This window comes from Ornithorhynchus anatinus, chromosome 7 (genome assembly GCF_004115215.2).
Source record: "Ornithorhynchus anatinus isolate Pmale09 chromosome 7, mOrnAna1.pri.v4, whole genome shotgun sequence".
In the NCBI taxonomy this organism is placed as follows: domain Eukaryota; kingdom Metazoa; phylum Chordata; class Mammalia; order Monotremata; family Ornithorhynchidae; genus Ornithorhynchus; species Ornithorhynchus anatinus.
Window position 1 is genome coordinate 35,779,184 of NC_041734.1, and position 60,948 is coordinate 35,840,131.

General features: G+C 42.6%; 1 protein-coding gene across 1 annotated transcript; it reads right to left on the reverse strand.

Moving 5' to 3' along the window:
• Positions 1-33,081: 33,081 nt before the first annotated feature.
• On the reverse strand, positions 33,082-58,138 carry SPP2 (secreted phosphoprotein 2). The gene is made up of 7 exons (XM_007668722.3): positions 57,950-58,138; positions 57,718-57,842; positions 50,705-50,827; positions 44,922-45,032; positions 41,608-41,662; positions 37,863-37,946; positions 33,082-33,365 (listed from the first exon to the last, which is right to left on the reverse strand). The coding sequence occupies exons 1-6, from the start codon at positions 57,999-58,001 to the stop codon at positions 37,873-37,875; spliced, it is 540 nt and encodes a 179-aa protein (XP_007666912.1). The 5' UTR covers positions 58,002-58,138; the 3' UTR covers positions 33,082-33,365; positions 37,863-37,872.
• Positions 58,139-60,948: the final 2,810 nt, after the last annotated feature.

Sequence of the window (60,948 nt, forward strand, 5' to 3'; positions counted from 1 at the left end):
ACTGTAAATTTGTTGTGGGCAGGAAATGTATCTCTTATATTGTTATATTGTACATTCCCAAGTGCTTAGTACAGTGCTCTACACACACTAAGTACTCAGTAAATATGATTGATTCATGAAGGCTTAAGAAAGTATCATTGGAGGCAACAATCAGATAGTAATGGAGAGAAGCCAGTGATGACTTTTCACAAATTGAGATCCTTCTAGATTTTCCATAAAGACCCAATTACAGAGTGAAGTAGTTGAGTCTCTATTGTCTCAATATTAAAGACTTTCAAATGAAATTGGACCAAGGCACACAGTAGGCTGAATCTGATATGGACCACACCATGAAAAGAGAACTTCCTTTCTGCTCTCAGGATCTGCAATGATGAGGAGGTTCAAAGATGAATTTGATAATAAAATTTCACATTTTCATACCGTAGTATCACTCACACAGTATTCGCCTTCTTCCCCCTAACACTGTGACACTGCCTGCTGCCAGGTCTGCAGCATTTGTCAAGGGAAATGTCTGGAGAAAAAATTTTCATCTAAGAACAAGAACTCCAGGTAGCCGTACTGCCTCCTGTTCCTTGCATTCTGGTATTTTCCTTTACAACCAGAATGAATTGCAACTTGTTCAGGGAAGTGTTGTTTCCCTTTTGTTCCAGCCAATAATGTGCTGGCTCTTAGATAGCACAAGTTTATCCTTGTTTAGCAGACGGCAGCATTTACCCACTGGTCACTCCAGCCTACTTTCAAAACTCCTTGATTCGGGAATCAGGAACCACTGATAATAATAATAATTGTGGTATTCATTAAGTGTTTTCTATGTTCCAGGCAGTGTACTAAGTGCTGGGGTGGATACAACCAAATTGAGTTGGACACAGTCCCTGTCCCACATGGGACTCATAATCTCAATCCTCATCTTATAGATGAAGTAACTGAGGCACAGAAAAGTGAAGTGGCATAACCTAGGTCACACAGGAGGCAAATGGCAGAGTCAGGATTAGAACTCATGACCTTCTGACTCCAAGGCTTGTGCTCTATCCACTAACCCACATCGCTTCTTAACCGTTGCTATGCCCAGAGGCTTTATAAGTAATATAATGGACACTCAATCTGCTACGTTATTCATCTCCAGTTCCACTATAAGTTTAGATACTTGAACAGCCAAGCACATTGCACAGTCTTTTGCCTTGTGAATACATAATACCAATCAACCTGTATTTGCACAACATACAAAACCTCACTTCTCAGACCTGGAGAAGGAAGGGTTGGTAGACCAGCTCCATTTTGCATCCTGCAATTCAGTAATTATTTGCTATTACTGAGTAACAAGTTAGGGGTAATAGAAAGAGTACTAATCCTGATTCATGGGAGCAAAAGAAAATGAAATGATTAAATCTTTATTTATCTGAGCCTCACAAGGAATCTGGGACCTATCATGGAATGAAAGTTAATGTCAGAGTCAAACAAATGCGCAGGTTGGAGGATCAATTTGAGGTTTTCCAACCATGGTATTGAGTATCTCCACTTAATATTTGCTTTCCATTTTACCTAATCCAGGATGTAGCTGTGGGTAGCCACTTTTTTTCGATGACGTGCACCAGCCTGTTACCTGCCATTTCAAGTCATCCCTGCTCCTGCTTGTTATGTTATGATAGGGCTCCCATTGTGAACATCAGCTGGATGCCTGGGGAAGACCCAGCCTATGCTGATATAATCCACTTGTAATTCTCTGCATTTTCCTCCTTATTCCTTTGTGATTTTTGTCCCTACTCATGGCATCTAAGGCCCAAGTGAGCAACAGTGTAGGTAGAAACTTAGGGGAGTTCATTTGTTTAACAGCAAATGTACTGCCGTTTCTACTTTTATTATGAATACAAACAGTTATTTGTAGGTGATGTACGTTCTTTTACTATTCAGATTTCTTTTGCTTAGAGCAGGCATAAAATGTTTACCTTTGATTTTGATATGCCTTCTCAAATTTTGCCCAGTGTGGCCTAAAAATAATAATTATTATCATTATTATTATTATGGCACTCGTTAAGTGATTACTATGTGCCAAGCACTGTTCTAAGCACTGGAGTAGATATAAATTAATCAGGTTGGGCACTGTCCCTGTCCCACATGGGGCTCACACTCTTAATCCCCATTTTACAGATGAGGTAAGTGAGGCCCAGAGAAGTTAGGTCACTTGTTCAAGATCATACAGCGGACATATGGCAAAGTAAGGATTAGAAATCAAGTCCTTCTGACTCCCAGAACTGTGCTCTATCCACTAAGCCACACTTCTCCCCCCCTATTATTTGTTCATTGGTTTTTACTCTAATCTACCAGGGTTTGGCAAACCACAGGAAAATTCAGGAACAAATCCCCATGGTTGGTGAGGAGGAAACTGTCTGGTAATGTGAAGCCAAGGAAAGCACTGAATTATGGCTGAAGCAAAAACTAAGTGAATTAATCAATGGGAGTCAGAAGGACTTGTCTCCTGTGTGAGCCTGGGCAAGTCACTTAACTTCTCTGTGACTCAGTTACCTCATCTGTAATATGGGGATTAAGACTGTGAGCTCCATGTGGGACCTGGACTGTATTCAATCTGATTAGTTTATATTATACTATTACATTGTGCTCCCCCAAGCACTTAGAACAGTGCTCTGCACCCAGTAAGCACTCAATAAATACGATTGACAAGCTGACATATGTATCTACCCCAGTGCTTAGTCCAGTGACTGGCACATAGTCAGTGCCTACTATTTACTATTTTTAAAAAGTATGTATTAAGCGCTTACTTTGTGCAGAGAATTGCATTGAAACACTTGGGAGAGAACAATATAATAGTGTTGGTAGACCCAATCCCTGCCCACAACAAGCTCACAGATTTGATAAGTCTTTTATAGTCTGTTGGAAGATGCTACCCTTGACTTAGAAAAGAATGTAGTTGCCATTATGGGGTTATTTCATAGTGGATACCTCAGATTCCAATGACCCCAGAGGTTTTTAAATTACTGCACATGAAATTACTCACATTTTCCTGTATTTGTGATTATCAAGGTTTTTAATGACTATAATTTTTAGTGCATGAGCAATTTACATTGCCATAATCATGACGAATCAAAGTAGTTCCATTAATCATGGTTTGCAATATTGTTTATATTTGAGATGGTTTAAAAAGTTGGCGTGTTTCTTCAAATTTTCTAAATCTCAATCATTCCCTTTTATTCATTTAAGACAGCTTTATCATGATAATTTATGGTGGGGATACATTGACCCCATGTCCTCGAACATGAAATTATTTTGATGGAACCTCATCTGGATTTTAAAAGATGCCAAGTTAGTGAAGGTTAGGTAGAACATTCAACAAAATCACTGGGAGGTCAGAAATATGCCCTTATCCAATTCTGCCACCTACTGCCTTCTTGATAAGAGCATTATTGTGTTGGCTTAGGAAGCAGCATTCAAATGGGGCAGCCAGATGTTTTCCCCACTCCATTTCTACCCCATTCTTTGTTTTTGTTAACTTATTTCTTCAACCAAATATAAACTTCTCATGAAGAAAAATGGAATTACATCTGTCTATTAGTTATGATAAATTGTCTTTCTCCTGGGTAGCTTTTGTTTGGATTTCAGAGGTTTGCTGGGTGTTCAGATTAGAGCTGAGTGAATTCCAAGGTTTGTTTGTTTGGACATTTCTTCCCAAGGAGAGTGATGATTGAAGGGAAGTCCATGGGAGCCACTGCATTCTGACATGGCTGAAGAGAACTTGATACTCTGACTTGGCTGCCCCTCCAAACTCTCTTCCTAAAATGAGAAAACATCGTGGATTTCTTCTCTGTGGTGAAATCACCTTTAACACTTGGAGAGAAAATGGGCAGCAGGCCAATATGGGAATTACATCCATTGCTTTTAAAGGCTATTTAAAGGTGGGAGGGAGTTCCTTGGGCCACTTCTAGTGGTTAGGAAGTGGGCTTCTGTCCTAGAAGTCAATTACTGAGACAGAAATATTCAGAATCTTGAGCTAGTTCAAACTTTTTGGGGTCTTTTTTTGGAGGGGGGGTTGGAAGGGAAGGAAGTTGTGTTTGTTTATGTCCCACCCAGCACTCCATATGTCTTTGACAAGATGCTTGGAGGTCCTGTGCATTTTTGCTTCAGTTGGGCTCCTCAATCAATCAATCAATTCGTCATATTATTGAGCATTTACTGTGTGCAAAACACTGTACTAAGTGCTTGGGAGAGTACATAACAGTTGGTAGAAATGTTCTCAGTCCACTAATAAGTAGGGCAGAGGGCCCATGGTTTAATGGGAATTTCATGGACATCAGGGAGGTAAGCCCAGCTAGGTATGTCAGTGAGTTAAAGGAGAGGTTTTCTGTCCTAGTAGCCACCTGGAGCTGGGCACATTCGATTTGGTGAACTTACTGCCAATAGAGATCAGAGTCAGGTGTGTAGGTTCAAGGCTTAATCAATCACTCAATCAGTGCTATCAGTGAATTCCTTAACTCCCATTCTCTCCTGGACACCCTCCAATCTGGCTTCCGTCCCCTCTACTCTACCGAGACTGCTCTCTCTAAGGTCACCCATGACCTCCTTCTTGCCAAATCCAATGGTTCTTACTCTTTCTTAATCCTCCTTGACCTCTCAGCTGCCTTTGACACTGTCGACCATTCCCTTCTCCTCCACACCTTATCTCACCTTGGCTTCATGGACTCCGTCGTCTCCTGGTTCTCCTCTTATCTCTCTGGCCAGTCATTCTCGGTCTCCTTCGTGGGCTCCTCCTCCCCCTCCCATCCTCTAACTGTTGGGGTTCCTCAAGGGTCAGTTCTTGGCCCTCTTCTGTTCTCCATATACACTCTCTCCCTTGGTGAACTCATTCGCTCTCATGGCTTCAACTATCATCTCTATGCAGATGACACACAGATCTACATCTCTGCCCCATCCTCTCCCCCTCCCTTGAGGCTCGTATCTCCTCCTGCCTCCAAGACGTCTCCACCTGGATGTCTGCCCGCCACCTAAAACTCAACATGGCCAAAACTGAGCTCCTCATCTTCCCTCCCAAGCCCTGTCCTCTTCCTGACTTCCCTATCGCTGTGGATGGTATGACCATCCTTCCTGTCTCTCAAGCCCGCAACCTCAGTGTCATCTTTGACTCAGCTCTCTCGTTAACCCCACATATCCAATCCGTCACCAAAACCTGTCGGTCTCACCTTTATAATATCGCCAAGATCCACCCTTTCCTCTCCACCCAAATGGCTATCTTACTGTTAAAGGCTCTCATAATAATCCGGCTGGATTACTGTGTCAGCCTTCTCTCGGATCTCCCTTCCTCCCGTCTCTCCCCGCTCCAGTCTATTCTTCACTCTGCTGCCCAGCTCATCTTCCTGCAGAAACCCTCTGGGCATGTCACTCCCTTTCTTAAAAACCTCCAGTGGTTGCCTATCAACCTCCACACAAAACAAAAACTTCTCACTCTAGGCTTCAAGGCTCTCCCTCACCTTGCCCCCTCCTACCCTCCTCCCTTCTCTCTTTCTACTCCCCACCCAACATGCTCTGCTCCTCTGCCGCCCACCTCCTCACCATCCCCCGTTCTTGCCTATCCCGCCGTCGACCCCTGGGCCACGTCCTCCCGCTGTCCTGGAATGCCCTCCCTCCTTACCTCCGCCAAACTAATTTTTTTCCCCTCTTCAATACCCTACTTAGAGCTCATCTCCTCCAAGAGGCCTTCCCAGACTGAGCTTCCCCTTTTCCCTCTGCTCCCTCTGCTCCCTCTCTACCCCTCCTTCACCTCCCCTCAGCTAAGCCCTCTTTCCCCCCTTTTCCTCTGCTCCTCCCCCTCTCCCTTCCCTTCCCCTCAGCACTGTGCTCAACCGCTCAATTGTATATATTTTCATTACCCTATTTATTTTGTTGAAGAGATGTACATCACCTTGATTCTATTTATTGCTATTGTTTTAATGAGATGTTCATCCCCTTGATTCTATTTATTGCCATTGTTGTTGTCTGTCTGTCTCCCCCGATTATTCATTCATTCATTCAATAGTATTTATTGAGCGCTTACTATGTGCAGAGCACTGTACTAAGCGCTTGGGATGAACAAGTCGGCAACAGATAGAGACAGCGGGCTTACAGTCTAATCGGGGGAGACGGACAGACAAGAACAATGGCACTAAACAGCGTCAAGGGGAAGAACATCTCGTAAAAACAATGGCAACTAAATAGAATCAAGGCGATGTACAATTCATTAACAAAATAAATAGGGTAACGAAAATATATACAGTTGAGCGGACGGGTACAGTGCTGTGGGGATGGGAAGGGAGAGGTGGAGGAGCAGAGGGAAAAGGGGAAAATGAGGCTTTAGCTGCGGAGAGGTAAAGGGGGGATGGCAGAGGGAGTAGAGGGGGAAGAGGAGCTCAGTCTGGGAAGGCCTCTTGGAGGAGGTGATTTTTAAGTAAGGTTTTGAAGAGGGAAAGAGAATCAGTTTGGCGGAGGTGAGGAGGGAGGGCGTTCCAGGACCGCGGGAGGACGTGACCCAGGGGTCGACGGCGGGATAGGCGAGACCGAGGGACGGCGAGGAGGTGGGCGGCAGAGGAGCGGAGCATGCGGGGTGGGCGGTAGAAAGAGAGAAGGGAGGAGAGGTAGGAAGGGGCAAGGTGATGGAGAGCCTTGAAGCCTAGAGTGAGGAGTTTTTGTTTGGAGCGGAGGTCGATAGGCAACCACTGGAGTTGTTTAAGAAGGGGAGTGACATGCCCAGATCGTTTCTGCAGGAAGATGAGCCGGGCAGCGGAGTGAAGAATAGACCGGAGCGGGGCGAGAGAGGAGGAAGGGAGGTCAGAGAGAAGGCTGACACAGTAGTCTAGCCGGGATATAACGAGAGCCCGTAATAGTAAGGTAGCCGTTTGGGTGGAGAGGAAAGGGCGGATCTTGGCGATTAGACTGTAAGCCCATCAAAGGGCAGGGACTGTCTCTATCTGTTACCGATTTGTACATTCCAAGTGCTTAGTACAGTGCTCTGCACATAATAAGTGCTCAATAAATACTATTGAATGAATGAATGAATGCTATTTATAAGGGCACTCAATATGTACAAAGCACTGTTCTAAGCCCTAGGGTAGATACAAGTTAAGCAGGTTGGACACAGTCCCTGTTCCACATGGGGCTCACAGTTTTCATCCCCATTTCACAGATGAGGTAATTGAGGAAGAGAGCAGTTAAGTGACTTGCCCAAGGTCACACAGCAGACAAGTGGTGGAGCTGGGATTAGGATCCACATCCTCTGACTCCCAGTCCCATGCTCTTGCCACTAGGCTGTGCTGCTTCACTTGGAGACTTGGGGTTGATGGTGTTTCAGAGTGTTTTCTAGTCCATCAATCACTTCATTCTCAGTCCCCAGAAGTATGCCAACATTTTTTCTGTGTGCTTGACAGCACCTGCAGGGCTCAGGAGGCAGGTGTCCCAGTTACTCAGGGAGTGGAGCTGCAGAGAGTGACAGAGAAGCTGCTGCGGGAGAGGTAGAAACCTGGCTCTATAATTTCCCACTCCCTCCTTCTCTAACTCCCCTGCCTTATCACTAGGCCAGCAACTAATGTAGCTTTGACAATGGAGGAGAAGGCAAGATAAGAAGCTGCTTATGGAGTCATTTAGGAGGATTTGATCAGATAAATGGCAATTCAAAACTGTTATCATCCTTCATGGAGCAATATAAAGTTCAACAGGAGCAAAATGTTCTTCAGAAGGAAAATTCATTCATTCATTAGTATTTATTGAGCGCTTACTATGTGCAGAGCACTGTACTAAGCACTTGGAATGTACAATTCGGCACCAGATAGAGACAATCCCTGCCCATTGATGGGTTTACAGTCTAATCGGGGGAGACAGAAAGACAAAAACAATAGTAATAAATAGAATCAAGGGGATGTACATCTCATTAGCAAAATAAATAGGGTAATAAAAATATATACAAATGAGCAGAGCACAGTGCTGAGGGGAGGGGGAGGGAGAGGGGGAGGAGCAGAGGGAAAGGGGGGAAAGGGGCCTTAGTTGAGGGGAGGTAAAGAGGGGGGCAGAGAGGCAGCAGAGGGAGCAGAGGGAAAGGGGGAAGCTCAGTCTGGGAAGGCCTCTTTGAGGAGGTGAGCTCTCAGTAGCAACATGAGCCAACATATATTTTCATTACCCTATTAATTTTGTTAATGAGATGTACATCGCCTTGATTCTCTTTGTTTGCTATTGTTTTAATGAGATGTTCATCCCCTTGATTCTATTTATTGCTATTGTTCTTGTCTGTCTGTCTCCCCAGGTTAGACTGTAAGCCCGTCAAAGGGCAGGGACTGTCTCTATCTGTTACCAATTTGTACATTCCAAGCGCTTAGTACAGTGCTCTGAACATAGTAAGCACTCAATAAATACTATTGAATGAATGAATGAATGAATGAGCCTGGGAGTCAGAAGATCATGGAATAATAATAATGTTGGTATTTGTTAAGTGCTTACTATGTGCAGAGCACTGTTCTAAGTGCTGGGGTAGATTTACAGGGTAATCATGTTGTCCCACGTGAGGCTCACAGTCTTTATTCCCATTTTACAGATGAGGTAGCTGAGGCACAGAGAAGTTAAGTGACTTGCCCACAGTCACACAGCTGACAAGTGGCAGAGCAGGGATTTGAACCCATGACCTCTGACTCCCAAACCCGGGCTCTTTCCACTGAGCCATGTTCTAATCCCACTTTTGCCACTTGTCTGCTGTGTGGCCTTGGGCAAGTCACTTCACTTCTCTGTGGTCCCTGAAACATGGCAAAGGTCTCCCACCAGATGGCCAGTACAAGCAGAAAACAAACCTACTCAATTGGTTCCTCAACTTAGAGACTCCTTAGGAAATGCCACAGACTTCCAAAGAATCAATCAGACATATTTATTGAGCAATTACTTTGTGCAGGGTACAAAGTGTTTGGGAGAGTACAACACAACAGTATAACAGAAACATTCCCTGCCCACAGTGAAAACCATTATCTTCAACTGTAAGTTGGCAGGCCAGTTCACCCATTGAAAATATTTTGGGATCTCACTGGCCTTCACTGTGGGTGAATTCCCAGTCAACAGACCCCTAAATAGGCCACTGAATGCATCAGCTATGCATCTCCATAATCTCAACGGAGCACAGAGGTATTGAATTTTGCTGAATACCAGATTCAGCAGAAGTGCAGGATGGGCAATATTAGGATAGCCAAATAGCTGGAATGGAGAAATTAAAATAGAGAAGACAGAGGTTACAGTTTAGGGGCATGTTGCAAACAGTAAAAATAATAATAATTTTGGAATTTGTTAAGTTTTTACTAGGTGTCTAGCACTGTAATAACTGGGGTAGATACAGCATAATCGGGTAAAACATGTCACCTGTCCCATGTGGGACTCAATCTGAAGGGGAGGGAACAGGTATTTATTCATTATTTTACAGATGAGGGATCGTGTTCTTTTTATCTCCCTCAAAGGTAGAAAAAGAGGAATGAGTTAATATTAAAGCAAGAGTAACTGTCTACGAAGCAGGTTATTGCCAAAGAGCATACGGTACTTTAATGGCCTCTAAGAGTCAGTGGATAATTAAAAAATGCACAAATCACTTCCATGGAAGAGGAAAAGAGCTGGGAAAATGGTTAGAATGATGCTAACCATTATTTTGTTTGGCAGGAGGTTGTCACTGAAAACCGTGGCCTCTGGATCCTACTGAAAAGATGTGTTGTGAACCAGTCAAAAAGTCAGTACCAAAAATGGCAGAGGGCCTTGGTAAATGACCCAAGCTAGCCACCGATAAACAAAACATTCTCTTCTAACAGGCCCGAGGTTGACAAAGAAGTGTCCTACAGCTACCCAGTGTTTGAGAGCAATGAAGAAACATCATGAGGAAACTGGTCATAGAGATTAAACGCAAAGACAATAAAGAAAGGGAAGAATTCAGTAATTTGCAAATTATTGGAATCATATTTTAGCCAGGATTTTCAAGTGTATATAGTAAACTGGAGTAATAAATTAATGTCTATTTACCAGGAAAGTTATTTTCAGTAAGCAGTTTGTCTAAATAATATTATCTCTTTTAGCCAAATGGCATTTTGGGAGCATATACTCAAATTGGAAAATTTAATTCTAGACCTTGTCTGATTTTAAATCTATTTGCTGGCATTTAGAATAGAGTAGCCTGCTGAGTTACCTTCACTGCACTCTGTTCTTAGTAAGAGAAAAAGTCTCCTTGAACTAGTGCCATATTAGTAATGTGCTATATTTCTTAACCCTACCTTTTCCTTTCTGCTTTTCTTCATCTGGTCATGTGGAGATACCTGAGACCTCTGGCACTTAACCGTGTCTAATAAATATGACAATGAAGAGAGACTGGAACCTCAAGAGCCTGGAAACTCAGGAACCTGGAGCCTCAGGAGTCTGGAACCTCAGGAGTCCAGAACCTATGGAGTCCAGAACCTCAAGAGCCTGAAAAAATCAGGAAGTTGGAAAGCTGGGAGTCCAGAACCTCAGTTACAACAAACCTTAGGAACCTAGAAACTCAGGAGCCTGGAACCTCAGGAGACCAGAACATCAGACACCAGGAACCTCAGGAGACCAGAATCTCATAAGCCAGGGCACTTCAGGAACCCAGGATCTCAGGAGCCCGAGACCTCAGGAGTAGAGAACCTCTGGAGTCCAGAACCTCAGGAGTCAGAACATCAGGAACCAGGAAAGCCAGGAGACTCAAGGTTCCTGAGATTCTAGGTTCCCAAGGCTCTATCACCAAGGCTCAAGGTTCCCAAGATTCTAGACTACTGAGGTTCTAGGTTCCTGAGGTTCTAGACTGCCGAGGCTCAAGTTCTCTGGGGCTCTAGGTTTCCAAGGCTCTATCACCAAGGCTCAAGGTACCAAGGTACCTGGCTTCTAGACTTCTGAAGTTCTAGGTTTCTGAGGTTCTAGACTATTGAGGTTCTAGACTATCGAGGTTCTAGGTTGCTGAAGTTCTGGATTGCCAAGGCTCAAGTTCTCCGAGGCTTTAGGCAAGGCTCTATCACCAAGGCTCAAGGTTCCCATGAATCAAGGTTCCTGAGGCTCTATCACCAAGGCTCAAAGAGACTAGTGAGGTTCTAGACTACTGAGGTTCTAGATCACTGAGATTCTAGAGTGCTGAGGTTCTAGGTTCCCAGGGTTCTAGGTTCTAGATTCCTGAGGTTCTCGACTGCTGAGGCTCAAAAGTTTCCCAAGGCTCCAAGGCTCAAGGTTCCCAAGGCTCAAGGTCCCTGAGGCTCTAGGTTCCCAAGGCTCTATCACCAAGCCTCTAGGTTCCCAAGGTTCTAAGTACCCGAGTTTTAGACTACCGAGGTTCTAGACTACTGAAGTTCTACGTTCCTGAGGTTCTAGGCTGCCAAGGCTCAAGGTCCCTGAGACTCCTGACATTCTGGACTCCTGAGGTTCCAGGTTCCTGAAGTTCTGAGCTCCTGAGGTCCCCAACTCCTGAGGTCCTGGGCTGCTGATGTTCCAGCCTCTTGGGGTACTAACTCAGGTTCCTGAGTTTCTGGATTCCTAATGTTATACTCTCCTGGGGTACTAGCCTCTTGAGGTTCCAGATTTCTGAGGTTCTGATTCAGGGTGAGCTCAGCTACTGCATTTACAGAGGTGTCAACTCTGTCCCTCCATTCCTCTCCCCAACCCCTCCTCCCCCCTCCCCCACCAAAAAAAGGAATAGGGAGAGGAAGGAGGAGGAGTGAAGGGAGGAAGAGGAGGTTGTTAACATGACTTCCAGGGCTCTTGTCCCTGCTCCTGTGTGGCCACTCTGGTTATTGGGTCCCCAAGTGCTAACACCATAATAGATATCATAGAAAAGTTGTATAGCAGGAAAGAGGCTCCCAAGGCATATTATAAAGCTGTTTAGAAGGAGGAACTGTGAGGAGGGCAACAGCACACTACATTTTATCCACTTAGCCCTATACTTGCTACTGATATCTATCCCAGGATAAAATTGCATATTTGCCTTTGAAATGCAGCAGTAACAATAGAGAAGCAGCGTGGCTTACTGGAAAGAGCACGGGCTTTGGAGTCAGAGGTCATGGGTTCAAACCCCGGCTCTGCCACTTGCCAGCTGTGTGACTTTGGGCAAGTCACTTAACTCTCGGTGCCTCAGTTCCCTCATCTGTAAAATGGGGATTAAGACTGTGAGCCCCACGTGGGACAACCTGATTCCCCTGTGTCTACCCCAGTGCTTAGAACAGTGCTCGGCACATAGTAAGCGCTTAACAAATACCAACATTATTAATAGAATGTCTCCATTAATCTGTCCGGTAATGCTAGCTCTATGAAAGAGAAGCAAAGGTGCCTGGGGGAAATAGCAAGGGCCTTGGAGGCAGGGTACCTGAGTTCTAATCTTGGCTCCACCCCTCTCCTGCTGTGTGACCTTGGGCAAGAGATTATCTGAGCTTCATTTCCCTTATCTGTAAAATGGATATTTTACAACTCTTTTCCCTCCTGTTTAGACTGAGAGCCCTGTGTGAGACAGGGACTGTGTCCAATCTAATTATCTTGTATCCACCCCAGTGCTTAATACTTTATTCAGCACATAGTAAGCATTTAACAAATATCACAACAACTATTAGGTATTCTTAATTAGATACCAACGCCAAGAAAAATGGTCTCTCTGAACTGTTAAAATCCATGACAAATCTTCTAGGCAATCTCCACCCTCTCTTTATCTTTCTTTTCTCCCTCCCTTTGGCCACTTTCTCTCTACTTTGTTACCCTTAGCTAGGGGTCCTTATCCATCCCAGACAGAATATTTGCTGATTTGAAAGATCTCTGCAGAAGGAGATTCTTCAACAAGCAGAGATAAATTTAATTTACTTCTCAAAAAAACAGAAACAGATTTTCCTCCAGGAGCAGGTTGTTCCCTTAGTTTGTCTGTTACAACACTTGCATCTAGGATTTAGATCAGGTGCAAGCAGGATTCTGGCAGGAGTTCAGATGTCACCCCACTATGCAGGGGTTAAAAAACAGTGCGGAGGACCTGAGTACATTAGGTTCCATTCCCAGCTTCACAAATAATAATAATGATCATTATAATAATAATAATGGTATTTGTTAAGTGCTTACTATGTGCCAGTCACTGTACTAAGCACTGGGGTGGACACGAGCAAATCAGGTTGGATGCAGTATCTGTCCCATCTGAGGCTCACAGTTTCAATCCCCATTTTACAGATGTGGTAACTGATGCACAGACAATTGAAGTGACTTGCCCAAGGTCACACAGCAGACAAGTGGCAGAGCCAGAATTAGAATCCACAATGTTCTGACATCCAGAGCTTTGTTATATCCACTACATCATGTTGTTTCTTGTGAATGTGATGTCACATGTGTCCTTGTGACCAAGATGTGCGAGGGAAGTTAGGGGCCATGCTTGCAGTGACACAAATGGAAGACATGGGGCTGATGGTGGTGAGACGTCACCCTCTCTTTCCTGCTTTTTTCTCCCTCAACTCAATTCTGTGAGAACCCTTCCTCCTCTCTCTTTTAAAGGTCTTGGAGGTAGGTTTGCTTTACCTTTAATGGGATTTCTACAGAACTGAACACTTTTTTAATGTCACCCAAATAATAATACAACAATCATTACCTGCAACAGTCATCCTGAATAGTTTATTGCTGTATTACTGATTCTTCTCCTAGTGATTAGTTCTCAAAGACAAATAAGACAGTGACTGGAGCTTAAAAATGCAAAGCAACTGCATATCTCCATTCATTCAATCATAATTATTGAGCACTTACTGTGGTCAGAGCACTGTATTCAGTGCTTGGGAGAGTACAGTACAACAGTAAACGTACACATTTCCTGCCTACAACAAGCTTACAGTCCGGGGAGGGAAAGACAGACATTCATACAAATAAATGAATTACATATATATATACATAAGTGCTTTAAGGTTGGAAGAGGAGAACAAAGAGAGCAGGTCAGGGTGATGCAGGAGGTTTTGAAGTGGGGGAAAGTAATTGTCGGTAGGATTTGAGGAGAGAGGGCATTCTAGATCAGAGGCAGAATGTGGGCTAAGGGTTGGCAGTGAGTTAGGCAATATCAGGGCACAATAAGAAGGTTAGCACTAGAGGAGCAAAGTGTGAGGGCAGGGTTGTAGGAGAGAAGCGAGGTGAGGTAGGAAGGGGCAAGGTGGTGGAGTGTTTAAAAGCTAATAATGAGGAGGTTTTGTGTGAATTGGAGGTAGATGAGCAACAACTGGAGTTTTTTGAGGAGTGGGGTGACATGTCCTGAACTTCTTTGTAGAAAAATGACCAGGCAGCAGAATAAGGATTGGAGTGGAGAGATGGGAGGCTGGGAGGTCAGCAAGGAGGCTGATGCAGTAATTCAGCCAGGAGAGGATAAGTGATCGTATTACGAGGTAGCAGTTTGGATGGAGAGGAAAGCCACGTTGTGAGGGTGGGACCAATGGGATATAGTGATGGATTGAATATGTGGGTTGAATGAGAGAGAGAAGTCAAGGAGAGGAATGTTAAGGGCTTGTGAGAAAGGAAGGATGGTGGTGCCGTCTACAGTAATGGGGAAGTTGGGGGAGGACCGGGTTTGGGTAGGAAGATAAGGAGTTCTATTTTGGACATGTTAAGTTTGAGGTGATGGGAGGACATCTAATTGGAGATGTCTTAAAAGCCAGAGGAAATGTGAGAATGCAGAAAAGGAGAGAGATCAAGGCTGGAGATGTAGATTTTGGTATCATTCACACAGAGGTGGTAGTTGAAGCCATGGGAGTGAATGAGTTCTCCAAGGGAGTGGGTGTAGATGGAGACTAGAAGGGGACCTAGAATGGGACCTAGAATTGAACCTTGGGTGACCCCCCACAGTTAGGGGGTGGGAGGCAGAGGAGGAGCCCGTGAAGGAGACTGAAAATGAATGGCCAGATAGATAGGAGGAGAACCAGGAGAGGACAGAATCAGTGAAGCCAAAGTTAGATAATGTTTCCAGGAGAAGGGGTTGTTCCACTTAGTCAGAGGCAGCTGAGAGGTAGAGGAGGATCGAGATGGAGTGTTGGCCATTGGATGTGGCAAGAAGGAGATCATTGGAGACCTTTGAAAGGGCGGTTACTGTGGAGTGAAGGGGATGGAAGCCAGATAGGAGGGGTTCGAGGAGAATTGGAGGGGAGAAATTTGAGACAGCGGTATAGATGACTTCCTCAAGGAGTTTGGAGAGGAATGATAGGAGGGAGATGGGGTGATAACAGCCGTGGGGTCAAGGGAGCCTTTTTGATAGGATGGGGAGACATGGGAATGTTTGAAAGCAGTGGAGAAGAAGCCACTGGAGAGCCACAATTGAAGATGGCTGTTAAGGAGGAAAGAAGCACACAGTAAGTGCTCAGTAAATATGATTGAATGAAGAAAGGAAGGGGTGAGAGTTTTGATAAGGTGATAAGGTGTGAAGGAATGGGGTCATATGTGCAGGTAGATGGGGTGGTTTTGAAAGGAGTCAGGAGATCTCTAGAGATACTGCTGGGAAGGATGGAAGAATTGAAGAGGGGACTGGAAGCAGGGAGGGACTGAGGAAGAGCAGGGGTGACTTTAGGGAGCTGATGCCCGATAGAAGCAATTTTCTTAGTAAAGTAGGTTGCCAGGTCATTGGGTGCAAGGGATGGGGGAGGCAGGGGGATAGGGGACTCAAAGAGGCCCCCTTCTTCTTCTCCTTTCCACTGCAGGCTCATTTTCCAGCCTCTTCAACGTGCACTTAAGAAGGTACCAGAGCTAAGATTCTAAGAGATCTTACACTCTTTGATCCCTGGCTTTAATTGTATTTTTTAAGCACATACTGTGTTCCAAGCACTACGGTAATCAGGTCATATACACTCCCTGTGTCCCACATTCTAAGTAGGTGGGACAGGAAGTATTTAATCCCCATTTTACAAATGAGGAAACTGAGGTGAAAGAACTTAAGTGACTTACCCATGGTCACATAGCAGGCAAGTGGCAGAGCTGAGATTAGAACTCAAGTCCTCTGATTCTTAGAGCCATGCTCACTAAGCCACACTGCGAAAATGGAAGGTAGGTTTATTTTTCATTCCCTATAATGAGCTTCTTCTCTCTATAGGCAATACTGAATTCCTGTGAATATTAATGAATAAATTTCTAAAATAAAAACCAACTTCTGAAAATTGTTTCTATCATAACCTCAATAAATGTGCTGTGCCCTCTGATCATACCCTCAGCCCAGATTGATTCCAGATAAACAGGGGCTGAAGTAATATTTTTCTTGGAATTCTTCAGTATGTTTACTTTATTACATAGAACTGGAAACAAAGTAGTGATGGCAGGAAGACATCTGTGGCCCATAGGGTACAACTCCTGGGTATGAAAGAAGGGTGGGTGATCTTCCTGGCATTGGGAAACATATGAAACATGGCTGGCCTGCATTCTCAAATTGCCCATTTGCAGAGTAAAAACTAGTTGGCTTCTCCGTTATCGCAACATCGAAATACATAATACACTTCACCTCTGATTATCTGCATCTGGTTTAAAAACCAAAGCTGGACTCCTCACTACCTCCAAAACTATTATTATTATTGGTATTTGTTAAGTGCTTACTGTATGTCAAGCACTGTTCTAAGCGCTGAGATAGAACAAGTCAATCAAGTTAGACACATTGCCTATCCTACATGGGACTCATAGTTTTAATCCCCATTTTACAGTTGAGGAAACTGAGGCACAGAGAAGTTAAGTGACTTGCCCCAGATCAAAGGGTAAACAATTGGTTGAGCAGGATTATCAATCATTCATTCAATTGCCTTGATTGAGGGTTTACTGTGCACTGCACTAAACACTTGGGAGAGTACAATATAGCAAAATAACACACGCATTCCCTGTCCTCAACAAGTTTATAGCCTAGAAGGATTATCACTACACTCAAGGTCAGAAGAAAATGATTTAGGGGTGACAATAGTGTTGTCTAGTGAAAAGCACATGGGCCTGGCAACCAGAGGACCTGAATTCTTATCCCACCTCTGACACTTGCCTACTGTATGACCTTGGCCAAGTCACTTAACTTCTCTGTGCCTCAATTTCCTCATCTGTAAAATGAGGAATTAATACCTGTTCTCCCTCTAATATAAACTGTGAGCCCCAAGTGGATAGGGATTGTGCCCAAACTTTTCAACTTGTACCTACCCCAGAGCTTAGGACAGTGCTTGATACACCATAAACACTTAACAAATACCATTCTCATTATTATTACAATGTACCATAAAGTGACTAAAAGAGACCAACACGATTTTAATATAACAAATTAGAGAGCAATTGTTTTATTTCCAGGAGCATTAATCTTTGAAATGATTTCTGAAGTGAATTTCCAAACTCTTAGTGCTCTGCACACCGTAAATAGTCAATAAATACTATCGATTGATTGTGTCTGACAGAATTCTCCTTGCACTACATATGATGGTGGCGAAGCCCAGTCAAATTATAGGTAGTACTGTTACCTCAAATCAAGCCTTTCAAAGATAACACCCATGAGACATGGCTCAAACAATTTGTACCTTTTTCCCAAAAGTGTGCACCTAGGGGTAGAAAAGGATAGCAAACGGAGTAGTAGCCTTCATGTTTGAAGGTGACTCGACTGAACAGCAAAGAGATTAGAGCTTCTGGGTCTAATTATCACAATCACCTGAGAAGGTCTAATAGGCTTATTCTACAATAGATTCCTGACGGGCCTTAAACCAGATTAGGGCTGGCTTGACCTACATCCCTCCATTCTCCCCCTCTGTGTGCTCTCATATATTCCCCTTTTTCAGATGCACAAAATGAGGAAGATGGAATGATTTTTCAAGCCCTCTCACTGAATTAATAAAAGAGCCAAGGATAGAAAGCAGTTCTCTCACCTTGAATACCATGACTTTCATCACCTTTCTCTACGGGGAAATGTTCAAAATGAATTTCACTAAAAATAACTTTTGGATGAATAACATACCAGCTGGATCCAAAAATGAGACTCGTCTAGTACTGTCCACCACAGAGTTGTGCTTTGCTTTTGAAGAAGATACTTCTGATGGTGAAATTCACCTGTGGTGGGAATGTGTGACTGAAAAGAGTAGCCCTTAGTAACACACACACACAGACCCTCTCTCCCCCCCCCCCCCCCCCCCCCCCCCCCCCGGTCCTTCACATGCTGCTGTGTTTGTGGTTTGCAGCTTCTGGAGCTCTTTTTGCACTTGCCTTCTTGTCTCCTGGTCCTTTCAGAGCTTGCTCAAAAAGAGCTACTGCTTTTTTTGTTTGCAGTGTGCCAGAGCCTAATGTTTTCATTAGCACAAGAAAAAGTAGCAGCTGAGACAGTTGATATTTAAATGACTATTCTCTGCATTTATATCCAAAAATTACTAAAGAGAAATTGTTACCGAAGAACAAAGAAAACCTTGATTTATTTTTCCCCCGACAAGGTTACTAGATTAAAAAAAGGAGTTTAAATATGTAAAGGAGAAGTGGAGAGGGAAGCAGAGAGGGATATTAGGAAGGGAAGAAATGAAATAAAGGAGATTATTTGGTTACACCTTTAATCTTTCACTCTTTTCCATTCACATGTCTCTAACAAAGGAGGTTGAGACCCAAATTTACTATTTCCTTCTTGTTCAATCAGTCAGTCAATCTTATTCACTTGGTACTTACTATATGCAGAGCACTGTACTAAGCATTTAGCACTGTACTAAAATCATTCTTTCTTGATGGAATGAGGCCTAACGTTTGACAAACTCTAAGGACAGTTTTCTTCTAACAAATGTGACTATAACTCCTAAAATGTTGCAGCATTTCTCGGAAAACCTCCAGCCTTTCAGAAATTCTCTCCAGGTTTCTTTGCATTTCACCATATCGGGTTGCTTGCAGACTGGAGTGAGCGAACTGATGCCTCTTGAAGGAATGACTCCCCCTCTCAGGTTTGCACCTGGAGAGTTTCCAGGACTCTACCAGTCTGGACTCTGGGAGGAAGAGGCATACCCATTCCATTCCTAGAAAGAAAGGAGCTCATGGTTACCATTACTACTATTACTACTGCTACTATACTACGATAATACTAAAAATAATAACAATGATGATGATATGTAGACATTTTAGAGCACTTTCATAGTGCTACAGCTATTTTGTCTCAGTTATCTTACAACAACCCTGTGATGTAGGAAAGCACAGGCATTTTAATCTCCATTTCAGAGACAAGGAAACCAAGGTACGGGGGGTTAAGTGACTTGCTGGAAATCACACTGGAGGTCAGAAGCAGAGTTTAGGGTTGGAAACCAGATGTCCTGGTCTCAGGCAGGTGCATCTTTCTGCTACGAGATACTATCTCCTGCTTGGGGTTGGGGTGGCAATCATAGAACATAAAGGAACAAAGGAACAAGGAATACACTTTTGTTCTCCAGCAACAACATACCATCTGACTAGGGAGATGGTTGGGTCTGTTGGAAGTTATTATTATGATATTTGTTAAGTGCTTACTAAGTGTCAAGCACTGTTTTAAGCACTGGGAAGTGAATAAAATCTCCCCACACCAACAATCAAGTTGGTGGTACCCAACCAATTCCTTTTGGTGGTATTCTTCTGGCATTTCTTTCAAATATTTATGAAAATTCATTTCGGAGAGTAGGAAATCCAGGAATAGTTTCCAAGTTGGTCATTAAAATGAAAATACCTCCGAAAGCAGGTTTTGTTTTGCTTTGCTGTCTGTCTCCCCCGTTTAGACTGTGAGCCCATTATTGGGCAGGGATTGTCTCTGTTGCCGAACTGTACATTCCAAGTACAGTGCTTGGCTCACTGGAAAGAGCACGGGCTTTGGAGTCAGAGGTCATGGGTTCGAACCCCGGCTCTACCACTTGTCAGCTGTGTGACTTTGGGCAAGTCACTTAACTTCTCGGTGCCTCAGTTACCTCATCTGTAAAATGGGGATTAAGACTGTGAGCCCCACGTGGGACAACCTGATTCCCCTGTGTCTACCCCAGCGCTTAGAACAGTGCTCGGCACATAGTAAGCGCTTAACAAATACCAACATTATTATTATTAGTGCTCTGCACATAGTAAATGTTTAATAAATGCTATTGAATGAATGAATGACTAGATTTCCAAGCTTCCCAGTGGCTGATCATTGTTCACTTTTGCTAAGCTGATGTTGGAGCTTTGGCTGGGCAGATATAAGGCCCAAACAAAATGATGCAGATCTAGAAGTGCATTGTTGGCCTAGTTCAACTCTGGCCTTGCTGTGAACCTTTTGGGATTGGTGACGCAGACAGTGAGGGGATAAAGACTGATTGCTTTGCGTCAGTGATCCTTGACTTCTTTTTGTGGATTGTGATGTTACTCAAGAACTATATCCTTCCTGGAACAAAGCCATTTGGGTCACTGCAGCTTCAAATACTCCTGCAAGTATTTGATTGGATAAAGTTTGAGATTCAAGGCTTTTTCTTGTGTTTGCTTAGCAGCTGCAATGAGATTTCCTTAGGAGGCCAATGACAAGATTAGCATTTGCCAAATCTTCACAGATCTGTCAAGAAATTGGGCGTCAATTAGATTACTGAGAGTTCAAGTTCTAATCCATGCTTCTAGCATTTAGTCTTGAGCCTGCCAGCAACTGTCACCCTTAGGGAATATTGGCAGTCGAGACTGAGACAAATACTTCACAGTAAGAAATAGTACAAGAAAAAGCAACTTTTTCCTAATTTCATTTTTTTTTTTGGTTAGAGGATGATTATTTAAATATCATGGTTATTGTATTGATGAACTAACTAGCTTTGGAATGAGCTTGTGTCAATATCAAACTCAGACTTCTTTCAGCATTATCACCAGTACTGATTGAGACTATTCTGTGCAGAGCATATTCCTAGGTGTTCTGAAGAACAATTCCCCTTCTCAAGGAGTTTATAATCTAATGGCATCTTCAGTGAGAACAGGAAGTCAACAATATTAGTGGTATACCAGGTGGAGAGTCCAAGTTTAGAGAAGAAGTGGAAATGATCAGAAATTAATGTGCGCAGGGCCAAAGCTGAAGGAAGACCCCTTCTTTGCCATCTCTTAGAAAATCTGCAAGGCAGATGCTGCCTATGCTTTGAAAGCTTGCATACAAAGAACATGTTTATTGGAAGACCATTCTTTCAGGGGCCTATGTGGGGAAGACAGTAAAGGGATCCCTTGTTACTTAGCTTTGTTAAAAATCCTCCTGATTCTTCTCCAAAATATAGAGAGTAGATATCACCCTTCTTAGACCTTTGGGGTTTAAATCAGTTGAGATTGCCCCCATAGCAGTTGGCTTCCATGGCTTACTTAAAATGAACAAGGCAATTCAGAATACTTTTATTATAAAAAGTTCTGAAGAGACATTCTGGGAAGACAGTGCTGTTCCAGCATTTGAAAGAAAGGAGGGTTTTTTATTAGGAGCAATCTGACCAAGTGACCTCTATTTCCACTGACGACCAATGATAGCAATTGGATTTGAATTGCCACAAGAGAGAATTTGGTTAGGTACGAATAAGAACTTTTGGGCTGCCAGGGATTTTGAAGAAACATGGCCAAGTGACAACAGGATGGGCTTGGGAGTGAGAGGGCATGTGTTCTAATCCTGGCTCTACCACTTACCTGCTGTGTGACCTTGGGCAAATCACTTAACTTCTCTGTGCTTCAGTTACCTCATCTGCAAAACAGGGATTAAGACTGTGACACCATGTGGGACAAACTGATAACCTTGTATCAACCTCAGTGCTTAGAACAGTGCTTGGCACATAATAAGCACTTGACATGTACCATAATAATTATAATTTATTACTGGGAAATTACACTCTGTATTTGTAATTTATCTAAGAGGATCAGGCACCCCTCTCTTATAGATAGGAGAGTGTTCTTTAAAGATTAAGCCTTATTCTGCCTCAAGACAGGGGGCTGGACCAGGTGACCCCTTTCAAAGATATTTTCAGCTCTTTAATTCTTTGATCAATGGATCCACTTTTAGACTGGAAGTTAGCCCCCTGACCTGCTTGAATGACTCACTATGGGATTTTGAGTAAGTCTCTTTAATCCTCTGTTTTTTTGGTCTGCAAATTATGAATAATGCCGCAGCCTACCTGCCTGCCAGTCTATTATATCCTAAAGATTAATCCTGTGGTGTCTGCAAAGTTCTGGGATTGAAACAGAGGAGGCTGCTCCTTCAATACAGCATTTCAAGAATTGTTAACGGTTTTATGTCCAAAGACTGTGACTTCATATTGGCAAGGACGAACAAGAAGGTACATCTTTCTGATTTTTTCATCTCCTTCCAGGCCTTTCCAATCCCTGATCCCAGTCCATTCCTAGCAACTCAATTCCAATCCAGTACATTGAGCAAATTTGTTTTAAGATAAGTTTTCCTTTGGCTAAGACATGGATCACTGTTTAGGGATGGGTGAGATTTGTATGAAATAGAGAAACATCATGACCTAGTGGATAGACCCAGGGCCTGGAAGTAAGAAGGTTCTGGGTTGTCATCCTGGCCCCACCACTTGTCTGCTAGGTAACCTTGGACAAGTCAGCGTAGCTCAGTGGAAAGGGCGCGGGCTTGTGAGTCAGAGGTCACGGGTTCTAATCCCAGATCCGCTGCTAGTCAGCTGTGTGACCTTGGGCAAGTCACTTAACTTCTCTGTGCCTCAGTTACCTCATCTGTCAAATGGGGATTAAAAAACTATGAGCCCCCCGTGGGACAACCTGATCACCTTGTATCTCCCAGTGCTTAGAATAGTGCTTTGCACATAGTAAGTGCTTAACAAATACTACAAAACTTATCTGTGCCTCAGTTACCTCATCTGTAAAATGGTTATTAAGAATGTGAACCCCACACGGGACATGGACTGTGTCCAACCTGATTATCTTGTATCTACCCCAGCGTTCAGTACAGTGCCTGGCACAAAGCAAATGCTCAACATATACCATTAAAAAAATAAGATACATAAAGGGCGATTGGGTATAATGAAATAACCAGCTCACCTGCAAGGAAGGAAACTGCAGGTCTGTCTCTGTTTGATCTCTGTGAGATGACCAGCATGCATTCTCAACAATATTTTGCAAAGGTAGACAGAAAGGGCACCGCAGAAGTCTTTAGCACTGTCCTCCTTGAATTCCCATCCCAGACTCAGTTTAGTGAACAAGGATAAATGTTTAAAAAATGTTTGTCTCCCTCTAGTGGGTCATTAGAGAGACTCTCCTCGTGTCCACCTGCTCTGCAGCTAAAGATCTGTCTGCATATTTGGTTAAAAACTCAGCTCACGGTCTGGGCCTTGAAATGTGCCGTTTATAGACAATTTTTGATGAGAAAGGGTTTGTCTGGAAAGGACCTGGATATATCGATGGAGGGAGGTGTTGTAAGTCTGTTGGTTCTAAAGGAGCAAGTAAAAAAAAATAACGGGTGAGCAGATGCCCCCCTTCATCACCCCCCATCTCCTTCCCCTGTCTCTTCCACACTTTCTCTCCCTGAGCGAGCACCCTATAATCTTGGAGAACTCTGATTACATCTTGTCACATTGATCAGATGGAAACACATTCACAATTGGGTTATTTGCTTCAACCTGAACAGAAAATTAGCACAAAAAGACATAGCATCAATAAGCTGTTGCATAAATGGAGAAAAAAAAATCACTGGATTTCCAAGCCGGGAAAATCCCCGGAGAGACAAGGAGCCAGAGAACCAGCTTCCTCACCCTTGACAATAACCTGAGGAGGGGAGGATATGGCTGGGACAGCTTGCAAGTTGGCAGCAAATCAAACCAGTATGTTACACGCTGAGAATATCAAATCAGGGGAGGAATTAGTCTTAAATATTGGGCATTGTTTTGGGCAAGCTGCTAGGGAATGAAAGAAGAATACAATTTTGCCAGCCATTGTTATACATTGTTTACAGCTTGGCGCCAAGTGTGCCAATCCCATTGGCGTCCAAGACGCTGATATTTCTGTTGTAGAAAAATTATGCCAAGCAAGTTGGATCCAGTTGCATCTGCCACTGGCGATGGAGCACAGACAGACTGCAGCCGGCCTCAGAGTGGCACTTTGACATTTTTATGAGGTGGCATGTCAGTGTTTATCTTTCACAGCGAGTTATTAAGAAGGCAGGGCTGAAGGAGCAACCTGCTGGGTAGCTCCAGATCTGAACCTCTGTGATTAATTGCAAGACAGCCACCTCCAGGCTAAGAATGCTTTAGCTTTGCTATCTTCTTTCGGGTTAAAGATGCATCTAAGTCACGTTCACGGTCTGCCATCCTGCCAGGCCAGGAGTTTGTCTGGGAACGGAGTGATGTCCAAGACTTAATGGGGTCAGGAGGCTTGGAGCAGCCACAGGTGACTTGGAGGATATGGGATCCCAGTCCTCTTTCCTCCTAAAAATATGAAAACATTGTTCGATCTTGATGCTGAGAAGGACACATAATGCAATTTATCTAGATGCTTTTCAATCAGGCTAAAAGTAGCCAGAGGGAAAGAGAGTTGTCTTCTGAACACCAAAGCGCAAAACCCAGGAAGATGATATAATTATTAAGCAGCAAACCAATTCCAAGTGGATTGAAAACATAGATTTGACATAATTATACTATCCACAAGAGACATGGTATTTTAATGAGACCTGAATTCCTGCAATCCCATTTCCATTTTCCTACCTAATGCCAATTTTCATGTATTTAAGCATGTCATGTGCACGTCTGATAGCTATTTTTCTTTAAATGATGAGGTTAAGGCAGGGAGAGATGGGTAATTCTGGAGGGATGTTTTCCTTCTGTTGTGGATATTCTCTCGTGCTCTTGATCCTGTTGATGTTGGGCTTGCTGTCAAAGGAAAGTGAATCAGGCTTTGGAGGTTTTATTTGCTGAACATTTTTATTTCAATATTTCAGCATCAGTACCACAAAAAAATTTTGAAGGGTGACTCAGAGTATGGGAACTGGATCCTGAGGAGAAATGACACATTTGAGAATTCTAGATTTTGATTTAAAGAAGCCTACATGGCCTGGTGAAAGGACCATAGGCCTAGGAGTCGGGAGACTTGGATTCTAATCCTGACTTCATCACTTGCCTGCTTGTGTGACCATGAGCAAGACACTTAACTTCTCTGTGCCTCAGATTTCTTATGTGATAAATAGGGATTAAATATCTGGTGTCCCTCCCCCTCAGACTGTGAGCTCCATGTATGACAGGGATTGGGTTCAATATGCATATATTGTTTCTACTGCAGCACTTAGTACAGTACTTGGCATATAATGTTTAAGAAATACCACAGTGATTGTTATTATTGATCCAACAGGCAGGTGGGAGGCAGATACATTTTGATGTCTCACTTGCACTGACGAGGATAAAAAAGCAATGAGGGTGATGCGGAGAATTGGTTGTCATTACCGTAAATTTTGATTTGAACAAATTTTGGGAGCCTAGTTTGGAAATTACTAATCTGAATTCTTATTGTAATAGAATTCTACTTATACAGAGACAAGCTCGTTGTGGGCAGGGAATGTGTCTCCTTTTTGTTACATTGTACTCTCCCAAGCACTTAGTACAGTGCTCTGCCCACAGTAAGAGTTCAATAAATATTATTGAATGAATGAATGAATGCACATAAAGAGCCCAATTCCTCCACTTAATAACAATAATAATAATAATAATGGTATTTAAGTGCTTACTATGTGCCAAGCACTGTTCTAAGCACTGGGGTAAATTACAACATCATCCGGTTGTACCACGTGGGGCTCACAGTCTTAATCCCCATTTTACAAATGAGGTAACTGAGGCACAGAGAAATTAAGTGACTTGCCCAAAGTCACAGAGCTGCTAAGTGGCAGAGTCGAGATTAGAACCCACGACCTCTGACTCTCAAGCCCGGGCTCTTTCCACTAAGCTATGCTGCTTCACCTCTGGAGTGTTCCTTCCAGGTAGCATATTCAGTACTCTTGAAAGAGCATTTTCTCTTTCCTGCCATTCCAGATGGTTGTGGCAGCAACTGCCAGTGCATGCAGAAATGGGCAAAATTGGACCCCAAGTGTTTTTAAAGTGTTCAGACTTCATCCACTGCATCTAAGTGTTCCAGGGAAAATTGCTCCCCACACCTAAAAACTCTTCTTAAAATAGAAAGCCTTTGTTATCATGGTGTTTGTTAAAAGGGGAAGTGACCTCAGAATTTTTCATTTTGCTTGCCTATACCCAGTAACATACAGTTAAAAATGGCAACCGACCCTCAGATCCTGGAGAGTATAAGTGGCATTGTGCACTTTCCCAACACCGCAATGAATTCCTGTGCTCAGATTCTTAATTCTGAAAAGACTCAGACTTAACTGCCTTCCCTAAGGGCACACTCCATTATCCTCATCACAGTTTTTAAATGTCAGCTCAATTCTCCCATTTCTCAAACATATATGGGAAAAAAGCAGAAGGAGTGGGAAAATCACTGCTCCACTTGTAGCTGCAGGTGTAGTATTGATTCAGTGGTACTTACTGAGCTCTTAATGTGTGCAGAGCATTGTACTAAGTGCTTGGGAGAGTACAATATAACAATAAACAGACATGCTCCCTGTCCACGGTGAGCTTACAGGAGAGAATGTAAGTACGTAGTCACAGCTACAGTCACATTAGGGGTTTGCCCCAATCTTGAAGATGTTCTGGATGGATAAAACATTTCTGAAACATTTTATAGCCCCTGGAGGTCTCTCTCCTCCCACTGTTCACCTTCTGTGCATCCCCCACCATCTTCCCCATTCCAAACACAGAGATACCTTTGAATAGCTTTACTTTTTCCTGCGAGGTGCCTATAAATGTGAGGAGAAATATTCCATAAACACCCACAGAACTATGCCAGGAACAACTTCTAGGAAATTGTTCCTGTCACAGATTCGCCGGATGCCATGAGGTGGGGATGGCAGTGGGGGAGGATGCAGCTGGTTGACCCATCTGGCATTAAAATCCCTCAAATGCCAGAGCTGAGTCTACCCCAACCCCTTGCATTGGGGTTGCTCTGCCATATGCTGTCGATGCCTGGAAAATATGATCAGGTGTTGGTTCCATCTGCTTCCCCACCTCCCTTCTGGATGGATTGTCTCTCTTTATTGCTATATTGTACTTTCCTAGTGCTTAGTACAGTGCTCTGCACACAGCAAGCACTCAATAAATGTTATTTGAATAAATGAATGGAGAGGGCTATTGCATTTGGGAGAGAGAGTCCTGGCCACCAAAACTTTTGTCAGGTTTTCACCATACTCTGCATCTTGGGGATAGATGGTCGGGGTTTCAGGTCAAGAGGAAGCTACCTGTAACAGTAGATGTCAGGCCCCCACTTGGGTGAGCAGTACAGAAGGCTGGGGGACTTCAGGGAAGGATTAGAACCTGGGTTTTAATCCTGGCTCTGCCACTTGTCTACTGTGTGACCTTTGTCAAGTCACTTCACTTCTCTGTGACTCAGTTTCCTCATCTGTGAAATGGGGGTTAAGACTGTGAGCCCCATGTGGGACAGGGACAGTGTCCAACATAATTAGTTTATACCTACCTCAGCGCTTAGTACAGTGCCTGGCGCATAAGAAGAGCTTAACAAATACCATGAAAAAATGTAGAATTTCTATAAGGAATGAATTGTCCCCTTCAACCTGCCCCAGATTCCCAGACACCCTGGAACACTCCTCTCCTCCCACTGGCACCTACCTAAGGAGCCATTAGACCAATTAAACCTGAATTCAACCCAGTTATTGGGACTTGCAGTTCAGCTGGGATCACTGGGACTTCCCAATTTCACCCTTGGGAATAAGAGTGAATCCCCCTGAGGCCTCTGGAGGTAGGGATTGGGGAGTACATGGAGATCCTAATTATCTGCTGCCCTAATGTCATGGGAATGGTCAGCTTTAGGAAATGGGATGGGGGGAATTTGTCTTAATTGCTTCAGACATGTTGTGCTGCTCCGTTTCGGCTCATGTGTAGGCACCTCGATCATGAGACAAGTCAGAATCACCGGTAGTCACAGGCTCTGTTTCAAATAGGTCCATGTGATGGGGTTGACATTGTGTGGAATGTGAGAGAATGCAGCATCTTATGTCTGTCCTGTATCAAACCCTAGACTCTCTTGCTCCCTGTCCCCCAAGCTATAAGGAGAATCATAAAGTATGTATTTTTCATTGACGTATATATCATCTGTTATACAAAAGTTAAGAATAGCACATCTTTGCCCTGTGATGTAAAGAGGACACAGATGTTGCTATGGTGACATTATTCCCAGGAATCAGATGACCAGAAAGGTGAAGTGGCTTTGCCAATTTCACTGCGAGCATTGGAAGGGAAAGACATGGAGGGATAAACAATCAATCAATCTTTTTTTTTGAGTGCTTACTTTGTGCAAAGCACTGTACTAAGTGCTTGGGATCATACAATATAACTTAGAGGTAGGGTATGACCCTAACTGTTATGACCCTATGTTATGTTGGAGTTCCTCAAGGGTCAGTTCTTGGCCCTCTTCTGTTCTCCATTTACACTCACTCCCTCGGTGAACTCATCCGCTCTCACGGCTTTGACTACCATCTCTACGCAGATGACACGCAGATCTACATCTCCGCCCCTGTCCTCTCCCCCTCCCTTCAGGCTCGCATCTCCTCCTGCCTCCGGGACGTCTCCACCTGGATGTCTGCCCGCCACCTAAAACTCAACATGAGCAAGACTGAGCTCCTCATCTTCCCTCCCAAGCCCGGTCCGCTCCCAGACTTCTCCATCACCGTGGATGGCACGACCATCCTTCCCGTCCCGCAGGCCCGCAATCTCGGTGTCATCCTTGACTCGTCCCTCTCGTTCACCCCACACATCCTATCCGTTACCAAGACCTGCCGGTTTCACCTCTACAATATCGCCAAGATCCGCCCTTTCCTCTCCACCCAAACGGCTACCTTACTATTACGGGCTCTCGTTATATCCCGGCTAGACTACTGTGTCAGCCTTCTCTCTGACCTCCCTTCCTCCTCTCTCGCCCCGCTCCGGTCTATTCTTCACTCCGCTGCCCGGCTCATCTTCCTGCAGAAACGATCTGGGCATGTCACTCCCCTTCTTAAACAACTCCAGTGGTTGCCTATCGACCTCCGCTCCAAACAAAAACTCCTCACTCTAGGCTTCAAGGCTCTCCATCACCTTGCCCCTTCCTACCTCTCCTCCCTTCTCTCTTTCTACCGCCCACCCCGCACGCTCCGCTCCTCTGCCGCCCACCTCCTCGCCGTCCCTCGGTCTCGCCTATCCCGCCGTCGACCCCTGGGTCACGTCCTCCCGCGGTCCTGGAACGCCCTCCCTCCTCACCTCCGCCAAACTGATTCTCTTTCCCTCTTCAAAACCTTACTTAAAAATCACCTCCTCCAAGAGGCCTTCCCAGACTGAGCTCCTCTTCCCCCTCTACTCCCTCTGCCATCCCCCCTTTACCTCTCCGCAGCTAAAGCCTCATTTTCCCCTTTTCCCTCTGCTCCTCCACCTCTCCCTTCCCATCCCCACAGCACTGTACCCGTCCGCTCAACTGTATATATTTTCGTTACCCTATTTATTTTGTTAATGAATTGTACATCGCCTTGATTCTATTTAGTTGCCATTGTTTTTACGAGATGTTCTTCCCCTTGACGCTGTTTAGTGCCATTGTTCTTGTCTGTCCGTCTCCCCCGATTAGACTGTAAGCCCGTCAAACGGCAGGGACTGTCTCTATCTGTTGCCGACTTGTTCATCCCAAGCGCTTAGTACAGTGCTCTGCACATAGTAAGCGCTCAATAAATACTATTGAATGAATGAATGAATGTCCAGCCTCAAGTTCTTAGCTCAGAGTTCATGGGAATGGCAAATTTCCTTACTGGAGGCATTTGCAGAAATCAGAATGGGACTATTAGCTATTAATTAATGTGCTATATGCTATGTATGATGCACTGTGTAAAGTAAAAAAAAAAGGAAGTCCACTGAATATACTATTTACAGATTGTGTCCCTCTGAAGGACAGGGACCATGCCTATTTGTATGTTCCTTCTCAGGGCTTAATACAGTGATCTACACACACACAATAAGTGCTTAATAAATACTATTAATCTTACTATTTTCCTTTGTGATGTTTAAGAAGAACAGCATACTAAACAAGTGTTTGCCAAGACATACCTTTTTTTTTTTAACAGTTTTTGTTAAGCATTTATTATTTGTCAGGCACTGTACTAAGCACTGGGTGGATACAGCTTAATCATATCCGAGAGGCCTTCCCAGACTATTCCCAACTTTTCCTCATCTCCCACTCCCTTCTGCATCATCCTGACTTGCTTCTAGGGCTCTTTCTCCCTCTCATCCCCACAGCACTTATGTATATATCTGTTATTTTATTTATCTGTATTGATGTCTGCCTCTCCCACTCTAGACTGTAAGCCCACTGTGGGCAGGGAATGTGACTGTTTGCTGGTGTACTGTACTCTCCCAAGCACTTAGGATAGTGCTCTGCACACTGTAAGCACTCAGTAAATATGAATGAATGAATTAATTAATTAATTAATACTGAACCCAGTCCATGTTCCACATGGGACTCAGTCTTAATCCCCTTTTTACAGGTGAGGTAACTGAGGAACAGAGATGTTGTGACTTGTCCAAGGTCACACAGTAAACAAGTGACAGAGTTAGGATTCGAACTCAGGCCCTCTCCTTCCCAGGTCTTAGCTCTTCCCACTAGGCTGCTTAGGAACCTCTTCCTAACTAGTGCTTTGTAGATCATATCTGGAGAATATGTTGTTATGCTCAGGAGTACTAATAGTTGTTTTAGAAGTAGAAGTAATAATAATATTACTATTACTAATAGTAATGACACTTATTGAGCACCCACTTGGTGTGACACACTTTATTAGACACTTGGAATGAAGAAGTGACACATTTCCTGCCCACAAGCAACTTCAAACATATTTATTGAATGCACTGTAATAAGCGTTGGCACGCTAATAGAGGCACAGAGTCCCAGGTATCTCTTAGCAACAAGCAAAATTTAAGCAGTGGATTTTTTTCTTGAATTTCTACACCAACAGACAGTCAATTTATGGCCTGTCTCAGCATATTTTAATTTTAGACTCTTCTCATTTTCAATAAAGTAGACAGTTTCTTGCCTCAGGGGGGATAAAATACATCATGAAAGGAGCCCATAAGTTGCATTTGAAATGTCATACATTTGCAGTTCACTGCCCTATATTCAAGGGATAAGGAAGGCTTGATACAGGCATGGTTTTGCCCTGAGGCAAAATAGCTCTAAAAACTTTCAAGCTGCATTTCCCTAAAAGAACACCAGAAAAAAGCCTGCAATCTATCATCCTTATGGCTTCTAAAGGTACTGTTAACTGAACATAATCACTAATTGTTTAGAGGTTTCTGTGAAATTATCCTCCCATCCATCCCACAAAGTTGTTATTCCAGCTGGAACTGACTCTGTTTTTGGAAACGTTTAGCAAGAAGGGCTGAAAAGTCAAAGGATTCTTCCCCTTACCATCCTTTATCTATCAATGCTGTTGACTATGTGCAGAGCACTGTAAGAAGTGCTTGAAGCACTCTGTTGTTTTATTGGCTTTAGGGAAGCTGCATGGCCTAGTGGATAAAGCATGGGCCTGGGAGCCAGAAGCACCTGGCTTCTAATTCCGGCTCTACCTCTTCATTCATTCATTCAATGGTATTTATTGAGCGCTTACCATGTGCAGAGCACTGTACTAAGTACTTGGAACCACTTGTCTGCTGTGGGATCTTGGGCAAGTAACTTCACCTCTCTCTTTCTCATTTACCTCATCTCTAAAATGGGGATTAAGACTGTAAGCCCAATGTGGGACAGGGACTGCATCCAAATCAATTACTTTGTATCTAACCCAGTGCTTAGTCCAGTGCCTGGCACATAGTAAGCACTTAACATATACCACAGTTATTATTACTATTTCTCCTCATGTTTGCAGGGAGCTCCCAAGAAAAAGGCAAGTGATGAAAAGATATTACTGAGCCCAATTCTCTCCCCCTCCATGGGAAGTCAGCTACCCCTATAATCCCTTGGTGACACCTCTTAATGGATTTCCATGGATGGAGGATGCGAATATATTCCTTCTTTTGTTTTAAAGTAATTCTGCCTTCGAGATTGGGGCTGAGGGTGTGCAGGGTGAAAACAGATGCAGTTTCCAGATGCTTTATAGAAAGGCATGAGTAAGAGTCCATGAAAGGTTGCTAGAGAGAAAGTCGGTGATTTAGAGGGTGAATCTGGAGTAATATGTTGGATGCTATGTTCCACCTGTTAATTCAGTCGTATTTATTGAGAACTTACTGTGTGCAGAGCACTGTACTTAGCTCTAAGTTGGTACCTCCTCAGATGTTAGGACCAGGAGGACAACTGTCACCTTTGTTTTTCCGAGGATCTTCCCCCTGCTGCTGAACACAGAATTCTGGACTCCCTTCTGCATTGCCCTAACTTGCTCCCTTTGCTTATCCCCCCTACTCCCAGCCCCTCAGCACTTATGTATATAATCCATAATTTTTATTTATTTGTATTGATGTCTGTCTCCCCCTTCTCTGGACTATGAGCTCATTGTGGGTAGGGAATGTCATTGTTTATTGTTGTATTGTACTTTCCTAAGCTCTTAGTACAGTGCTTGGCACAGCACAGTAAGCGCTCAATAAATATGATTGAATGAATGGAGTGGACAGGCCTGGTACTGCCCAGTACTTACATTGCTAATGACCATATGGAGGGGTAAATTGGAGTATTTGGGAGGTTATTAATCAAGAAGCAGAATGGCTTAATGGATAGAGCACGGGACTGGGAGTCAGAAGGACCTGGGTTCTAATTCCAACTTCACCACTTGTCTACTGTGTGACTTTAGACAAGTTGCTTAATTTCTCTGGACCTCAGTTACTTCATCTGTAAAATGGAAATTAAGACTGTGTGCCCCACATGACACATGAACTGTGTCCATCAGTCCATCAATCAGTCATTATTTATTGAGCAATTCCTGTTTGCAGAGCACTGTCAAGTGCTTGGGAGAGTCCTATCTATCCGACATATTCCCTATATCCAACTTGATCAGCTTGAATCTCCCCCAGCACTTAGTTCAGTGCCTGGTACAGAAAAAGCACTTAACAAATACCATGAAAAAGAAAAAAATATTTTAATGGTCATCCATTGCCAATATAATGTTCACTTTAGTGCTCTGATTGGATTCCACTTGAAGAACTTGTTTTTAAAAGCTACCAAGTCCCACCTCTAAAATGTCACCTAAACTATGACATCTTTGAAGATAAAATTATCCACAGATCACTTGTTAGAAACAGGTGTAATGATCATTCCTTATCCTACCCCAAATGGTACAGGTAGTAGAAAAGTTTATTTTAACGCCTCTTCCAACTTTATTTCCTCAGTGGTCTGGGTCCTCTCTGAAAAGAAAAAAGATAAATAGAAATAACGTGATTGTAAACTCCATGGGAGCATGGATCATGTCTTCTTTAATCTGTGCATCTAAATGCTTATTAAAATGTTTTGCCTATAGGAAGTGCTCAATTAATACTAATGATAGTGGGGTTAATCTCTGGTTTTAGGACCCTACCTATCTTTGATGGCTGTTCTGCATTTAGACCCTGAAGTCTTTCCCAGAACTATTTATTCATTCTCTCCTTTATTCAGTCAAATTTAGTGAGTGCTTATTGTGTGCACAACACTCTACTAAGCACTTGGGAGAGTACACTACAACAATAAATGGACATATTCCCTTCCCACAGTGAATTTACAGCTTAAAGCAGGGGAGATAGACATTAATATAAACAATAAATTACAGATATGTACTTAAGTGCTGCGGAGCTGGGAAGGAGGGTGAACAAAGGGAGCAAGTCAGGGTGAAGCAGAAAGGAATGGGAGAAGAGGAAAAGGGGGTTTAGTTAGGGAAGGCATCTTGAAGGAGTTGTGCCCTCTATAAGGTTTTATTTTCAAGTGCTTTGGACACATTATTGAAAGAAAAAATCCCCCAAATTTCTAATTCCTAATCTAACAGATTTTTTTTTCTTTTTTGCTTCAAAACTTGCATGTGGATTTAGTGTTTAGTTCTTATTCAGCAGCTCCATACCAAGGGTGCTTAGCAGCTGATCACCCTCTCTAGACTGTAAGCTCATTATGGATAGGGAATATGTATGAAAATTCTGTTGTATCAATCAGTCAATGGTGTTTACTGAGCATTTACTCAGTGGCTCTTTCCACTGAGCCACGCTGCATACACATATGTAATTTATCTATGTATTAATATCTATATATTAATGTCTGTCTCCCCCTACAGACTGTGAGCTCAGTGTGGGCAAAGGTATGTTTGTTCTTATATTGTACTCTCTCAAGCACTTAGTTCAGTGCTTTGCACACAGTAAGTGCTAAATAAAATTGATTGAATGAATGAATCTATGTATTCATGTTAATATTCAACTCCCCTTCTAGACTGGGAAGCAACGTGGCTCAGGGGAAAGAGCTTGGGCTTCAGAATCAGAGGTCATGGGTTCGACTCCCGGCTCTGCCATTTGTCAGCTGTATGACTGTGGGCAAGTCACTTAACTTCTCTGGACCTCAGTTACCTCATCTGTAAAATGGAGATTGTGTGAGCCTCGTGTGGGACAACCTGATTACCCTGTATCTACCCCGGCGCTTAGAACAGTGCTCTGCACATAGTAAGTGCTTAACAAATACCAACATTATTATTATTATTATTAGACTGTGAGCTCACTGTGGGCAGGAATATGTCTGTTGCTATAGTGCATTCTCCCAAGCACTTAGTAAAGTGTGTTGCACACAGTAAGCACTCAATAAATATGATTGAATGAATGAATGAATGTGCTGTTCCTTAGTATGGGTAATCAGTACCCTCACCAAATCACTGGTTTTGGGGTCCCATTCAACTGTGAGGTAACCATCAGCCTCTGGAGCAGCAACACAGACCTAGACTGAATTTGACTTGTGTCAGTCAATGAGTCATTCGTATTTATTGAGCCCCTACTCTGTGCAGAGGACTGCACTGTTTGGGAGAGTGCAATATAACAATATAACACACACATTCCCTGCCCACAATGAGCTAGCCAGATTAAATTATGCTTGATAAGCAAAATTCAGTCCACAAGCAGTAAATTGTCTAGAGAAGCCTGGTGGAAAGAGCCTGGCCCTGGAAGGCAGAGGATGTGGGTTCCAATCCCAGCTCTGTCACTTGTCTCTGCTGTGTGACCTAAATCAAGTCAGTTAACTGCTCTGTGCCTCAGTTCCGTGATCTGTAAAATGAGAATTCAATGTCTGCTGTCCTTCCTCCTTAGACTGTAAGCCCCATGTGGTATTAATAATGATAATAATAATTATTATGATATTTGTTAAGCGCTTAACTATGTGCCAGGCACCGTACTAAACGCTGGGGTGGATACAAGCAGATCAAGTTGGACACAATCCCTGTCCCATGTGGGGCTCATGGTCTCAGTCCCCATTTTACAGATGAGGGAACTGAGGCCCAGAGAAGTTAAGTGGCTTGCCCAAAGTCACACAGCTGACAAGTGGCAGAGTCGGGATTAGAACCCATGACCTCTGACTCCCAAGCCCGGGCTCTTTCCACAGAGCCATGCTGCTTCTCAATAATAGTAATGTTAGTATTTGTTAAGCACTTACTATGGGCAGAGCACCGTTCTTAGCACTGGGGTAGATACAGGGTAATCAGGTTGTCCCATGTGAGGCTCACAATCTTAATCCCCATGTTACAGATAAGGTAGCCGAAGCACAGAGAAGTTAAGTGACTTGCCACCAGTCACACAGCTGACAAGTGGCACAATCAGCATTCAAACCCATGACCTCTGATTCCCAAGCCCATGCTCTTTCCACTGAGCTATGCTGTTTCTCTACCGGAACTGCGCCTGATCTGGTTGTATTGTATATGTCCTAGCATTAAGTTTGGTGTTTGACACACAGTAAAAGCTTAACAAACACCCCAATTCAAAATCCTATTACCTGAGGAATTGAACTAAATCACTGCTGCTCCTTCCCCAGCCCATCAACACAGTTGAGCCACTTTAGATTTAGACTTTTGGCTTTATTAAAAAATGACATCAGAATTATTCAATTATTATTTTTTCCTAGTTAAATAACTTTCTAGCCCACTGTTTACTCTAAACCGTATGTTGTTCCTTCCTGTTAAAAAGCAGACTAGAATCAGGAGCCACACTCTCCCTCACATGCCGTGTTAAGTGGGAAGTACTCCAGGATAATTAACATGAACTCCCACAAGAGTCAGAAGTAGGTTAGAAAAAAAAATCATTTATAGAGTGTGTGTTACTGAGGATAATGGATCTCTTGTCCTTTGACTATTGTTCCCACTCCCTAGGCTGAATTTTCCATCCTGACAGTAGAGTTTTGAGGTGTCGTAAACCACTGAATGATGAAAAGCTCCCAGCAAAAGAGCACTAAACCTTGCTTGTCAGGATGGCAAGGAATCTAACTCCTCAGCATTGGAGCAAGCCCAGGAGTCCTTCAGAACTGCGATAGCATCGGGGTTGGATTTTAGAGGATTGGGAGGAACACCTGAGAGACAACTGGCGTAACCTGCCCAGCCCTGCAGGCAGACTCCAGCTCTAGAGGAAAAAAAAGAAGAGCAGTGCTGACAACTTCTAATTACCTCAACCCAGCTGTTTCTTCTAACTTTCTTTGACTAATTCTCAGGCCCCACAGCCCCCGGCCCATTTTCATTCCAATGAACTGCTGAGCTTAGACCATCCATGTGGCTTTATGATGTCTCAGGGTAGAGGGCTAACTAGACCTAAAATAAGAGCTTGGAAAATGAGAGGGTTGTGCTTTCTCGGTGAATCATAGGCTATCTGGCTCTCTCTTCATCAAATCATCATGGCCGCTTCTGATGGCCTTTGCTTTTTTCTTTAAATAATTTTTTTAAGGACTTACTGTGTGCCAGGCACTGTACTAAGCCCAGGGGTAGATACAAGTGAATCAGGTTGGACACAGTCCATATTCCACATGGGGCTCAAAGTCTCAATCCCCATTTTGCAGGTGAGGTAACTGTGGCACATAAAAAAATAATGATGGTAATTTGTTAAGCACTTACTATGTGTCAAGCACTCTTCTAAGCACTGGGGTAGATACAAGCTAATCAGGTTGGACACATACCCTGTCCACATGGGGCTCACAGTCTGAATCCCCATTTTACAGAGGAGGTAACAGGCTCAGAGAAGTGAAGTGACTTGCCCAAGGTCACACAGCACAGACAAGTGGCAGAGCTGGGATTAGAACCCAGGTCCTTCTGACTCCCAGACCTCTGCTCTATCCACTGTGCTACTCTACTTTGCTTTCGTGAAAGTACACCCACATGGACCCAGACCTTCCAATTCTTATGGGTTTCTACCTCCCCTGACATCATGAAGCCCACATCTACCCCAATCTCACACTCAGTTTGGGTACTACAAAGCAATTGAATTGGTGGTAGACAGGCATGTCTGGTTAACCAGAGACAGTTCTAGGTTGATTTAGGCCTGGAGTAAGCACTATGATAAAACCCCTGTCCTTCTTGTGCCAACCCAGAATGACAGGAGCTCCCTCTACCCAACCTCTTTCGATCCCTTCTTGCCCCTGATGAGGCAGTGGACACTACTGATTCTTTGGTCCATCAATTCCCTGGCCAGCAGGACAGAAGCTGGGATCTGCCTAAGGCATCAATAAGGCCCAGCTGGAGAGGGACCTGCTGGCTAGCTGGCTGCCTTCTTCTCTGGCCAGTCTAAGTAGCACAAGCATCCCACTTAGCATTGGGTCCATGAAACTATCCAGTGAACGTCCCTTGTGTTCCAGCCTTACAGTCATCACAGATGAACTGTTGACCTTCCCAGTGTTATCCTTGGTCATCAAGCATATGGTAAACGTACCTCAGGGGTGTTACTCAAACCAGTAGCCATTGTGTTGATTTGGTCTATTCCATATTCTTCTGTTTCTATAAGGGTCTCTCATGCCTGTAGAATAAAGGAGGAAAATATGAATCTCTGCTGCACTTGAGTGCCAAAGAATATATATCACCCAGGAAAATAGGCCTTGTAGGAAACTGAGTAGCAAACCTAATGAGAATCAGGGAGCAGACTCCATGAGAAATGTAATATACTTTGTCTTTACTTTCTATTCCCTTTCAATTTCTTTTCCAGAGGATTCTGCAGTGGGATAAAAGCGGTGCTCTGGGTATATTTGTTGAGGCATATACTTGCCAATATGACAGCAATACCTTGACTGAGACCAAAACAAATTTTGTGTTCTAAAAGTTATTTTTGAAAGACTTATGGTTTTTCAAAACTACTTGAAATGCAGTCCCTGAAATCATTTTGCATCTAATTTTACTAGATGTGTTAAAATAATTCAGATATCTTACTAGCCAGTTTCAAATCATGAGGAAAAGGAGCTTCTAAATGTCATCTAGCAGAAATGCTACCATTCACTATACTGCCCATGATAGGATACTGCACTTAACTTGTTTTTTTTTTATTTTCAAATGGGGATAGTGATAATTCCAGCTATTACCACTCAAAGGGCCATGAGGTCTGACAGAATGCACCAGGCAAAAACAGGAGAGAAAAACAAGAGGCTGCCATTTTGGAAATGAATGATCACCAAACCTTTTAGCCGACACTCAGAAAACACCACACTCATCTCACCTCCAACCTCTTGCCCATGTCCTGCCTCTGGCCTGGATTGCCCTACCTTTTCATATCCTCCAGACCATTTTTCTCCCCACCTTCAAAGCCTTATTGAAGGCACATCTCTTCCAAGAGGCCTTCACTGACTAAGTATGTATATGTTAGGCCAATTTTTTTCTATATCCAGTGAAGGTCAATTAAGAGTGAATAGTCTTAGAGCTAGATATTCATTAATTCATTCAGTTGTATTTACTGAGCGCTTACTGTGTGCAAAGCACTTTACTAAGCACTTGGAAAGTACAATTTGGTAACAGAGAATATATTTTAAGTAGACATGATTAAGAACTCGATATGAAATTATATATTTTTTATGGTATTTGTTAAGCCCTTGATGTCAAGTGTCAAGTGCTGGGATAGATACAAGTTTATCAGAGTGGACACAGTTCCTGTTCCACATGGGGCTCACAGCCTAAGAAGAAGGGATTAGGATTTAATCTCCATTTTACAGTTGAGGAAACTGAGGCACAGAGAAGAGAAGTGACTTAATTGTCCAAGGTCACACAGCAAGCAATTGACAGAACTGGGATTGAAACCCAGATCCACTGGCTCCCGGACCTGTGCTCTTTCCATTAGGTCAGCACTACTTGTGATGTCTCCAACTCCAAAGATCATCATAAAAAAAAGACACTCGTGAGTCCTAAATGTTTAGTCTTTTGCTGGCCTATCTATGATGCTGTGATTTGAAGAATTAAGTCTTACTGAATGGGAAATATTGAGAAACTTGCTCCCCTGGATTACAGCCAAATATAAGTGGCCACAGTAGGTTTCTAAAAGTATTCTAAAGTAGGAGTCAATAAGCCAAACCACATCCAGTCTAGATCATATGACCTAGTGGAGAGAGCCCAGGCTTGGGAGTCAGAGGTCAGGTTCTAATCCCACCTCAGTCACATGTCTGCTGTGTGACCATGGAAAATCACTTAACCTCTCTGTGCCTCAGTTTCCTCATCTGTAAAATAGGGATTAAGACTGTGCACCCCATGTGGAACAGGGACTGTGTCCCACCTGATTACCTTGTATCAACCCTAGCACTTAGAACAGTGCTTGGCATATAGTAAACAACAAATACCACAATTATTATTATTATTACTTTTATTATTTGATCAGGGCCAAATTCACAAGCATACAGGATGCCTCTCCACCACACCCATCCAGTTGACCTCAAAAGACAATGAAGTTTCACTCCACCTCATTTTAGTTCTGTTGTCAGTGGAGCATCAGCTTAACCCATGACTCATTCAACAAGCTCTTTGCAGTTGCAAGTCTGGACATCCCTCAGCGCTATAATTTACCCGTCTAACTGTGCCTATGCATTGTAGTCGGGAATGACAAAACAAGCCCAGTGGTGTTCAGTAAAAATCTTGGTTTAATGATTCAAAGTGCTGGGAGTTGCTGAAGGAACACTAATTCCCAAAGGCCCCAAATCCAAGCCAATATCCAAGAAAAGCAAAATGCATTAACAAAGTTCAAATGAAAAGGAAAGAAGTAAGAGGCTTCCTGTATTCACACAAGACTACCCTAAATACCCAACTTGGTCCAGGTCACACAAGCAGGGTCTCGTTTGCTATGCAATCAATCAGTCAATGGTATTAATTATTTTTCTTACAAAAATCTTCAATCCATGTTTCCCTACTCCTCAATAACCTCCATTCACCTCTGTATTAAACAGAAACTCTGGACTGTGAGCTTCTAGTGGACAGGGATTGTCTCTCTTGTACTTTCCCAAGCCCTAAGTACAGTGCTTTGCATACAGTAAGCTCTCAACAAATATGATTGAGTGAATGAATGAATAGAACACTCAAAAGCCTTGCTCCCTCCTACCTCACCTTGCTACTCTCCTACTACAACCCAGTCTGCACATTTCACTGCTCTAATGCCAACTTATGCACTTGAACCTCGATCTTGTTCATCTCACCTCCGACCTCTCACTCATGTCCTGCCTCTGGGCTGGAACGCCCTCCCTTTTCATATCCGACAATTACTTTCCCCACCTTCAAAGTTTTATTGAAGGCACATCTCCAACAGGCCTTCCTTAAGCCTTCATTTCCTCTTTTCCCACTCCCTTCTGCCTCGCCCTGACTTGCTCCCTTTATTCACCATCCCTGCCTCCAGCCTCACAACACTTAATGTGCATATCCGTAATTTGTTTATATAGTTTTTTGTCTCCCTCCCTGGACTTTAAGCTCACTGTGGACAGGAAATGTGTCAGTTATATTGTTGTGTGTACTCTCCTAAGCCCTTAATACAGTACTGTGTACAAAGTAAGCACTCAAAAAATACAATCAACTGATTTATTGAGCAATTACTGTCTACAGAGTACTGGACACTTGGACGGGCACAATGCAGCGGAGTTGGGAGGCAAGTTTTCTGCCCACAAGTAACATATAGCAACCAAGCAGTGTGGAAAAGTATATAGAGCACAAGCCTGGGAGTCAGAAGGTCTTAGGTTCTAATCTGGGCTCTGCCACTTGTCTGCTGTAATAATAATAATGTTGGTATTTGTTAAGCACTTACTATGGGCAGAGCACTGTTCCAAGCACTGGGGTAGATAAGGGGTAATCAGGTTGTCCCAAGTGAGGCTCACAGTGAATCCCCATTTTACAGATGAGGTAACTAAGGCACAGAGAAGTTAAGTGACTTGCCCACAGTCACACAGCTGACAAGTGGCAGAGCTGAAATTCGAACCCATGACCTCTGACTCCCAAGCCCGGGCTCTTTCCTCTGAGCCACGCTGCTTAAATGGACAAGTCACTTCTTTTCTGTGTGCCTCAGTTACCTCATCTGTAAAAAGATGATTAGCTTTTATCTACCCCAGTGTTTAGTACAGTGCCAGGCACCTAGTAAGCATTTAACAAATACCATAAAATATAGGCATTACTTACCAAATAGGCCCTTCAGACATTGAAAAGCAAACCCTCCATCCTCCACTCACCTGCCATGTAACTGTTCCTCCTTCTGTTTGCCTGCAATATTTCTCTGAAAATTATCTAAAAAATACAAATGCCTGTGTAAATTGACATGAGCAAACATTTTATAAAAGGATTTACCTACAAAATCATCAGAGATTATTTCAGGTTGTCCTTTGTGAACTTTTTTTAGGAGGTGAATTCTAATCAGCAGTTGTAGAATCCTTTCAACTAATTGTATTCTATCTCTAGTAATAAAAATGAAACAAGTTAGTCAGAACAACAAATAATTTACCTGCTTTCCTTACACTGAAAGCAAATTAGTAGGTTAGAAAATTTTCTGGATTTGCCTTAGAGCACTTGGCACCCAGCCTCAAAAACACACTGGAAAGAAGATGGGATCTGTTTGTGTGGATAATGGTTCCAAGGACAGAACTTATAGCAGGTCACTCAAGGCCTCTGGTATAAACCCCTGACAACTCAGTGATGATAAGCTTTACTTGTCTTTCTTTCAGAGGCATCAGTGCTCCAGCCAGAGAAATGAAAGGATTACCAACTAATTGCCACTCTGCATTAGGCTCTTTCCAATTCCTTTCCTTAGTTCCCCTCTGTTTTCTTGGCTTTGTTGATGTGGGACTCTGTGCTTGAAGTCACGGCAGAACAAAATTGCTCATCCATCAGCAAAGCAGCCCCCACCCCTATACACCCAACCCACCAATGTACTCAGAGAGGCATAGGCTTTTTTTTTTTAATGCTATCTGTTAAGTGCTTACTGTGTGCCTGGCAGTGTACTAAGCACTGGGGTGGGTACAAGCAAATCAGGTTGGATATTGTTCCTGTCCCACACGGGGGTCAAAGTCTTAATCGCCATTTTACAGATGAGGTAACTGAGTCACAGAGAAGTTAAGTGATTTGCCTAAGGAAACACAGCGGACAAGTGGCAGTGCTGGGATTAATAATCATAACCATATTAGTAGTAAAAATAATAATGTACTGATTCTGGTATTTGTTGAGGTTACTATGTGCCAGGCACTGTATTAAGCTCTGGGCTGGAAACAAGCAAATCGGGTTGAACACAGCTCCTGTCCCATGTGGGGCTCACAGTTTCAATCCCCATTTTACAGATAAATTAACCGAGGATCAGAGAAGTGCAGTGACTTGCCCAGCGTCACACAGCAGGTAAGTGTCAGAGCTGGGATTAGAACCCTTGACCTTCTGACTCTCAGGCCCGTGCTCTGTTCCACTAGACCATAATGCTTCTTTTTTTGAAATTTGAAATGATAAGAAGAATGACATCGGGTTGAGACCATTCCAGCAGTCAAGGACACTGAACAAAAAATCCAAGACACAACCACCATAATTGATGATGATGGTATTTGTTAAGTGCTTACTATGTGCCAAGCACTGTTCTAAGCACTGGGTTAGATACAAGGTCATCAGGTTGTCCCACTTGGGGCTCACAGTCTTAATTCCCATTTTACAGATGAGGAGGAACTGAGGCACAGATAAGTCAAGTGATGAGCCCAAAGTCACACAGCTGACAAGTGGCAGAGCCAAGATTAGAACCCACAACCGCCGACTCCCAAGCCCGGACTCTCTCCACTGAGCCACACCATGGTGAGCAAAACACCACACTAATGACTTTACTTACATTAGGAGCCACATAGCATAGTGGTTAGACCACAAGCCTAGGAGTCAGAAGGTCATGAGTTCTAATTTTGGCTCGTCCACTTATCTGCTGTGTGGTATTGGGCAAGTCACTTCACTTCTCTGTGCCTCAATTACCTCAGCGTGGCTCAGTGGAAAGAGCATGGGCTTTGGAGTCAAAGGTCATGGGTTTGAATCCCCGCTCAGCCTCTTGTCAACTGTGTGACTTTGGGAAAGTCACTTAACTTCTCGGGGCCTCAGTTACCTCATCTGTAAAATGGGGATTAAGACTGTGAGCCCCACGTGGGACAACCTGATTCCCCCTGTGTCTACCCCAGCTCTTAGAACAGTGCTTGGCACATAGTAAGCGTTTAACAAATACCAACATTATTATTATAATTATTAAAATGGGGTTTAAGGCTATGAGCCCCACACGGGTTAAGGACTTTGTCCGACCCGATTTACTTGTATCCATCCTAGCGCTTAAACAGTCCTTGCACATAGTAAGTGCTTAACAAATGCCACAATCATTATTATTATTTTGTGTAGCACATTCTACTGCATGCAAAATGCAAGGCCAAGATTCTCTATTTACCATTGACTCTAGGATTTGTTCTTCACTACTCTGATCTTTGCCAATGAAACTGGGGTTAACTAGAGCCAAACATATCCTCTGGTCTCAATTTTCCAGATATCCAAGGTGAAAGAGCAATGATTTCATTTTTTTATTTGAGGCAAAGCTTTACATATAAGGATTCTTTTACACAGAGACATCAAAATCTGGTTCTGCTTATATCACTTAGGAGAACATTTTTTTATTTCTCACCTTTTTGTACACATCTATTCCTAAAGTAATTATCATCACAGATTTTCAGAAGTGAGAATTTGGGGAGTGGAGCAGAGAAAAAGAAGTGGTGTTGGATTATTTTGGTTGCCTGGAAGGAAAACTACTTTGAAAGGAATGAATTAAAATCCTTTTAATCCTGATGGAGACATTAGCTCACTATTAGAGTCAAATTTCTATTGCTTGCTTAAAAAATTGGAAACAATTTGAAGCAGAAGGTGGGACCTCATGATCTCTTGACGTCCAGTTTTTGACCCTAGGATTTTATTATTCTATTTTGTGTTTCTGAGGAGGCAGGGGAAAATTCCCTTTTGAAAGTAGGCTCTTGGGAAATCACGTTTGCTTTCTCAGATACTGAGGGCCTTTGTGGAATTCAATTTAGTGTGCTCTAAGATTAGTTTCTTAGAAGGCTCCAAAAGTCCTTTCCTTTGTTTGCACCCCATTCTGGAGGGGAAAAAAGCATATAGTTGGGCCATCTTGCCTGCACTGGGCCCATTCCAGCAATTTTTAATTCTGGGGTGGGGAATGCAGCAGAAACCAAGATTCCTCAAGGAGGGATATTTCTCCCCAGAAGTTCTTTTAAGTTTGGCACAAGGCAGTTTCATCTCCAACTGGATAGGACCAGCAGCAGAGCTTCAGCAAGAATGGGGGAAGATGTTGTTGAGACAGCTGAGGGCATTGAATTTTGAGAAAATGAAGAGTGTGTCTAACAAAGCTGTAAAGAGCTTTGCCAACAGCAAAGTCTTCCATGAAGTGTCATTTCGTGCCCCACACCCCTGGTGAGCTCGTTGTGTGTTGCACTATGTGACCCGACCTCATCGAGGGACTGAGCTGAGGATTGGGGATTACCTCTTCACTGCTCTGGGATTCAGAACTAGAGAAGTCCCGGCGACAGTCCACCCACACCATCTGTACCTCCTCCCCGGAGATCTGTACGCTGCTCCTGCAGTGAGCCGTTTGCTGGAAAAGAAGAAAGGGAAGGATTTAATCTACTAAGCTGAAAGTAGGGAAAGTCAGTTAGTCTTAACAAGGGCAGGAATATTTTTTAAAAAATCAAACAGCATTATTTAGTGTCTGGAAAAGATACCAAGACAAAAGAAAAATACAAAGAAATACAAATACTATTGTTCCCTATCACACATGAACAGAGCTGAGGCCACTCTCTTTATCCAGTTTACAGTCAATCAGAGGTATTTATTGAGTGCTCAGATCCATGCAGAACATTGTACTTGGAGAAGTGCAGTACAAGTTTTGGTAGACACATTCCATGCCCACAATGATCTTAGAGTCTAGACACACAAAACACCTTTTGGACCTGTGCCCTATCAAGTGGGAGCAGAATCAATCATTCTTTGCTAAACCCTTAAGCCTGTGGCCTTGAGTCTTTTTTCAGGTTTGTTGTGGGCAGGAAATGTATGTTTATTGTTACACTGTACTCTCCCAAGTGTTTAATACAGTACTCTGCTCACAGTAATCACTCAATAAATACGATTGAATGAATGAATGAATGAATGAGTGAGTGAGTGAGTGAGTGAGTGAGTGAGTGAGTGAGTGAGTGAGTGATTCTATAACCATCTCAAATCTCAGTCTTCATTTCTTCACTGCTTTGTAGAATAATGTACTTTGTTTCTTACATATGAAGAAGTAAAAAATCATAACAAAAGTTTCTTGAGACCCTAGCATGGCATTTTCAAGGATGCCACATTATTCAAACGGGCAGGGAACGAGAACCAAGTGGGCAAATAGCCTGCTCTGACCACGAGACTGGGACATGGGGCAAACACAGAACTGCCACAAACCCTCAATGCCCCAAGCAATTTAATGTCTCTGCCTACTTGCATGCAGCACTGGGTTAGAAAACAGTGGGCTGGGCATCCCCATGGAACCCCACATTTTTAAGGAAGGCAGCCCTCACAAAAAGGTTTTGTCAAATAAGTGGGGTCTTGGAGTCAGTCAATCAATCAAGGATATTTATTGAGTGCAAACTGTGAGCAAAGTACCATACTAAACACTTGGGAGACATGATATAAAATTCCCCACCCTCAGAGAGCTCACAGTCTAGAGGGAGAGGCAGGCATTAACATAAATTAATAAATTACAGATATGCACATAGGTGCCAGCGTACTGAGGGTGGGGTGAATATCAGGTTATTGGGTCATTTGGTCATTGTCACTGTGAAACATGGGACATGTCTTCCATTCTCTAAAGCATTTCTGAGACTAGTAGGTCCAGAAACACTAGAGGCATAGTGGGTCATTCATAGATCCTTCCTAGAATCCTCTTAGGATGGGTTCAATGATTTCAAAGTTTGCTCAGAGCCTCTGGTTCCCTCTCTCCAAATAGTAGTCTCCTCCCACCCAGTTGCCATGAAACCTAGCTCTGGCACTCTTACTGGGCAGAAGGGCAAAGATGGGTGCACTGGGTGCACTGGGCACAAGGGGGTGATTATCTTGGCAATAACTACTGTGTAGCATGATTATGTGATGAAGCAGCATGACCTAGTAAAAAGAGCTCATGTCTGGGAGTCAGAGGATCTGGATTCTAATTCTGGCTCTGCCAATTGCTTCTTGTGTGACCTTGGCCAGGTCACTTAACTTCTCTGTGCCTCAGTTCTCCCTTCTACTGAGACTGTGAACCCCATGTGGGTTAGGGACTGTTTCCAACCCTAATTAGCCTGTATCTACCCCAGTGCTCAGAACAGTGTTTGACACATAGTAAGATCTTGACAAATTCCATTAAGATATATATATATATATATATATATATATATATAGTCTACATGTATGTATAAAGAGTGGCCCATTGATTCCTTGAAAAGGAGAAAGGCCACTAATTCCTCAAAATTGTACAGTTAATCAGTTAATCATATTTATTGAGCATTTATTGTCTTTTCCTTTTGGGCATTCTTAAAAAAATACATTTATACAGTGACCTACTTAAAGCCTGACCTTTTTCAAATCGGCCTCCTCATCCTCAAGGTTTACCTTGTAGGGCCAAGTTCATTTTTATGTGACAGCTCGATTGTCAATCCGAACAACACATTAAAAATAAACTTGACTCCTCCGTGTGCTTTTATCATCAGTCACCATTAATGCCCCGATGAAAACGATGATTGATTTAGCATGATTACTCACATGTCGGACAGTCTCTTAGGACCCTAACAAAACCTACAGAAGATTGAATTACAGATGACAGCCATTTCTTTGCCATGTTAATCTCCAGGTTACAGGTTTATTAACAAAGAGGCCTTAGAATGTAGTCTGTCCATCAGCAAAGACAGGACCCTGCTCTCAGTTCACCTTTGAGGGGTAGCCCTTTTATAGAAGATGGATGTGGAAAAAGCAAGGGCCTGGGAATTAGAGGACATGAGTTCTAATCCTAGCTCAGCCACATGTCTGCTGTGTGACCTTGGGCTTGTCACTTACCTCTCTGAGCCTCGGTTACTTCATCTGTAAAATGGGGATTGAGACTGTGAGCTCCATGTGGGATAGGGACTGTGTCCAGTCTGATTATCTTTGATCTACCCTAGTACTTTGATCAGTGCTCGATAAATATCATTATTATTATTATTATGGAAGTAGCTTACTGCTTTGTGCTGACCTGAAGAAGAGGGGTTGGAAGAGAGAGATGGGCTGAAGGTATATTCTGAGGGTCCACTGAAGCAGTTCCCAAAACAATGGCAAATGGATTCTGCATATTGGGAAACAACAGCTGATGAGTGTGTAACAATCAGAGATATTATGTCTCTTTTGGAGCAAAGAGATCATGGGGACCATGAGATAATAAATGGCAGAGACAAACAGAAATATTCAGTCACAAGCCACAGGACCACATCCATGGGTTCTTGGTGTGAGAAATGCTGGTTGTTAATCAGTTAATCAATCATATTTATTGAACACTTACTTTATACCGAGCACTGTACTAAGTGCTTAGGAGAGTAAAATATGACACATATAAAATATAACTTATAACATAGAGACACAAGTGAATAAATCAACTGATAACAAATAAACCAACCAACATAAATACTTGAGTGAGAAGATGGCTGATGGTTGGCATGACTGAGAAGGTGAGGAGTTTATTCAGGGTATACCTCATGCAGAAAGCTCCTTGTCTGTATTCCCATATAGAGCAGGTTGGCTTCAATAATAATAGTAGTATTTGTTAAGAACTTACTATAATAATAATTGTGATATTTGTTAAGCACTTACTAAGTGCCAAGCACTGTTCTAAACACTGGGGTAGTTACAAGTAATCAGGTTGGACATAGTCCCTCTCCCACATGAGGCTCATAGTCTTAATCCCCATTTTCCAGATGAGGTAACTGAGTCACAGAGAAGTTAAGTGACTGCCCAAGGTCACACAGCAGACATTTGGCAGAGCTGAGATTAGAACCCATGTTCTCTGACTCCCAGGCTTGTGCTCTTTACACTGTACTAAGTTCTGGGGAAGATACAAGATAATCAGGCTGGAATCAGTCCCTGTGCCACGTGGAGCTCACAGTTTCGATCCCCATTTTACAGAGGAGGGAATTGAGGCACAGAGAATTGAAGTGACTTGCCCAAGATCATACAGCAGAGAAGTGGTGGAGCCAGGATTAGAATCCATGACTCCCAGAACTGTGCTCTATCACCCAAGCCATGCTGGTGAATGAGGCCTCAGGGTGAGGTGGTTGTGGGCTAGCCACTGGCATTGGTCTTAAAAATTTGAAAGTGCTCAGCCTAAGTTGGAAATGATGTCCTGTGTGATCAGAGACCTCGAGGGGTAATATCAATAATAATAGTGGTATTTATTAAGCACTTACTATGTGCCAGACATGGTATTAAGCGCTGGGATAGATACAAGCATATCAGGATGGACGCAGTCCCTGTTCCACACCCGGCTCACAGTCTTAGTCCCCATTTTACAGATGGGGTAACTAAGGCACAGAGAAGTGAGGCGACTTGCCCAAGATGACAGAGCTGATAAGGGACAGAGCTGGGAGTAGATCCCAAGTCCTTCTGACTTCCAGTCCTGTGCTCTCTCCACTAGGCCATGCTGCTTCATAATGACTCTGAAGCAAGGGGGTATGGGAGAGTTAGGAGAACTTCTGTAGAGATGCCCTAGGTTTGGGGATACGAATCAATCAGTGGTATTTACTGAACACTTATTGTGCGCAGAGCACAATACTAAGCACTTGAGGGAGGACAGTAAAACACAATTGGTAGACATGATCCCTGCTCAAGTGGAGCTAACAGTCTACAGGAGAACCCATATGTTATGTGGAAAAGGGAGGGGCAACTCTGATGTAGAGGCTTCATATTTTGCGTGGAGAGAAGCAGCGTGGCTCAGTGGAAAGACCAGCGCTTGGGATTCAGAGGTCATGGGTTTGAATCCCACCTCTGTCACCTGTCAGCTGTGTGACTGTGGGCAAGTCACTTAACTTCTCTGTGCCTCAGTTACCTCATCTGTAAACTGGGGATTAAGACTGTGAGCCTCATGTGGGACAATCTGATTACCCTGTATACCCCGGTGCTTAGAACAGTGCTCTGCACATAGTAAGCGCTTAACAAATACCAACACTATTATTAGTAGTATGTACCATGTGCAGGATGCTCTTTAATGCACTAATTAAACTTGACCTAGAGAAAGGAGCACAGGCATGGAATGAGAGGATATGGATTCTAATCCTGCTTCTGCCACTTACCTATTTGGGCAACTCATTAAACTTGTTTGTGCCTCAGTCCCTTCATCTGTCAAAGGAGGGTCAAATGTATGTTCCCCCTCTCTCCTCATAGATGGTAAACCCCATAATGGATGAGAGCTGTGTCCTACCTGATTGTGTTGTAGCTACCCCAGGTCTTGAACAAGGCTTGTCACATATTAAGAGCTCAATAAAATACCACAGCTATCATTATTATTATTATTATCATTATGTCTGCTGCCCAAGGTTAACCAGTATCTTTAGTGAGGCTTCTATGCAGTTCACAGAAACAGGGATTTATTGTTATATTGTACTCTCCCAAGCACTTATTATGGCATCTGCATTCAGTAAATGCTCAATAAGTATAACTGACTAACAAGGAATAGCCCATACAAATGCGCACTGAAAATATAACTTGATGTGGGCAGAGAATGTATCTGTTATGTTGTACTCTCCCAAGTGCCTAGTACAGTGCTGTACATACAGTAAAAGCTCAATGAATACAAATTATTAGTTGATTGAAATGAAGCCTCCAAATCAATTACTGGTTGTGAAAACCTTAAACAACAGCCTATCTATATATGAGTATTTGTGGGCAGGGAATATGTCTGTTTATTGTTGTATAGTACTCTCCCAAGTGCTTACAGTGCTCTGCACACAATAAGTGCTCAATAAATACCATGGACTGAATGAATTTAAATTTGTGACTGTACATACTCATATATATGCACACTTCTCCTTAGGGAAAGCTATGGTAGCCTTGTTAGTGCTACTTAAAGACATTATAATATTTAGTGAAATGCATTCTATTCATTTATTCAATCGTATTTATTGAGCACTTACACTGTGCAGAGCACAGTACTAAGTGCTTGGAAAGTACAATTCAGTAATAAAGGGAGACTTTAATGGCTGTCCACACCGGCCTATCTTAATTACTCCACATACTTACCACATGACGACCCTTTTTGAAGCTGCACATGGTTGGATTTTTCCCAGAATCTTTCCTGCATTCAGTTTCTCGGACCCTGAAATCTATGTCCATGTTGTAGTCATTCTCATCCAAAAAGTTGATCTGAAAGACAAATGCAGTGCATCTATTATTGTCTGGTTCGGTATTGCAACATGTCACTGTAACACACAAAATCTGGAATCCAAATCAACTCTATAAAATCGTGGGATAGAGTGATGTATTTGTTTCTCTGGAAAGCTTGAGGTTGTTACATATGTCCAAGAATTCCCTTGAAAGAAATAGATCGCACCTTGACACCCAGCATGAATTAGACTATAATAAAAATGTACTTTCCCTGGCAAGTGGATATATGAATTAAACATAAAACTTCAGGTTCTCTAAAATCATACATCATTCCCTTTCAGAATGTGATTCTAGCCTTAGACTGCTGGTTGTAGCGATCAACAAAGTTTTGTGTTATCCATTTGAGATGGTACCACAAATTTTCCCCACCAAACCTGGAGAAACTGTACAGAGAGCTTACAGCTTTCACAAGTGCTTATTCTTTGAGCATCACAGTGCCAGCCTGATAAGGGGTGAGTCATTGGAAACTTAACAGATAAACAGGGTGGCTTAGTGGAAAGAGGATGGGCTTGGGAGTCAGAGGTCAGGGGTTCAGATCTCAGTTCTGCCACTTGTCAGCTGGGTGACTTTGAGCAAGTCACTTAACTTCTCTGTGCCTCAGTTACCTCATCTGGAAAATGGGGATTAAGACTGTGAGCCCCCTATGGGACAAACTGATAATCTTGTATCTACCCAGCACTTAGAACAGTGCTTGGCACATAGTAAACACTTAACAAATACCATCATCATTATTATTATAAGAATGGCACCCTATCTCATAAGGTGACAATAAGTACAAATAATCACATACATTGCAATTTTTAGGTCAAACTGGTGTTCTACCCAGTCCGATACTGTGTCTCCATGATTGACAGCAGGATGTGAGGAGGAATCATGATGGTTGCCCTCCTTCATCCATGCTAATTTTAAGTTTGTACCTTCTCATATTTGTAATTTTTCCTCTAGTTCCTCATTGTATATAACTCTTCCATGAATTTATCCAAATGGCTGCTCAAATTACTTTCATTTTTGTTTTATGATAATGACCTGTGGTAATGAATTCTGTAAACTGTCTTCCTATGTGAAGAAAATATTTTCTTTTGTTTATTTCGAATGTACAAACCTCAAAATATTAATTATTATGGTATTTGTAAAGTTCTTCCCCACGTGGCAAGCACTAGCGTGTCGATGTGGATGCAAAATAATCAGATCAGTTGCATTCCCTGTCCCGCATGAGGCTCACAATCTAATGGGGAGGGAGAACCGCTATTCAACAGGTAAAAAAACTGAGGCACCGATAAGTTAAGTCTCTTGCCCAAGGTCAAACAACAGGCAAGTAATATTTGTTAAGCACTTACTATGTGCCAGGCACTGTAATAAGTGCTGGGGTAGATACAAACAGGTAGATACAAGACACAGTCCTTGTCCCACATAAGGCTCATAGATTTAATCCACATTTTACAAATGAAGAAACTGGAGATGCAGTGAAGTTTAGTGACTTGTCGAAGGTCACACAGCAGGCAAGTGTTGGAGCCAGGATTAGAACCCAGGTCCTTCTGACTTCCAGGCCTATTGAGCCATGCTGCTTCTCCTAGAACATGAGTGGAGGTCGCCTCATCCAGAGGTATCCATCTAACTTTCCGGGATGGGAAAGGTGAGAAAAGCAAAGATCAGGCACTGACAGTGCTGAAGTGAGAGGTGGAGGGGCTAGGGAGAGACTGATTGATTATCTAGGAACCATAAAGACTAGGAGATTGATGGTCTGGAAATTTCTAGTTAAAGACTCTGAAGATGAAATAATTCCAGCATCCTGAGGTGAAAATAGTGAGAAAGTTCTTCAGTAGAATTTGAAAGATATAACTCCCTTCCACCTGAAACTGGTGTTTACTGGGCTTTTTGATCATTCGTTGCTGTAGTTCATTTAGAGAGGACCAGATGGTGTCCCCTTTGGAAGCTGCGCAAGATTGGATTATTTCCAGAAATTTTCCTGTATTCAATTTCTAGAACCCTGAAATCAATCTCCATGTCGGGTCACTCCAAGGAGAAAATGTGGGAAATCAGCTTTGGGGATTTGACTATTAACATGTTATTGTTTCGCCACTGAAGTCCTATGTTCCTTTCCCCTTTTAGTTTTTGTTCAATCAGTGCTATTCTTTGAGTGATTACTGTGTATAGAGCACTGTGATTATTGTGTAGAGAGCACTGTATTAAGTGGTTTGGAGAGTACACTATAACAGTCAGTAGACATGTTCCCTGCCCACGATGAGCTGGCAGACTAGAGGGGGAGACAGACATTAATATAAATATAATTATCAATATTTATATTATTATATTTATAAGATATTAATATAAATAAATTAGCAATATGTACATAAGTGCCGTGGGGCTGAGGGAGGGGTGAATAAAGGGTGCAAATCTAAGTGCAAGGGTGGCACAGAAAGGAGTGGGAGAAGAGGAAATGAGGGGTTAGTCAGGGAAGGCCTCTTAAAGGAGATGTGCTTTTAACAAGGAAGCAGCATGGCATAGTGGATAGAGCCTGGGAATGAAAATCAGAAGGTCATGGGTTCTAATCCTGCTTCACCACTTGTCTGCTGTGTGACCTCGGGTAAGTAACTTCATTTCTTTGGCCTCAGTTCCCTCATTTGTAGAGTGGGGATTGAGACTGTGAGCCCCATGTAGGAAAGAGACTATGTCCAACCTGATCTGCTTGTATTCACTTCAGTGCTGAATACTGTGCCTGGAACATAGTAAGCGCTTAACAAATACCATAATTCTGGGAAGCAGCCTGGCACTGTGGCAAGAGCACAAACTTGGGAGTCAGAGGACGTGGGTTCTAATCCTGACCCCGCTACTTTTCTGCTGTGTGATCTTAGGCAAGTCTGTAAAATGAAGATTAATACTGTGAGCCCAATGTGAGACAGGAACTGTGTCCAACCTGATTACCCTGCATTTACCCCAGTGCTTAGAACAGGGCTTGGCACATAGTAAGCACTTAACAAATACCATTATTATCATTATTATCATTAATAAGGCTTGGAAGAAGGGGAGGGTGATGGTTTGGTGGGGTGTGGGAGAATTGCTTTAGGTTTGAGAAGATACCTCCATCCGCCTCCTTAGGGATAGGAAATGGTGTACAAACAGTAATTGACAGAGCTGTGACCCCAGGTCACTGCCTTTAAAAAAATGTACAAGAGCAAACTGCCTTTAAAAAGAAATTGTGCAAGAGCACTCTTTTGTGTTCAAGGACATGTCCATGTTCACTCTGCCACACTGAACCATAAGCCTTTTCTGACCAACAGCAGTTTGGATACTTCAGGATTCATTATACTTCTCTTGGAAAACCCATTTCAGCCAGGAGTAATGGTTTCACAATGGCAATGAGCAGAAAGCAAATTGATCCACCTCAGTGAACACTTATTTGTGCTAACTTTAACTCATTTCTCTTAGTGCCCATTTTATAACCTGCATTTTCCCATGTCTGGCAGGGGCTAAATTAAAGATAAATAAAATCTCTGATCCTTAAAGACATGTTGGGTCGAAGACATTAAATCCCTTAAACAACCATAGGGTACAAGAAAAACAAACACAGCAAGGTGGCATGAAAGAACAAGGGTATCCTTTCCACTGACTTACCCATTCTAGGAAGTAATTGAACCTGCCATCTTTGAATTCAATAATATTTAGGTTATCAACTCAGGGAAAGAAAATCTGCTTTTTATGTCCCAAATAAAGCCAAAGACTTTGCCTTTCAACAAACATCATGACAAGGGTCATCATTATATACTATGGATCCCTAGTTGCTGTGGGGTATTTCAAAGATAGATAAAACTAGTTTACCTTTAAATCAATTTTCACTTCCAGTGGGGAGAAACAAAAACCTACTTGTTCCTTTAGATAAAATTGTGCAATTGCCAGAGGGCTTAAACTCCCCAAATTCCACCTAAACAAGTGCCACCTAAACACTTAGGTATTCTATTTTACATACTCTATCACTTCTTCCTATCTCTAATTTACCTTAGCATCTGTTTACTCTCCCCTCTCTTCCCGATTGCAAAACTCATTAAAGATGGGGATCTTGTTTATCACTCTTCCAAATTCTGAGTGTAATACTCAACATACAGTGGGCAGTAAATACATCCCATTGATAGATTGATTAATCGATTAACGGGGGAATTCACCTGAAAGGTTTCTTGCATGGAGTTTTCGTAGAAGTTAGAAGTAAGATTGAGCAAAGTAGAGTTGGAAGGACATTTCAGGAAGAGAAAGTTAGAAGGCAATGAAGGCTTAGGTAAATAGAGAAGTTCAGTTGCTTATAAGATTAAGGGAGATAAAGACCAATTAAGTGAGGGTGTTCCAGAGAAGAAGGACATTTGTAGAAGAGACCCAGATTCCTGTGGGTTGTCCCAAACAAAATGAGAACAGTATGCAAATGCCCCCAAATTAAGGTTCTCCTAGGTAATCTGATCTGCCTCTCTTGCACTGAAGCCCACCTATTTTCACTCACTAAAAAATCTGGGATTTCCATAATCGGACTTGGATTTGTACCCTTTAAGCACTCAATCTTCACCCCATCCTCAGCCCTGCAACACTGATCAACATATAATTTATTTTAATGTCTGTCTCCCCATCTAAATTGTAAACTCCTTTTGGGCAGGGAGCATGTTTACCAATTCTGTTATAGTGTACTCTCCCAAGCATTTAGTACAGTGTTCTGCACACAGTAAGTCCTCAGTAAATATGATTGATTGATTGATTGGAGTGGTGCAGCCTTAGTATTCTGGGACAGTAGCAATATCACAGAATGCTGGAAGAAGTTAACCACAAAAGCTTGGGATGGTGATGCAGTGTTTTAATTTTCAAGAAGTAAAACATGGTCAGTTGAATATTATAAACTCTTGGCAATGAACATAATAATTGAGCATTTGTTAAGTGCTTACTATGTGCTAAGCACTGAACTGAGCACTTAGGCAGTTACTAGATACTCAGGTTGGACACATTCCCTATCCCACATGAGGCTCCCATTCTAAGTAGGAAGGTGGACAGGTATTGAATCCCCATTTTGCAGATGAGGAAATTGAGGCACAAGGTCATTCAGCAGGCAAGTGACAGAGACAGGTTAGAACCCAGGTCCTCTGATTCCCAGGCTTGTGATCCTTCCAGAACATGTCTCATGTGTCTGTTAATGCACACAGTGGAAGTTCAATAAACACCCTTAGTGATATTAGAGTGCAGTTGGGGGATAAGGGTTGGGAATTCAGATCTGAGGAACACAGAGGGGATATTGGAAATCATGATAACAAGTAAGCTACCTAAAACAGAAAATTAAGTGAGAGGAAAAAGGGCCACAAAATGAGAAAGTGGAGTGTGGGAGTTTGGAGGAGAGCTAGAAAAGGACTGAATCCATGCAACTAAAGCCAGAAAGAGTCTCAAAGAGAAGAAGATGGAAGTAATTTCAAAGGGACAGAAAAGTCAAGGATAAGACTAGAGAACTGATTAAACCAGAAAAGAAGGTCCTTGAATACCTTTTTGAGAGGAATTTCAGTTGAAAAAAGAGGTAGAGATTGTAGGGAGCCAAGGAAAAAATGGAGTCACAAAGTTCAAATCAGTCCTGCTTGGAATTACAAACACTGTGATGACTATGATCAATCAGTTAATCAATAATGCTCTCATCGCTGTACTAAGCACCTGTGAGAGTGCAATAGAATTAGTAGAATTGATCCCTGCCCTCAGAGAGTTTATAATCTATCAGGCAAGACAGACACTAAAATATATTAAAGATAGGGGAAGCAACCTAGTATAAAGAGATATACATAGGTGCTCAGGGAGAAGGGAGGGGATGTGGTGGATGTGTACCTAACTGCTTAAAGGGTAATAATAATAATAGCAGTGGTACTTGTTAAGCATTTACTACGTGCTTGGAACTGCATTAAGCACTGAGACATAGATACAAGGTCACTGGGTTGGAGACAGTCCCTGTCCAACACTGGACTCACAGTCTTCATCCCCATTTTATAGATGAGGTAACTGAGGCACAGAGAAATTAAATGACTTGCCCAAGGTCACACAGCAGACAAGTGAAGGAGTCAGAATTAGAACCCAGGACTTACCGACTCCCAGGCCTATGCTGTGTCCATTAGGGCATGCAAGGGCAAAGGTGATGCAGAAGGGAAGGAGAATTGGATAGAGAGATGAGAGTTTTGTCAAGGAAGATTTCATAAAGGAGATGAGATTTTAACAGAGCTTAGAAGATGGGGAGAGTGGTAGTCTGTTGGATTTTAAAGGTTTGAGAGTTCCAGGCTGGAGGGAGAGTGTAAGCAAGAGGGATGGTGAGAGAGACAAGAGCAAACTACAGTCAGTAGGTTGACATTAGGTGAATGAAGTGGGCCAGCTGGGTTGTAGTCAAAAGGTAGTGAGGATAAGTAGAGGGGAGAGAGCTGACTGTATTCCTTAAGGACAGTGGACAGGAGTTTCAGTTTTGAGGTGGAGATGAATGGGCAACCATTGGAGGTTCTTAAGAATCAAGGGACTTATTTATTTCAGGAGAACCTCATTTGTTATAGAATTAAATAAAATTAAATTTATCATTAAATTTAAATTTTTAAATCCAGGAGATTACACTGCTTTATGTGAGAAGACATAAAGTGCAGGACTGAAAAAAACAAGAAAAACCCACTGAGTCAGATATGGAGTCAAATACTATAAAAAGTGGATAGATAGAGTTCAAGCAGCTTTGCCTCTTTATGGCTCAGTTTCTTTATCTATAAAATGGAGATAAAATACCTTCCCTAATCACCCCTTAAATTTGAGCACTGAGTGGGATAGGCTTAACACATAGTAAGCTCTTAATAAATACTCCCAAAAAACCAGAATACTGAATTAATTCCACTTACCGCCTTAACCAGGCTCCCGAATGCTCTGAACAGGCTTAGACCAATTGATCTAGAATTCACTTCTGCAAGAGAGGCACTAAGTGCTTTTTCCTTTATTCCTGGATCATAATCATATACTGGGAAACCTGGAAAAAGAAAATACCCAAGAGTCTTATTACAAAAAATAACTATAACCTGAGCCACATTGACCATTAAAGAAAGATGCTGACTACTTTCTTTTAGAGTTCCTTACCTGAACCAGACCAGATATTCACACTGAGGACAAATATCGCAAACACCTTCATGTTCTTTCCCACCTTAGGAAATAGTAATTGGATTCTAAACCAGGAGAAATCCCTGTTAAATCTTCAGATTACAATTCCACCAGTCATTGGATTGTCTTCATTAACTGCTCTTGCTACTGGGTTTGCTTTTATCCTTATGTTACAGCTTTGGAACAAACATTACGACTTAAACAGGAATAATTGACCAAGAAGTAAATATTGGTTTTGGCCAATTTTCCTCATCTCCACTAAAATTTCTCCACAAAGGTGCTATAGTAAAATATACCTTTGGAGTTTAGACTCCTGATAAATTCAGTCCCTTTCATGAAACTGACTTATTTAGATTCTTCTCTGATTATTTGTATGTTTGCCTTAGTATGGTAAGAGTCATGAACATTTGGAGGGTTTAGTCAATGAAAAGGGTCAAATGAATGTATTTCATCTTATACTAACTCCAGGTTTATACTCTCTTAATAACTCCATGAGCAAACTCTTAGATACCATTATTCCCTGCAATATTAAGGTTAACTAAAAACCAGTTCTCTGCAGGCAATCATGATAGCAGCACCAGACAAACTCGTAAATAAGAGTTGGAGAACCCATGAACAGTAAACTTGTTATTTTCTGAGTCACTGGAAAGTCTTCCAATTCACCAATTAATGATATTTTCCCAAAGTAAAAAGCAAAAACAATGGTATGACTATCTGACTCGCTCCCAGTCAATAGGACTCATTACCACTACTCTGATGATTCCAGCAGTGGGAATTTGAAGAGAAGGCTTGTAACAAATGCCAGCTGTTGAAAATAGTGTGGAAATGAATGGGCAAATGGAAAAATATCTGAAAAGGGATGAATCAATCACTTCTTATGACTCAGGTTCCATCTCAAATCATACCACCTTGGACACCCCATTTCCCTAATTTATTAAGAGAGCATAGCAGAGGGAGGAGCTGGGACAGGATGCCTGGTGGAGCTCTACTGCTGGTTTTCCTCCAGAGCATCACTCTTACCTGACACAATCAATCAATCATATTTATTGAGCACTTACTGTGTGCAGAGCACTGTACTAAGTGCTCAGGAGAGCACAATATGACAGAGTTGGTAGACCAGTTTCCTGCTACTGGAACAAATGTTATTTGTTGAGCTGCCACAACAAGAGGTACACTAGGAAAGGAACAGGTGGCTGCTTTTTAGTGATTGAGGTTAATCGGAGATCTAATTAGAATTGCTGAAGAATTGTCCAAATGGCTAACAGAGCAGGTGACTGGAACAGTTGCATCATTCAGCTCAAAGGTGAAAAGCACAGAGCTGTCTGTACCATAGAGCATGGAACTAGAGTAGATAAGGCAGGTCTTCTCTGTAGTTTACTTTCAAAAACTGCCCCAGAGACATAGGAAAAATGACTGTTAGTAATTAATATATATCAAGCACTGTACTATGCTCTGGTATTGGCACAGGTAATCAGTTTTGACAGAGTCCCTATCCCATCTGGGGCAGAGAACCCCCATTTTCAGATTTAATCCCCATTTTCCAGATGAGGCCCCTGAGGCACAGAGAGGTTTAGTGACTTGACCATGGTCAGTCAGCAGGAGAGTGGTGGAGTGAGGATTAAAACCCAGATCCTCTGACATGCAGGTCAGGGAATCACATGAAGAAAAAGAAGTCAAAATCATATGCTTTGCCCAAGCGATAAAGGTATTATGTAGTGCCATAGAATAATTTCTGATTTTGTGTTTTACTATTAGATAAAACTGTAGATAATATAATGATTTTTACTGAGGTAATCAATGGTATAATTTAAACTATTGAACTAAAAATTCTTGATGATTCTTCAGTATTGACTGTCATACAGTTTAATTTAACCATTGCACGAAAAATTATTTATGGCTTTTTCAATATTGACTGATAATGTGATAAGAACAGATTATTTCTGAATTCAAACTTTTTTCTGAAATATATGACCAAATAATTAAATATAATATAATATCACACATTCAGTTCCCACTTAAGCACTTGTGACAATTAAGATTGAGACTTTATTTTGAAATACTTTTTTTAATGGTATTTGTTCAATGTTTACCATGTGCTAGACACTGTACTAAGTGCTGGGGTAGGTACAAATTAATCACATTGGACACAGTCTATGTCCCACATGAAACTCACAGTCTTAATTCCCATTTTATAGATGCAGTAACTGAGGCCCAGAGAAGTTAAGAGACTTCTCTAAAGTCACACAGCAGACAAGGGGGAGAGCTGGGATTAGAACCCAGATTCTTCTGACTTCCAGGCCTATGTTCTATCCACTAAGCCACTCCGCTATCTGAATACATTAGAGTACTTCAACAGAAACTGGCCACAGTCTAATTAGAAGGGAAAACAGGTACTGAATCACCATTTTACTTGTGAGGACACTGAGACACAGATAAATTCAGTGACATGCCCAAGTTTACAATAGGAAAGTGGAGGAGCCAGGATTCTTGAGAATTCCCCTTTGTGAAGGACTTCTTGAGTGTATTTACTTAATGTGGTTGCTTGTTTAAATAGTAAACACCTAAAGGAAAAAGTAACAGGACTTTTATTTCAATTGTTTCCATTTCAAGGGCCTAGTAAAAATAATAATTGTGGTATTCGTTAAGCACTTACTAGGTGCCAAGCTGTGTTCTAATTCACTGCCTAGATATAAGATATTATCAGGTTCCTTATGGGGATTATAGTCTAAGTAGCAAGGAGAATATGTATTGAATCCTCACTTAGTAGATGAGGGAACTGAGGCCCAGAGAGTTAACTGGCTTGCTCGAGGTCACACAGCAGGTACATGGCAGAGTGGGATTACAACCCAGGTCCTCTGACTCACAGGCCTGTGCTCTTTCCACTAAGTCATGTTGCTCACTGATGTACAGAGCCTAGCAAACAGTGGGGTCTCACTATTTTCTAGTTGATGTTGTTGAAGCTACTATCTGGTTAACCT

Coding starts and splice junctions, on each gene's coding strand:
- SPP2 (XM_007668722.3), bottom strand. CDS start 58,001: ATGAAGGTGTTTGCGATATTTGTCCTCAGTGTGAATATCTGGTCTGGT. Junction 41,663..44,921: donor AATCCCAGAGCAGTGAAGAG/GTAATCCCCAAT, acceptor TGTATTTTTTAG/ATAATTTTCAGAGAAATATT. Junction 37,947..41,607: donor GAGGAACAGTTACATGGCAG/GTGAGTGGAGGA, acceptor TTTATTCTACAG/GCATGAGAGACCCTTATAGA.